General features: G+C 34.6%; 2 protein-coding genes across 3 annotated transcripts; one reads left to right on the top strand and one right to left on the bottom strand.

The window, feature by feature from the left end:
* Nucleotides 1–39910: 39910 nt before the first annotated feature.
* MAX2 (RNI-like superfamily protein) lies at nt 39911–42700 on the top strand. The gene has a single exon (XM_047324456.2). It carries the CDS (start codon nt 40457–40459, stop codon nt 42590–42592), a length of 2136 nt encoding a protein of 711 aa, XP_047180412.1. The 5' UTR covers nt 39911–40456; the 3' UTR covers nt 42593–42700.
* A 140-nt stretch (nt 42701–42840) lies between these two features.
* Nucleotides 42841–59124, bottom strand: LOC124847061 (serine/threonine-protein kinase EDR1). 2 transcript variants are annotated; one of them, XM_047324454.2, is made up of 17 exons: nt 58764–59124; nt 57606–58002; nt 56748–56951; nt 56215–56403; nt 55830–56074; nt 55215–55334; nt 54930–55019; nt 52659–52754; nt 51628–51726; nt 51071–51194; nt 50422–50710; nt 49605–49728; nt 49491–49510; nt 43843–43999; nt 43392–43680; nt 43197–43269; nt 42841–43097 (listed from the first exon to the last, which is right to left on the bottom strand). In XM_047324454.2, the coding sequence occupies exons 2-17, from the start codon at nt 57852–57854 to the stop codon at nt 43015–43017; spliced, it is 2451 nt and encodes an 816-aa protein (XP_047180410.1). In that variant the 5' UTR covers nt 57855–58002; nt 58764–59124; the 3' UTR covers nt 42841–43014. The 2 variants fall into 2 exon arrangements, with proteins under 2 accessions (XP_047180410.1, XP_087949084.1); XM_088092958.1 differs by lacking the exon at nt 52659–52754.
* Between the last annotated feature and the right edge of the window lie 12965 nt (nt 59125–72089).

Raw genomic sequence — 72089 nt, 5'->3', positions numbered from 1 at the left:
AAAGCAACATGAGGACCATTCCATCACTCCTCATCTTTCAATTTTGAACTACCTTCAATGTGTGTCTAGTGTAAATACATGTAAAAACTTGATATTTTCTCCTCATTTAGGTGCATGCCATTTATTCTCTCACAACTTTCCAATTATAAACTATAGCAAACTTATTTCCCAATATTTATTCAAATGGTGACAATGATTTATCTTCAACAAATGGTTTTGTCAAATCCACTTCAGGAAGGTCATTCTCTAACACAAACTCAATCTCTTTGCTTTATCAAAACCTTGTGGTGCAAAACATTATTGTTGATCTTGTTTGAACTGAACTAGACACCTTATTGGTTACATTAACCTTGTTATGTGTAAGAATCATGAAAAAAATATACAATATGGAATCACATAGAAGTCAAGCCTTCATGCTTTCGTAATGTTGTCAATCAATATGTTAAGCCAATTCGTTTGAATTTTCTTCTTTAAGGCATATATAAATCAATGTATCTTATATGGTCATTTGAGCATGGTTTCTCTTAGGGAATAATGGCTTATGCTATTACAAAGGCTAAAAGTCTTTCATCCATCTTCATGCCTCCATTTTTGTATATTGTAATTCTCACAAGATCTCTCAAACAAGCCTAAATAGGCACATGTTTTATCAAATTTTCCACTCATGTTTTTTTCTTCGTTCCCACAATCACAAAAACTAATACATTTTTCAAAAAAATTGTACCAAAATAAGTTTTATACCTTTTACCTTGAAGTGTATAGCTCCTTTTATCATCTTAATATTTGCAAATAAAGTTCTTACCCAGTCAAGATAAAATTTGTCTTCTTGACAAAAGTTTTTAGGCTTTAATCCGTTAGTAGTTATTGAAATGTAAAGTCTTTACTCTTAAATGAAACTAAGTTTAGATATTTGAGTGCAAAAACATTTTGATCGTTCTATTCTTGTATGAATAATTTTTTAATCTCTAGATTAGAAATTCAATCTTAATTAGAGGTGGGACGACTTCTAACAACAATAATAAGAGTTGTTCTCTTCCTTTTTATCATAGTTCTTTATAGTCCTTTTGGTTGACAAGATGAAACCCTTTGTAGTAACGGAAAGGAAAGTATGTAGAATGCACAACAATGTACTACTTATAAATTGTAGATATTGGAAGCAAATGAATGTATTGGCCTACATAAAAATAATGTCACCTTATTTAGATCCAACAGATGTAATTGATTATTGAAACAAGTTAAATAAGAATTATTGTGAAGGTTGAAGTTAGGTTTTGTGTTAGAATCGCTGCAGCGGAATTGTTAGCGTGGAATAACAAACCAAGAGGGTTTTTAATACGAACGTGTGCCTTTTAATTTCTACTCAATTAAACTTACCAAGCCAATAATTAAACGTAAATGACAGAGTAAGGTTGAGAGAAATTTGCACAGATGATTTTATCCTGGTTCAGATCACTAGGATCCTACGTCCAGTCGCTTATCTCAAACAAGATAAACCTTTTTCACTAACACAAAACACTTACAAATTACAATCACAAAGAAACACAATTTGTAAGAGTTTAGAAATACCACCTCTCTTGAAACCACAAGAGATGAACCTACACCTCCTTTGAATCTTCACAAAGGATGACCACCTCCTTCGAATGCTTCACGAAGGATGATTCTCTTCCACGCACTTCCTCGGACACACCAAGGATGAACACCTCCTCCGAATACTTCACGAAGGATGAACTTCCTCTTCCGAACACCTCCTCAGACACACCAAGGATGAACACCTCCTCCGAATACTTCACGAAGGATGAACTTCCTCTTCCGAACACCTCCTCAGACACACCAAGGATGAACCGGCTATTTCCTCTGTCACCGTAGCAGCACTTCACCAGCTCCACAGACACGAGTTTCACAAGCCGAACAAGAACACACAAGTCTCAATGATTTCTGAGTACTAGAGCACAAGGGAAGAGTTATTTTTGAGATAAACAGAGAGCCAATTTATAGACTCAGCCAAATACTCTTCCATTCTTCGAAAACGGGCCATCTAACGCATTTAATCGATTAACATAAGTATTAATCGATTAAAATGAGTACAACGGCTAGTTTTTCAAATCTGAAAACCCCAACGGTCAGTGTTAATCGATTATTCGCAAGATTAATCGATTAGCTAATCGATTATTATACACTTTAATCGATTATTCTAGTGGCGCTTGGGTTTTCAGGGCCAGCCTCTGTTTTAATCGATTAATACTTGTTTTAATCGATTAATACAGTGCGATTTTGACTCTGGACATTAATTATATAATATAAAATTACATGGAATCAAAACCACTAAAAATCTAAGTCCTAGACACTAAACTACAATTATTACAAAAGCTTTCCATAGCAATACAAGTCTTCATAACATCTTGAATCTTGATTTCTCTTGACTTGATTTGGACATCATCAAAACTTCATCTTCATCATTTTGCTAACATTCTCCCCCTTTTTGATGATGATCAAAAACTCCTTTGATTTAAAGCTTTTAGTAATAATCTGGATAAAACACAACTTACGGAAGAAAAAGTGCATTAGTGAATAAGCACAAATAGCACAAATAGGCAAATAAGCTTTAAACATTTTCTCCCCCTTTTTGATCATAATTAAAAAGTTGTGTTTGATGTTCTCCTCCTAAGATAATACTCCCCCTTAATAAAAGCAAGTATGCATATGAGCTAAAAATATTTTAAATTTAAAGATTCATTCAAACATGCACAAAAGGATATATAAAGCAAATATTTTTAGGATAAAGAACTTATAAAACATTGTTTAATCATATATTGAATTATATAAGATAGGAATTTTTTTTAAAAAAAAAAAAAAACAATTCTAAGATATTTCTAAAAAATTCCTAGATCTCTTCTAATGTTTACCCCTGTAGATATGCCTCCAACTTCGTAATGATAATCCTCTAGGTTGTTTCCACATTTTGTTTAGATCTTCATTTTGAGGATTGTCATCATTCTTTGCTTCATTTGTTGTCTTCTACAAATTTTCATCATTGCCTGCATGTAATTCAACTGACTCAAGAGGTTTTGCCTCAAGGTCTACAATTTCATCAAAGACAACATGCACACATAAAAATTTTTCCGATTGAAAACTATATATGCTTTGTATATTAGAAGATATCCAAAAAAAATAGTTTCATCGGCCTTGGAATAAAATTTTCTTTGTTTTAAAGAAATTCTAAATATTAAACAATAGGTACCCAACTACTTGTATGGGTCCTTTGGGTTAGATTTAAAAAAAAAAATCATTTTACAACCCAAACATATCTACCACTTGGAACACCATAATGCTTAATTTTACATTTATTTGAAGTATGACCCTTTTTCATACAATAAAAGCATGATACAAAGTTTGTGTTCCTATAAGTTGTTCCTTTTTCTACCCATGTTCTACGGGTTCTATTATTATGTTTATTTTTAATTTTAGGAACATACTTATTTTTAACAACCTTATTTTCGTTATTTTTACTACATTCTCCTAAGGTTGTGTGTTCTAGTAGTTTCTTAAAATTTTCACAAGAAGCACATTCATCACTACTAGTAAATTTACCCTTTTCAAAAATTAAAACTTTATTTTTCAAATCTTTATTTTCTTCAAAAATATTTTCAAAATTTAATTTTAAATTTTTATTTTCTTCAGAAATATTATCAAAGTCTAATTTTAAATTTTTGAAATCCTTTTTCAATTTCTTATGAGCTTTATCTAATTTTTCAGATTCTACTATTAAAGCAGCATAAGTTTCATGCAATTCATCTTCACTAATTTGACTATAATTATCAGAATCGCTAGATGTACTTACTTGGCTTCCAGCGTCGTCGTTTACCACTAAACAGATGTTTGCTTCTTCATCAGATTCGCTCAAATCGGAAATTGTTTCGTTGTCATCGTCCCATGCGATGTAGGCTTTCTTTTTCTTGAAGTTTTTCTTTTCCTTTATTTCTTCATTCTTCTTTTGATTTGGGCAGTCTGCTTTTAAGTGCCCCATTTCTCCGCAACCATAACATTTATAGTGTGAGGAAGATCCTTGATTTTCTTTCTTTTCGAATTTTAATCTTCCTTTGTCTTTTGATTTCATGAACCTGTTGAGCCTTTTTATCATGAGTCTCAAATTTTCTTCATCTTCTGAATCTTCATCTTCCATTTTGCTCTTGCTCCTTTCCACCTCAGATTTCAAGGCTAGACTCTTTTTCTTAGTTTTTGCTTTTGCTTCTTCTTCATCTAGTCTTCCGAGGTCAAGTTCATGCTCTCTCAACTTTCCAAATAATGCCGCCATAGTCATGGTGTTGAGGTTTTGTGACTCCGAGATTGCAGTCACCTTAGGTTGCCACGACCTGTCTAAAGACTTCAAGATTTTAATGTTTAATTCATCAGTATCAAATGACTTACCTAGTCCAATGAGATGATTGACAATGTTGGTGAAGCGTTTTTGAACGTCGGAAATTGTTTCTCCTTGCTTCATCCGGAACATTTCATACTCTTGAATCAGGGAATTCTTTCTTGCCCTCTTTACGTCATCTGTTCCTTCATGTGTCACTCTGAGCACATCCCACATTTCTTGAGCAGTTTTGCAGACAGAAACCCTGTAGAACTCATCAACAGTCAATGCTGATGCAATAATATTCCGAGCTTTAACGTCATTCTGAAATCTTTTCTTTTCTTCAATGGTCCATTGACCACGGGGCTTTGGTTCCTGTATATTGTTAGTAGGAACAGAAGAACCAGACGCAATAACATCCCAAATTTCACAATCAATAGATTCAATAAATATTTGCATTCTTACCTTCCAGAATGCATAGTTCTCACCTGTGAATAGTGGGGGTCTAATGATTGATGCACCCTCTGCAAAGGTTTGATGTGATCCTGCCATTTGAATGACTATCAAAGCAAGCTCTGATACCAATTGTTAGAATCGCTGCAGCGGAATTGTTAGCGTGGAATAACAAACCAAGAGGGTTTTTAATACGAACGTGTGCCTTTTAATTTCTACTCAATTAAACTTACCAAGCCAATAATTAAACGTAAATGACAGAGTAAGGTTGAGAGAAATTTGCACAGATGATTTTATCCTGGTTCAGATCACTAGGATCCTACGTCCAGTCGCTTATCTCAAACAAGATAAACCTTTTTCACTAACACAAAACACTTACAAATTACAATCACAAAGAAACACAATTTGTAAGAGTTTAGAAATACCACCTCTCTTGAAACCACAAGAGATGAACCTACACCTCCTTTGAATCTTCACAAAGGATGACCACCTCCTTCGAATGCTTCACGAAGGATGATTCTCTTCCACGCACTTCCTCGGACACACCAAGGATGAACACCTCCTCCGAATACTTCACGAAGGATGAACTTCCTCTTCCGAACACCTCCTCAGACACACCAAGGATGAACACCTCCTCCGAATACTTCACGAAGGATGAACTTCCTCTTCCGAACACCTCCTCAGACACACCAAGGATGAACCGGCTATTTCCTCTGTCACCGTAGCAGCACTTCACCAGCTCCACAGACACGAGTTTCACAAGCCGAACAAGAACACACAAGTCTCAATGATTTCTGAGTACTAGAGCACAAGGGAAGAGTTATTTTTGAGATAAACAGAGAGCCAATTTATAGACTCAGCCAAATACTCTTCCATTCTTCGAAAACGGGCCATCTAACGCATTTAATCGATTAACATAAGTATTAATCGATTAAAATGAGTACAACGGCTAGTTTTTCAAATCTGAAAACCCCAACGGTCAGTGTTAATCGATTATTCTCAAGATTAATCGATTAGCTAATCGATTATTATACACTTTAATCGATTATTCTAGTGGCGCTTGGGTTTTCAGGGCCAGCCTCTGTTTTAATCGATTAATACTTGTTTTAATCGATTAATACAGTGCGATTTTGACTCTGGACATTAATTATATAATATAAAATTACATGGAATCAAAACCACTAAAAATCTAAGTCCTAGACACTAAACTACAATTATTACAAAAGCTTTCCATAGCAATACAAGTCTTCATAACATCTTGAATCTTGATTTCTCTTGACTTGATTTGGACATCATCAAAACTTCATCTTCATCATTTTGCTAACATTTTGTACTTTTTATGTAAATAGTCGTTACTCAAAATTATCTAAATAATCGATTACTTCAATTATTTTATGTAAAAAATAAATGAAAATTAACTTATTTAATCAATTAAATAAAAAATATAATTATTTATTTGTGAATCATTACATGTTCTTAGGAAGAAATAATTAGTTATTTTAAAATGTAATTGGTTAATTTTTAGAAGTAACATATTTTGGTAAAAAAAAAACAGTTAGTTATTTAAAATAATCAATTATGTTAAGAATGTACTTTATAATTATAACTTTTACTTGACTAATATGTAAGAAACTGAAAAATATACATAATATTAACAAATATGCACAATCAATATATCACCCACCAAATGCAAATACTAAAGATACACTCTATTGTACATATGAATTATCCATGAATGAATAGAATCTACCAACTCAAAAGTTTAAAGATAAAATACATCAAACCTTTATCAAATTGGTTTTTGAATATTCGTGTCTTAGACAACCATATATGATTGTACTATATGTAGCCAAAGACCCATTGACCTTATCAACTACAACCTTAACATAATTGGCTAACCAAACATGAACAGGACACTGCATAATGGGTACCCGATATCGGATACCTGGTGGCTAGGAAAGCTCACTTGTTGAACACTGAATACTTTGTAAAGGGTAAACTACATATTGGATACTAGGGATCACACCCCAAAGGAATAAGTTCAATATTTTATGTAGCGAACACTAATGTTCCAATATTAAGTATTGTGTCCCATTAACTAGAGACTAAGTGCCATCTGCTAATAGGCGCGCTTGGTTGTCGTCTACCAATACCCATGTCTGCCTACTGAAAACATCAACACATTAGGTAACTTAGCTAAAAAGTGTTGCAGATCACCATAGGTAAGATGACCATTAGACCAATGGGTCAATGGACTCACAATAGAGGCCCACCCATGTGAGGGCTCATGATTAATAAAATACATTTATAAATATTATTTTAATTGAGTTTTAACTTCAGTATGACATTACTCATATTTTGACTAGAATCTCTTATCTAGAACACTGACTTGAATGTGGAAGAATATTTTATCCTATTCCACCATTCATGAGAAGATAAAGCCAATACCTGGTAGTAGGAGTTCGTGAAGTGGAAGAAGATTCTTTATAGAATACCTTTGGCTTTGTAAGTATAAATTTGTTCCCATAACCCATTATTTTATTTATGTATGGTCTATCCTAACACACCTATACTAGACATGGACCAAAGAGACTAGAAAAATTCATATTTAATTCCAATTAAAAATTATAACTCGAATTTTGTTGGATGGATTTTTATTAACTCTAGTCTCCCTTCATTTTTTTCCCTATAAATATAATGTAAGATCTATTGTTGAAAACTTTATTATAAATAGGTTTAATCATTCACGAAGTCTCTATTTTCGCGTGGAATCTCAATTTAGTCCCTTTGTTTCTGGAAATCTCAATTGGGTCTCAAATTTATGAAAATTGCAACAATTGGATCCTTTCCGTTAAATTGTCTCCAACGGCGTTAGTGTGTGTTTGACGTGGCACGCTGTAGTCAGTTTCTTAACTGACGTGGCTGACTGAAGCAGAGGTACTAAAGCACGTGGATAACAAAATTTTTTAAGTAAAAAGAAAATAAAAGTTTTAAACCAAAATTGGGATTCAGATTTTTAATTGATCGAACTAGGGATTGGGATTCTTCTGAGTACTTCTAGGGTTCGTCCAAAGTTCATTCCAGTTCACAAATTGGGGTATCATTTTGGGTATTTAGGTTTTAATCGAAGTTGACCTTGACAGAGTGTACAGTTGTCGTCGTCATCGAAGTTGTGGGACCTTCTTCAGTTGCAATCTGGAGTGGCCAGGTCAGTAAAAGTTTGGTTTTGATACAAACCTTTATATTGCGATGTTGGGTGGTGGTCCCCGTTGTTGTATTGTGTTTTATTTTTTATTGCAATGTTGTGGTCCCCGTCGTCGGATTGTGTTCCATTTTTTATTGCAATGTTGTGGTCCCCCCCATGCCCCCCATGTTTAAAGTGATAATTGTTTGTGTGTGTGTGAGAGTGCATTTTGTTTATGGTTTTAATACATATTTTGTCGTCATGTGATTACATTATAGGTGTATAAATACTTATATATAGTGTTTTACATCATGGACGAGGATATTTAGGTTGTCTTTCACCATGGAGGGAAATTAGTTAATGATGGGAAGCTTAAGTATGAAGGGGGGGGAGACATCTAGGTTTATGTTTGACCCAGATGTTTGGAGTTATTTCGTGGTTGTTAGTGTAGTGAAATCTTTGGGATACCATGGGCTTAAAGATATGTGGTACTCTGTAGGAGGGGCTTCAGTGTTGGATGATAAGTTAGAGCCTCTGTGTGATGACACTGTTGCCATGCATATGTTTTTGATACACCCTGTTTCTGAACCCGAAGTCATACATATGCTGGAATATGTTGGTAATGATGAAGGACAAATTGAAGAGAGGGGTGATGTTGATTGTGAACAAGTGGAAGTTGATACTGTTATGGAGGAAGAGGTTGTTAGAGTTAAAGAAGTTGGTGGTGTGTTGGAAGAGATGGGTAATGTTGATGGTGAAGAACAAGAGATAGGTGAACAAGTGGAAGTTGAGGCTGTTATGAAGGAAGAGGTTGTTAGAGTTGAAGAAGTTTGTGGTGTGTTGGAAGAGATGGGTGATGTTGATGGTGAAGAACAAGAGATGGGTGAACAAGTGGAAGGTGAGGCTGTTATGGAGGAAGAGGTTGTTAGAGTTGAAGAAGTTTGTGGTGTGTTGGAAGAGATGGGTGAACAAGTGGAAGTTGAGGCTGTTATGGAGGAAGAGGTTGATGGAGTTGAACAAGTTCAGGAAGTTGGTGGTGATGGTGAACATGAAGGTGAAGAAGAGAATGAAGTTGAAGCAGATGTGGAAATCCGAAGCTGGAATTCCTCTTTTGAGAATGGTAGTGATGATGGAAATAATGAGTGGTTGGAGGGGCTTGTTGATGTCAATATTGGTTGTGATATAAATGATGATATACATGTAGATTTGGAGGGAAATGTGGAAGTGGAAGTCCAAAGTATGTCAAATGACTCTGGTGGACCATGTTCCAGTGTGGGTTCTGACAACATGTTTGATGTTAACGTGAAGGGTGGGAATGATAGAGGTTTGTCAGATGATGAGTGGGAATCTGAACAATTAATTAGTGGAGCAGAAAGTGATGAAGACGATACCGATGTAGAGGGTTATGGGACTTTTGCAACATTTGTGTTGCCAAAAAGTATGGTTGACTTTAAGTGGGAAGTTGGGACATATTTTGCTGAAAAGCAAGACATTTTGGAGGCTATAAAAAGTTATGCGTTGGATAATGGAAGAAATATTAAGTTTGTTAAGAATGATAAACAAAGAATGAGGTTCAAGTGTGTGGGTGCAAAAGGTAAATGCCCTTGGAGGTTATATTGTGGTTATATGAAGGCAGTCAAAACATGGCAATTGAGAACAATGTTGGACAACCATACCTGCAGCAGGGAGTTCAACCTTAAATTAATTGATGCCAAGTGGTTGAGCAAGAAGATACAGAAAACTATTAGAGATAATCCTACAGTTAACAGTGTGGATATAAGGGAAAAAGTTCAAAGGAAATGGAACATTGGTATTTCAAGGTGTATGGCCTATAGGGCCAAAAACATAGCAACAGAGCAAATTGATGGCTCTTTCAAAGAACAGTATAAAAGGTTATATGATTACGCCCATGAGTTGGTGGCCAAAAATCCAGGGTCAACAGTGAAACTAAAGGTTGAGGATGTGGGGGGTAAAGTCGTTTTCAAGAGATTCTATGTATGTTTAAAGGCTTGCAAAGACAGTTTTATGTCATGCAGGCCAATTATTGGTTTAGATGGAGCATTTTTGAAAGGTAAGTACGGTGGTGAGTTGTTAACAACTGTGGGCCGAGATGGGAATGAGCAGATGTTGCCAATTGCATACTGTGTTGTTGAAGTTGAGAACAAAGATTCATGGAGGTGGTTCTTGGAATTGTTGGTAGATGACCTTGGAGGGGCTGAAATTTGTTCTTCATTTACCTTTATATCAGACCAGCAAAAGGTAATAGTAATCATTAATTTGTAATTGTACATTTTAACTTTAGGTTCTTAAGTATTGGTTGGCTGTATTCATTACTTGTATATTGTATTGCAGGGTCTACTTCATGCAATAGATGAATTGCTTCCTAGAGTTGACCAAAGGTTTTGTGTGAGGCATATGTATGCCAACTTCAGGAAGAAATACCCTGGTAAAAACCTGAAGCGGTTAATGTGGAGGGCAGCTACAGCCACACATCCACAAACCTGGGAGATGGAAATGAGAAACATAAGAGCAATGAACGAAGATGCTTATAAGCATTTGATTGCCATCCCTCCAAGGTTAGTCTTCAAAAGTAGAACATAATTCCTTATTCATATAATGTTAATAATAATTCTATTATTTGTTGTAGGTATTGGTCAAGATCAAGGTTCACTGAAAGAGCTAAATGTGACACCTTAGTAAACAATATAAGTGAGGGCTTCAACAGTGTCCTCGTTTCTGCCAAGAGTAAACCCATAATTACTTTGTTGGAGACGATACGGCTTTACCTCATGCAAACATGGGCCAAGAACAGGTCAAGCATATCATCATTTACTGGATCCATTTGTCCCAAGATCCTATCCAGATTTAGGAAGGAATCTCAGTTAACTAAAAATTGGATTCCTAGGTAAATTCCAGTAATCACTTCTATGTTATATTAATTTACTACTGTGGTTAATAATTATTGTTGTCTTCTTCTACACAGTTGGTCAGGCAACAAGCTATTTGAAGTTCGTCACATGTCTAACAATGGAGATAAGTTCGTAGTCAACATAGATGACTCCTCATGCACATGCAGAACTTGGATGATGACTGAAATCCCCTGTTGTCATTCATTGGCTGCAATGAAGTTCCTCAACATTGATGGAGAACAATTTATTGACTCTTGCTACATGAAGTCCAGATATGAGGAGACATATTCAACAATTATATATCCCTTAAATGGAGCCAACATGTGGAACATTACTCCATATCCTGATGTGTCTCCACCACACAAAAGAGTATTGCCTGGAAGACCAAAGAGAAAACGAAGACTAGAGCAATGGGAAATGAGGAAGGATGAATCAACAATGACCAAATCTGGCTTGCGGAAGAGATGTGGCATATGTAGAGAACATGGCCATAACAGAACTCGTTGCCCATCAGCAACCCAAGCAAGAACTATGCCCAGTACATCAGCAACCCAAGCAACTCCATCCACTCAATAATCTGAAATAGCACATCACTCTGGGAATCAACCGTAGTACACAATAGGAATGAAATTTTGTAATCTTTTTAGGCTACAAAACATTATGTAGAAAAGCAGTACATGTAGGAAAACGTTATGCTTTTGACATCCAATCACTGTTATTCTGGTACTACAGTTGATAACTGATGGAACTTGATGCTGTTTTTATGGTTATTTTGGTCTGTATGACAACAGTTTTATATACTACTTGAGATTAATTAAATTTCAGCAGATATGCTTAATTTGGTTCCATTTATCTGTTGTGTGCATTGATGTTATACTGATCTTTTAACATGGTTATAAAAGTTGTAGTGTGGTTTTGCTTGAGATTAATGAACTGTTCTGCCAATTACTATCCATAAATCTCCAGGAATGATCCAAAATGGGCATGACTCAGAAAGATCAACAGATTCTACTTTTATATAGTGCTTGAGATTAATGAAAATTCTATGAAGTTTATGTAATTTGTGCTTATCAGTTCACTTTGAAACCACTTCATATGATTGTGTTTATTAGTTACCAGTTCAATACGCAGAGTATTTTGGCCAAAAGTTTCAATCAATACTTTGAATTACTTCCTTACCAAAAGTTACAAACAATACAAACTTTTATAGTCAAAATAACTTTGGTTCATTGCATCCTAAGTACATTCCATCATAAGTACAATGAAATCATTCCTATGAACGAAAAAACACTATTGTAAGTACAATAGTGTTCACCACAACAAGAAAACAGACAATCCCTTACAAGACATTAAGCCTATTTCCCAATTTCTTCACTGACAAGTCCAAATCACTTATAATCTTCCATCCACCTTCCATTGCTTCTCTGTTCAACAAAGACTCAGACTTCCCTTCACACTTTGCACTCATTTCCGTTTCAACAACCCCATGATCTGCACACCATATGAAATAATTGCAACCACCATCTTCACCACCATTCTGTGACAAGAAAACACCAATCAGGCCACCCTCGAACTCAAAATAAGAACAACGAAAAAACCAACAAAAAACCTTACCTTGAACTTAGGGCAGCCCCAAAATTGCTTGCCTCTGTTCTTAACTGTTCTTGCAGTTTTGACAACACATTTCATCCCACAATAGCACAACGGACCACCATTGCTACATCCTCCTCGAGCACCACCACAGACCACATTATTGTCTTGCTTTCGCCACCCGCTACATGACGAAGACGAACAGGGATGCATCTTCAACCACAACTTCAATTAAACCCTAAATACCCAAAATGATACCCCAATTTGTGAAATGGAATGAACTTTGGACGAACCTTCCCAATCCCTAATTCGATCAACTAAAAATATGAATCCCAATTTTGGTTTAAAACTTTCATTTTCTTTTTACTTAAAAAATTTTATTATCCACGTGTTTCACTACCCCTGCTTCAGTCAGCCACGTCAGTTAAAAAACTGACTACAGCGTGCCACGTCAAACATACACTAACGCCATTGGAGATAATTTAATGGAAAGGATCCAATTGTTGCAATTTTCATAAATTTGGGACCCAATTGAAATTTCCAGAAACAAAGAGACTAAATTGAGATTACACGCGAAAATAAGGATTTCGTGAATGATTAAACCTTATAAATATCCGTAATTTACATTTTACTAAAACAAATAGTAAAATAAATTTAATTTATTTATACTTATAAAATCAATCATTAATTATAATTGAATTTCTTGAATTAATCTCTTACTTCAATAAACTAGGTACAATTTTTTTTTATAAAATCATGGTATTTGTATGAATAAATATTTATAATAAATTTATTTATATAAATTATAGAAAGCAGATATTCAAATCAAATAGAAGGGTTATAACACATGATGCTATATATAATAAAAAGTATATTATTTGGGATATTATAATTTATGTCTTGTTTTCTAATTTATATTAAGTATGTGTAAAAAAGAGATAGAATATAAAAATTACATAAATAGAATTAAGATGAAGATTGTTCTAAAATGTTCATGTCATAAACTTCTATATATACAAGATGAAACGAAAGATACAGACATGAACAACACACAACCACAAATCATAGTTAATAAAAATGTTTTTCAAATTTTGAAGTTTATATTTTATCTGTGTTAATATTTATAGATATGTTTATATTCTTCACTCATAAAAACTTTAATAATTCATCCTCTCTACAAAAGTTTTTTCTTTAAATTTCATCCTTGTTTATTTATAATTATAATTGATAACAAAAGAAATAAAAGTTTCAAATTTAAAAAAAGAAGAAAAAAAACTTAAGATAGATTTTATGTAGTGCTATCAAAATGACTTATAACACGCAGGTCAATCCGACTCACCATGAGTTTGAGTCAGGTTAGGTTTGAAAAAATTTAATTTTTTTTATATGGGTTAGTTTTCCCACACCAGGTTGAACCCGTGGTGAGTCGGGTTGGCTGACCAACTCACTTAATTTAATTTAATTATTTATCATTTTGTGCTTTAATATTATTAGTTAGCATATTTTTATTATATTGTAAATGGTAATAAAGAAGATGTTTCAAGAGAGAAAATTATTATATATTTATTTATTCAAAAGACTCTAATATTATAAATGAACAAGATAAAAAAAATTATCAATATTAAAAACTTATTTGTTCGCCTTTTGTACATGTTTTTGGATTACATTTGCATTGTTTGACACTTTTTTCTTTGGAGTTTAATATCATTTTAGGGTGATGTTTATTTAGATTTAAATTAAATAAATTGTAATTTTTTATTTTTAAAAAACTTATAATTAATAAGTGAGTCAGGTTTGGTGGGCTCACTAGATTACTAACCCGTGGTGAACCGGATTGGGCCAAGTCGGATTACCCGTTTTGATAACTCTAATTTTATGTATTTTTAAAATTTTTATTGTATATTTATTTTTATTTAAATATAATCTCCATTAAAGTAAATTCTTTTAAGAGTTTCCTAAAAAATATTAAATTAAATTAAAAAATCAAAGATAAATTGATATAAATACAATATGCTCTCATTTTATAATCATATGGAAATGTACACTTATATATATATATATATATATATATATATATATATATATATATATATATATAAATTTTCCTTAGTTTCTTTCTTAAAAACAAAACACCGTCAATGAAAGATGGAGATTATTAATTGACAAAACCAAAGAATAACTTTTGTCAATAACATGATCTGAATAAAAAAGAGTTTTATCTATGCTTGTGTCACTATGGATAAAAAGTATATACATATGATTTAAATTTATGTAGCTTGTCACATAATGCAATTCTTCAGATTTGTTCCAAACTAATAATATAATTTCCTTAATTAAATAAATATTAATAATATAATTCCCTCAAAAAGAGCACATGCAGAGAGGAAAATTGCAGAATGAAGAGCAGCTGCAGTGAAAGAAACAAAAGTAGCACAGAACAAATTCTAAATCTGAAGATTCTGATTCAGAACACATTATTTGCACCTCTTCTCAAATAGAATGATTACAATTGAACTCAAATGAATTGCAAAATTGAAACCATTTTTTTATGACAAGACACAACACAACTACTGTTATCTGAATCTCATTCTTAATGTTTTGGAGCAACAAGGTATTCTCCTAGGAATAACAGAAAACCCCATTTGTTGGTGGCTGAGATTGAAGACATCTGTGGCAGAATTGTTGAAAGGATTGGTGACATCAGTAAGAGGCAACCTCTTAAGCCTTAGTGTACTGCGTTTCTTGTTCTTGAAAGATATGGACATCATGTGAGGAATTGTGATCTTACCCTTATCCTTGCTGACATTACTGTTACAAAATGGAGGAACATTTTCCTTGTTTCCATGGTTGGAGATGTTGGTGGCAGTGTAAAAAATCTCCATTTGTAACAAATCGGAATAACACAAAAAGGTTGTTGTTTAGGAGCAGAGACAAAGAAGAGGTAGGGTGAATGGTTGTGGGTTGTGGGGTATATATTCATTGTTGAATGAAACTAAGAAGAGGGAGAAAGTGAAAATTTTGAGAATTTTGGTTTTGAGGTATGAAAGCTGCGAAATTTGTAGATGGCGCTTTGTGTAATGTTGTGAATTCAGGGTAGAGGGAAAAGAGAAATGTCCGGGCGCGTAGAAGAATCAGAATTATGAATTAGCAATAAAATTTCATCATGGGCCAAAAGCCCAAATTAAAAACTGGGTCTCAGCTTCTATTCTTTTACTAGTGTTTTCTTTTCAACAATTATTGTATTTCTAGAATTAAATTTTGGTATAACTCATTAACATTTATTAGTAACAAAACATATTAACATTTAGAGTAAATATTAATACTCTTAAAGTGTGTTTAATCCATTTTAATTTGACGACACGGAGAAAAATTGGCTCAATTCTATTCTTTAAATGTTGAAAATAAAATAAAAGAGGTTCAACATTTTTTTTCTTAATCTTTCAAGAAGCAAAATCTATCTGATCCCTTAATTTGTATTTTTACACGGCTAGCTGCACACTCTCAACTTCTTGATCAGGTTACTCAAAATGCTTATTTGTCTGACATAAACAACGTTTCAATCATCTTCAATCACTTGGATATTGTCTTTAGAAGACACTCTTATCTTTAAGTCAAGTAACCGAGCACAAAAATATTAAATATAATAATCAATGTAATTAACTACCTTACTTGGACATACTATTTTATGGTTTGAAATAGACTTTTATTTAAAAGACTAATTATGACCCAATTGTGTTTTAATACAACTATTTAATTGATTTGCATTAAACTGCTTTTAGACAAGTTAATTGCACCATATATATACCGATAGGTCATACTCAATGTCAACGATCGTCCTAATTGATCGGCCTATAAGTGAGTTCACGTCCTTGGATGTTGGACCAGTCAATACTATATAATTTATATATCATATAAGCATTGTAGTTTTGGAGGAATATAGAATTTTGTACTATTTTAGGTATTCCATTTTATTTTATTTTATTTTTTCGTTAAGTGTAATTTTTCATCCTTTATCTTTTAGTATTAGCTTGTTCTAATATTGGTTTTACAATGTCAAAATGATTCTATAAAACAACTTTTTTTATCACTTAATGTCTTCGGTCTTATTTTCAAACTTGTAGTCTTTAATGATATTTTATCTTCACTTGTAGTCTTTAATGATAATTTAGATGGAATACTTTGCAAAGATACTACAATGTTCAAGTTAGGATTTAGGAGATAATAAGTTCTATAAATGTACTATAAATGGAAAGAAATAACATTTCACCTTGGGATGCACACCTATTTATACTATTCCCAATGGATTTTTACCTGATTATTAGGAAAGGTCGAAACATTCTATAATAATGGTTTTAACGTTGTTCAAGCATAATATTATTTGGTTGTGTTATTATTTTGTAACTCTAAGAGTCAATGTTGGGTCATTGTTGGTTTGGTAAAAAATAGTTCATATGACATGTGATGTTTAGACCATATCATCCATGGTTTATCTCTACAACCTCAGTTTACAAATACATTAAGTTATATGAATCTCAAAATGGTTTATGTTACACAAAACAAGTTGAGTTCTACCCAAAAGACAATTGTACTATGAAAAGGCATTGACATAAAGACAAAGAATCTACTTTCAAACCCCAACAATATTTTATAAGATGCCTAAAAATAAAAGTCTTGTCATGCAAAAATGACTATTGAATCTAAGACATTCCTAGTTAATATATTGTTCTACATGCAAAGCATTTGTAAGGCTTCTTAATGCAAGATCAATATATAGTATATCTGATGATACAAAAAATAACCTTTCTTCGTTAAGCCATCACTTCATGAAGAATTCTTCCTTCTTGTACAGATGTTTATAGACTATTTCCTTACTATTGGTGAGACCACATCAGCCATGGTTTATCTCAACAACCTTAGTGTACAAATACATTAGGTTCTATGAATCTCAAAATGATAATTTATGTTTTTAAAAATTATAATTTCGGTCCTTTTTAAAAGAAACCACTAAATAAGTTCTTTAAATGGTTTGTGTTTCTCAAAGAATGATTTTGATGGTGACATGAAAAGAAAGTGTCTCTCTTTTAAAATCATCTAATAGATGATATAAGTAACAAGTTAGTGTTTTGTGAATATAAAACTTTGTCTCTTTTATACCACTGAAGTTAAAAGGAAGTTTTATTCAATATAGTGTTAACTCAAGAAAAGCATCCTATAATGTACATCGTCTAATGTATGACCGCTAAACGCTACTCTAACAAATAACTTTTGATGAAAAATCAAATTTTTATACCATCTGATGATCACACATGTTGTATGCTTTACCAAACGATAGATTTATTAATGACATGACAAATGATAAAATGTTTTGAACATGCAATACGGTCTAACGCTTATCAACGTTCAAAATATCTAATGCATGTATGATAAGTGCTTCAATGCTTATATACCTTATTATTGATATTTATGTAGATCACTAAACCAAAAAGATATAATCAGAACCACTATACCAAAGAAAAAGACATTGTGAGAGATAGAGAACATTTTGGGATTGTTTCTCTTGAAGCCTTCTAATGGAAGTACTCCAAGGAGAAGACAGATTGGTTCAGTCCAAACTGGATTAAAGGCTCCTCGACGCATCCTCCAACAACTAAACGCAATGGAACAAGCTTTCTTCCCTATAGGCTAAGACGAAACTCCCGATACAACACTAGACCGAAGATTCCAAAGACTTGTCACGATGTAGAGAAAAAAAGAGATCCAAACACTAGTACAACGTCGAATATTTTGGGCTTTTAACGGCGAATTCACGAACGACGTCATATTAGGAGACGTTAAATTAACGTCGAATTTTCTCAATATACGACGTTAACGTCGAATGTTGTCAATATTCGACGTTAATCATCTTTTTTTGGTTTTTTTAATTAATTGTGATCCTTTCTTACAACTCTAGGAAACCTGAAAAGCAGAAAAACAACAAATTTTCGTTTTTGGTATTTTATAAAGCATGAACTATGAACGTGTAGTGTAGTATCAACAACAAACAATAATAACCAACAACAAACAAGTTCAATCAAACAACAACAAACAAGTTCAATCAAACAGCAACAACAAACAAGTTCAATCAAACAACAACAACAAACAAGTTCAACAAAAACAACAAAAACAAGTTCAACACATAAGTTCCTCAAAACAAAAACTAACCTTCAAAAGGTGGGTTCAACGGAATAAAGTTTCATAACCAGTGAGAGAGAAAGCATAATGCGGCTATGAATGACAAGAGCACGAAAATAATCGGTTAAAACAAACAAAAATCATACATAAAATAGTTAATTAACATGCATTTGTATCAAATGAAAGAAAGATTGCATGTGATGCTCGTCAAACTTCGTTCGAGAAAAGTTTGAGAAGAGGGGTATTGCGTGCTAAGATAAAGTGAATGAGTTTTCAATCTCCCGCTCAAATTTTTATTGAATTCACTAACCTTTGGACGTCGAATTTAAAGGGCATTCGACGTTTTATATCCTTCTACGTCGAATTACAATTCTAAACAACGTTTTATAATTGCATTTATTTACAAAATTGTCACCGCTCATTTTTAACGTTGGCTATTAAGTGGTTGGACGTTGAACGTGTGACGTTATACACTGTTTTTGTACTAGTGAAAGCTTGTTCGAATCAAATAAGCGGACCTTATAAAACCTTAGGTTGAATTGATGAATCATAGGACGTGTGGAACAAATAAGTGTAAAGGAGTAAAAACGAGGTTATGAAGGAAGAGGTTATCGATTTGAACCTAAAATGCCTTTGGATAATGAAGAACTTACATTTGGTGTCGAAGGCAAACATGGAGGCACGAGAAGGTGCAACTCAATGGATAATTGATGTGTGGAAGAAGAAGGATTCAGTGGAATGAGGTTGTTCGATGCTTGGTAACACGATGAATAAATTGCAAAGCTCGCGAACAAAATAGTTTAATGATGTTGTGAGGAGAAACGAGAATATGGAAGAAAGGTTTCAGTGTTAGAGAAGATTCGAGTAAAGAAAAATTGGGGAAAAAATGAATTTCAGTGGAGGAGGAGAGAGAAACTGAAGGGAAAAAGAGGAAAATGAAAGAATGCAAGGTGTGAATGGAAGGTGGCCAAAGAAGGATCCCTTTGATTCTCTAGCACTGACTTTCAAGGTGGAATTTGGGTTTTGGAATTCAATCTAGAGAAACTCAATTTCCATTTATCTCAAAAGTGCAATTACAATGGTGAACTTGGGTATTTATACTAACCCATGATTCATGCAAGCTAAAAAAAACCATATAATGAACATCAAAATACAAGTAGAGGACATTGGGGAAGGCTTGTTAGGCAGTATACTCTCATTCCCTCCCTCTTGAAAAATGATTTATCCTCAAATATGGCAGTCACCTTTATTATTAAGAAACTCCTCAACGTCTTCGGAGCATGCCATCTTGAATTGACTTTATTTCTCTATTTCTTGGGATCCTCATGACTTCCTCCTCGATCAAATATTAATCTACAATAAGCATCAAACATATCTCTAATTAATATATTTCTAATAAACAATTCTTTTAAAATAGTATCTTTAGAAAAAGGACTTCTCATATTTTGTTGAGAGAAATTGGAAGTCCTAATTCATAAAACACTTTGCTTTTGTCTTGAGCTACTTAATTCCACAAAAGTAACACTAACTCAAGTTTTGAATTGCCATATTTTGAAAAATGTAGTATAGTAAATGAAATGACAACTTGTTTAAAAGAGAAGTTAGAATTTGAAGACTTAAGAAAAATAGGAGAAGAATTAAATGATTGGAAACCTTCCCTTATAACTTTGGGTTCCATTGGGAAGATGGAAGTAGAAATTTCCCTTAGTAGCAACTTTTCTTTTTCTCTCTTTTCTTTTTCTTCCTTTTCTATTCTCTCTTGCCTTTTTCTTTTCTTTTTCTCTTCATTTCTCTTTTCCTCTTCTCTTTTCTCTTGCTCTTTTCTTTTAATCTCTCTTTCTCTTTTCACATCGATGACATATATCATAACAATTAGGAGTTTAAATTGTTAATACAATCCACAATACTTAAAAATAAACATTATATATATATATATATATATATATATATATATATATATATATATATCGAAACCAAGCAAAAGAGGAAATTAAAAACACTTTTTTTTGGTTCCTTCACTATAAGGGCCTTCACACCACTGTTAAGACTCCGACAAGTGTTCTGATACATATATGAATACTTTTTGCTCAGATATATGTTTGAACTTTATGTTTATGTTCACTTATGCTCTGATACACATAAATGTTTATCCACGCTCTAATACACATAAATCTTTGTTCATGATCAAATATACATGTTTTCCATAAAAGAGTTATGTTTTGCTCTAATACATATGTTGTGCATAAATGATTTGACTTATGAACGTAATATGTTATTGTTCTTGAATAATATGATAATCGTTTTATGCTTTTACACTACAAATAACCTTTTCTCTTATAATATTAAACTATATACTCTAGGAAAAGAAAATATAATGTTATATTTATTTTCTTTTATAAATCGTGCTCTGATATAAATCTTGACATACAAACGCTTTGAAAATAATAAAAAGAAAATTTGTTATTCTTGAAAAAATCATAATTGACTCTGATAATTCTACAAAACATATTTATACTCTGATACATATGTTTTGGAAATATTTTCAAGACTATTTCGTTTAGCATGTGTAATTTTTAAACATAAAAAAGGAGAAGAGTGTTAAGACAACATTGTCTAAAGAATAGACCGTCTAAGAGAAAAATATTTTGTAACATCTGTTTTATACGAAAACAAGCTTATGAATAACATTTAATAGACAAAATTGTCGGATGAACTAATTTTATGAACAATGTCTAAGAAAAGAAAGTGTCTCTCTTTTTAATATATGATATGAGTAACAAGCTAGCATTTTATGAACAAGAAAGTTTTATTCAATATAGTGTTAACTCAAGCAAAATGTCTTATCTTATACATTGTCTAATGTATGAACACTAAACGTTACACTCAAATAGTCTTTGATAAAGCATCTAATGTTTTAAACCATTTAATAATCAAATATATGTATGTTTTACCAAACGATACATTTATTAATGACATGACAAATAAAAAAAGTTTTGAACATGCAATATAGGCTAACCCTTATCAACATTCAAAATATTTAATGCATGTACGATAAAGTGTTTTGGTGCTTGTATACCTTATTCTTGATATTTGTGTAGATAACTAAAGCATAAAAATATGATCAGAATCACACCATCCAAGAAAAGATGTTGTGAGAGATGAAGAACATTCTGGAAATGTTTCTCTTGAAGCCTTTTGCTTTGTCACATAGTACAAGCTCAGTTTTGCTAAAGGTTACGATAAAGCTCTGAACCTCTACAAAGTGGACTAAATTTTGACTTTCCACCTAAAGGCTACATGCTCCCTTGAAGTCAACTTCTCTATTTCACAGACATCTTCAAAAAAAAAAGATATATACACATGAAAACTTGAAGAGAAGAAAAAAAATGAATATGATGGTGAATTGGTGAATGTTAAAACAAGCCTAATATGGTCATATATCGTGTGAAGTTGGATATGTTTCTAGAAGTGAAAAACCTTAGCAAATCACAAAATTCTTTGTATTGTTTATATAATTTCTTTGAGAGTTATCAATCTGTATTTTTGTTCACTAAACTATTTATGTTGTAAATTCTGAAGAGAATTAAAACACATAGTGTTTAGCTCAGTTGAGTCAAACAGTATAGACGTGTTGTCTAGAGTTTACACTAGAAGTGGTTTGAATACTTGTAAATTAGGAGTGGTTAAACTCGGACTAGTCGTGTTGACTAGGTGAATCAGAAGTGGTGAAAATACTTGTTGTAAATCTGGAGAGGTAAAACTCATGGAATCTTTTTAAAATATTAGTGGAACCCCGTAAGAGTTCTTAAGGGAGAACAAAATGTAACTCAGGTTGAGTGAACTAGTATAAAATTAATGTTTTGTAGCTTTCGTCTTTTAAATGTTTTCCATTTACGCATTTCATAAAAACTAGCGTCTAAACATCACATACAAATTATATTTTTCATATAAAGTAGAAATTCCTTTGTGAAAGGTTTTCAAAAACATTATTCACCCATCCTAGTGTTTTCATGTGATTTCAAAAAAATGCTCTTCAAATGGTTTGCAAATAATCAACTATCACTTCGCATAATCGACTATCCGTAGCATTTGGGAGAAGACCTTTGATCTTTTAACTTAATTTTTAACCTTGTCTATAAGTTTTTTGTTTCTGAGCTTTTTTAAGTAGCTTAAACTGTTTAAGAAAAAAAGAGAATTGTCTGAAATCTTTTTGTGTTTAAATGAGCTTGTGAACTTAGTGCTTGTAGAAGGAAGTGCTTGTCTTTGTGTGTCTAAGTGGTAAAGCATATCTACTAAGCAAAGTCAAATTGGTTCATCCTTTTGTGGGTCAAAACGAAGTGTTGTTCACCCCTTGTCTTATAAGAGAGGTGTATTATAAACCTATACTTTATTTCATTGTTGTAAGTTGTTGGTTTATTTTAGTTATTAGTTAATCTTTCTTTTAGAAAGATTAATAATTGGACATAAAATATTTTGATCTGAACCAGTATAAAAATCACTTGTGCAAAACTTTTCTCTCTTATACACTTTTATTACTTATTTGAAGTGATTTTTCTATTTTGTGAAGAAGTTTTATAAAAAAAAGGAAGATTTTTTTAAAAAGAAACTATTGTTATCAAAAAAACCACCCCTCTTGGTTATATGAACTCCAAACATTACACTGTGCATTTCTAAAAAAATGCACTACGTATACTCGATTGTCAGCAATATTAAAATTGTTCAATGGATTGACTGATAAAAGCTTAACATAATTGTTCGAGTTATTGAGTGACATGCTTTCTGAAGGTAGCAAATTGCCAACATGCAATTATGATGCGAAGATGATATTGCGTTTAATGGGTATGGAGTATCAAAAAGTTCATGAATGTTTAAACGATTATGTCTTGTACATGAAGGAGTTTGTCAAATTAAATCAATATTCACAATTTGGGTATCTTCTTGTGGTTTCACAATTTAAATATTTATTCAGTAATGCAAATTATGCAAAACTCATGAGATGACATGGAGATGGACATACAAAAAATAAATATTATTCAGTAATGCAAATTATTCAAAACTCATGAGATGACATGCAGATTGACAAATAAAAAATTAATATTTGAGGCATCTGGAAGATGGCTTGCAATGGAAGAAAATTGAATCCATGTTCCAAAATTTCTCTAATGATTCAAAGAACATTAGGTTTGGACTATCTAGTGATTTACAATTTACCTCCATGGTTGTGCATGAAACGAAATATGTGATATTATCCTTTATCATCTTGAGTCTAAGATAACCAAGAAGCGACATTGATGTTTATTTAACCTCATTAGTTGAAGATTTGAAGATGTTATAGGAATAAGGTGTTGATATGTTTGATAGGTACATTGGTGATTCCTTCAATTTGCATGTCATGTTATTTTGTATAATCAACAACTTTCCAACATATGGTAATTTATGTTGCTACAACTCTAAGGGTCACAAAGCATACCGTATATGTGAAGAAGGCACATGTCACTAACAAATACAACATGGAAGAAAAATAATATACCTTGGACATTAAAGACTTCTTAGTACAAACCATTCATATCGTAAATTAAAGAAAACAATTAATGGGTGTCAAGAAAATGAATTAGTTACAATGACTTTAAGTATATCCCAAGTATATGAGTGTGTGAAGGACATTGGGGTTATGCTTGAAAAAATGCAAGAAAAAAAATGGCACTTCAAGCAACATATGGAAGAAAATGTCAATTTTCTTTTATCTCCCACACTGAGGGTATTTGATGTGACACATTGTCTAGATATTATGCATGTAGAGAAAAATGTATTTGATAGTATTATTTGATTGCATGTCATGTTATTTTGTATAATCAACAACTTTCCAGCATATGGTAATTTATGTCGCTACAACACTAAGGGTCACAAAGCATACCGTATATGTGAAGAAGACACATGTCACTAACAAATACAACATGGAAGAAAAACAATATACCTTGAACATCAAATATTTCTTAGTACAAAACATTCATATCGTAAATTAAAGAAAACAATTAATGGGTGTCAAGAAAATGAATTAGCTACAATGACTTTAAGTATATCACAAGTATATGAGTGTGTGAAAGACATTGGGGTTATGATTCAAAAAATGCAAGAAAAAAATGGCACTTCAAGCAACACATGGAAGAAAATGTCAATTTTCTTTGATCTCCCACACTGAGGGTATTTGATGTAGCACATTGTATAGATATTATTCATGTAGAGAAAAATGTATTTGATAGTATTATTGAAACACTCCTCAACATTCAAGATAAGACGAAAGATGTTCTTGATGCTTGTTTGGACTTACTTGAAATGGGTATGAAAGAATAATTAGTTCCACCATAACAGGGTAAGATGACATACTTGAGTTCATCATGTCACACGTAACACCCTAATTTCGAAATGCCACGAGTTTACAAAAATATTTGAAAACTTAACTCTGATACCATTGTGAAAAATTGATTAATTAAAAACTTCTATTTATTATAACTAAATTTATAAAACTTCATATATCAAAGGTAACCATAAAGCATTCATAGAATCTCATTACAAAAACCAATAGTACTAGAAATAAAACCCCATAGTTCTCCTACGTATCTCGTCACTCAAATTTGCTTTAGTTATAATTGTAACAACATATTCATATACAAGTATGATATCGTAGGTGGAAACCACAGCCACAACATACAAGGGTGAGCAACCAAAACAATCATCATAAAACATACAATAAAGTATAAAACAGTAATCATAATCCAACGCATGTCATCATATCATATTACATCATAGTAATAACCAAACCATATGCAAACCCTTGTCGTTTCCTTGAACTTTGTCGTACCAACCTATTTCGCAAACTAGGGCAATTTGAGTCATCCTCCATCGCAATTCCTGACCTATCCCCCTGATTCCTCAAGGACTAATGAGTAATAGCTATGATAATACGCAAACGTGGGTATTATGCTCAGCACAAGTCGAAGCCCTTGTGCAAGACATCCAATGCTTTCTATCCCCTCGTAAGAGGAAGGGTGACACTTGAATCTTTATCTCTACTCGAGGCCCAACATCCCCCTTGTATCACAATACAAAGAGCTCTAACCCTCCGACAAAAGTAATAAGGAAATAACAAGGTTTATACTTACACAACAACATCACAAAGCCATACATATCATATAATAGTGAGCAATAATAACCAACCAAAACATAGGTAAAATAACAATAAAAATCATCATAGATCCATGCAAACATTTATCACAACCCACTCATGAGAAGACAAACATATACTCATTCCCATCATGCACAAAATCACAACCAACCAAAACAAGCAAGGTCAGCTCCCCTTACCTCTAATCCAACAAAGAGTTCTAGATCTTCTTAGCCTTTCTAAGAGTTTAGCTCTTAAGCTTCTCCCTTGGCAGAAAATAATATTTTCCTCTCAAACCCTCACACGACTATTATAGGATTTTTTGTCTCATTTTTCTCATGACTAGGGTTTCTATTCTAACATAATATAAATAGGAGGCATACCTATCTCTATTCGGTTTATTTTTTGAATCTTTATAAAAACTCATTATTTTCATAATATAATCAAATAAAATTATCTTTGTTTTAATTTATTCTTATATGCTCATAAATAATATATTATATCCTAATATCTTTATTCTAATTCATTTTGATAAGTCTATCAATAATATATTATTATTATTATTATTATTATTATTATTATTATTATTATTATTATTATTATTATTATTATTATCTAGCAATAATATCTAATTACATATAATAATATCTTAAGATATCTTTTAATTTGTAACCATATCTCAAAATATCTTTTAATTTGTAAATATATATATTATATAAAAATATCCAAGAATATCTTTTAGAATATATAACAAATAATATCTAATTACATCTAATAATATCTTAAGATATATATTTTAATTTGTAACCATATCTCAAAATAACTTTTAATTTGTAAATATATCTAGGATATAAAAATATTCTAACCAAGAATATCTAACAATATCTAATAATATCATTTTTCTAATTAAATTATTCAAAATCTTCTAATTAAATTATCATCACATACATGCTAACTTTTATAACAATTATTGTAATTATATAATAAAATAATATAAAAACTACAATTATATATATAGAAGAAACTCACAACTAACATATTTATTTTTAAAAAATATATTATATTGTTATTATTATTTAACAATAATATTTAAACACTACAACAACTCCGACTACAATTATTTATTTATCACTACATATAAGTGTGAATTTATAATATTATATATATATATATATATATATATATATATATATATATATATATATATAATATTACTATAACCAACCTAAAGCATATTAAAACCATGAGTTTTTACGAGGTGTTAAAGTTCCACTAGGTTATTCTTTAAATTTTAAAATACTTGTATCCATGAAAGATCTACTAGTTCCTATTCGAGGCATATTACCAAAGAGAGTTATATATAACTTAACAAGATTGTTCTTTATTTTTAAAGCAATATGTTATAAAGTAATCAACATTGAAAAGTTGGATTAGCGAGAAAATGAGGTTGTGGTCATATTGTGTTAGTAGGCGATGTACTTTCCTTCATCATTTTTTGATATTATGCTCACCTGATTATTCATTTAGTCAGAGAAGTTAAAATTTGTGGTCCAGTATTCTTACGATGGATGTACCTTATTGAACGATACATGAAGATATTAAAAGGTTGTGTAAAGAACTAATATCGTCCTAAAGCATCAATTATTGAAAGATATATTGTTAAGGAAGTTATTGAGAGTTATACAAACTACTTATCAAATGTTGAAGCTATAGGGGTATCTAAGTCTCGTTCCCATGGAAAAGATGCTGGTAAGGGTACTCAAAGTGCAAAAGTTATGACTCATAGTATAGATGAAGATCTCCAAGCACATTTATATATATTGAATAACACTGAAGAAATCATCCCCTACTTAAATGCTCATAAAGATATTGTAAAGAGAAATAATCCACTAATGTTTGACTAATGGGTAATTAACAATGACAAACCTTCATGGTCTCCCCTGTCCCTTCATGATGGCCAATGGTGCTCTAAGGTAGAAACATGCATTGTACGAATGACAGTGATGAATTAATACTTGATATTAGTGAAACTCCATCTTTCTCATAAAATATACCAACCTTGAATGTTGATAATGAAGTAAATGATGTCAATTCAATACGTGATGACCACCACAAGGATTGTGGGAAAATATTTCAACTTGACAATGTATAAATTCAAATATTAGATGTATTTCAAATTTTGTTTATTTTATCTATTAATTCTTACTAACATATTAATTCTTACTAAAAGTTCATTTTTTGAATATATCTGGTGATATATCATTTAGTACCCTTCCACCTTCATAAGGTGGGGATGAGATTCAAACATCTACCTAAAAAAAGGATAGGTGTGGGACTAGGTTGAAAGACTTAACAATCACCCACAACACTGATAAGAAATTACCCATCTGTTTTGATATATAGACATTCGAGATGTTACTGCTTCAAGAGGTAATTGTTCTTAGTTGTTTTATTTACTAATTTTCTTTGTTTTATTGGTGTATACTAATGTTATTTAATTCTTTAAAAATGTATAGCGGGTTAGAGTACAGGGGAGGAAGATGTTAATGAATAGTTGTCATAACCAACAATGTTAGAACAACTTGGTGCAATGGCATGGTCTATCTCCTTGCAACCTATACAGTTAGAAATGTCTCTCGAAGTCGTAAACAAGACCTTTAGCCTCTGTTTTTTATTTGTCAGAATGATGTTTTTGAAGTTTTCTCTGACACTAATATGTTATGTATATTAGTAATACAATTTTGGTTGTTGTAAGTAAACTTTTATTACTTTTATCACGTTTGAATATATTCAATATGTTATTCTAACATTATTTATTTTAAATGTTTAAGGTATTTACATCATAGATACATTGAGAAGAAGAATGATCCCATATATGAATTTAGTGACCTTGTTGTCATTCAAAGTGTTGGAAATAAAGGTGAAAATGTACAAAAGTACCTATTAGAGATATTTGAAAATGGAAAAAAAGAAATGTAGTTAGCAATTTAATTACAATCATAAATATGTCTTTCATAGATTGAATTATATATTTGTAAATCTTAATTTTGTATAATATTATTTGAATTTGTAGGGATCATTGGAAGTTTCCTAGTAATACATCCTCAGAAGTGTCTTATGGTTTTCTTTTGTTCATTACACAAGAAACGAAAAGTTTTTGCAATTAAAAGTACACTACAAGCGTAAGTTTATATTAATTTATTTGTTGTGTTATATAACTTAATTTTACTAATTTCAATACGAGACATAATTTCAATGTACATTAACTTTTATAGGGTGGTTGAGAGTTATCTGAGGATGTAGGGTCAACATATCTCTTTTATGAATTTAACTTGTAGTACCCACATCGACTAAGGAGGTATGAGTGTGAATATTATGTGATGAAGCACATGTATGAATCATTCCCCCAAACATTGTTAACTCACATCTTAATTATTTAATTATCACTAAAATATTGTTAAATCAAACTATTCATTGTGTAGATTTTCAATGACGTAATGAGTTTCGTTTATTTTGAGTGCTTATAAAAGATTATGTTAGGTATTTTATGAATTTTTATGTAAATATTAAATGTATAGTCATTAGGTTAGGATAAACAAACATTGTATGTAAACATTAGATTGCATTTCATGTAAATATTAGGTTAAGATTGTATTTCATGTAAATATTATATTGTATTATATTAATACAACTTTGAATGAAAATATTAGGTACTCAACCTATTTTAGATAATTAGATACATGTTTTGTATGTTGTAGGGAGCACAAACGAATCAAGTATAAAAAAAAGACATCAGGCTTCAACCGGTTCAAAAAGTGACACTTTTTATACGGATTGATGTCTTAACCAGTATAAAAAGTCGTTATATAAATTCTCTTTTCTAAGTGGACTTTCAATAACCGGTATAGAAAGACTTAATCTATATATAAAGGTTTTCTTAAGATAGTGTTTTTTCTTAATCGAAAAATGTTAGTTAATAGTATTTTGCTAGTGGGGGAAGTTTAAACAGTCAACTTCTCCCACCCTCTCTTCCAAACCCTTCAAAACCAATCTTATAACTTCCAAATGTTAGTGGACGAAGTTGAACCTACAATCTCTCACACTCTTCTAACTTTTACCATTAAACTAACCTTATAACTCCAAATTCAAAGTAGTGTTATAATATTTTATAGGAATTTGTTCATAATTCATTGATATTTTCATTCTCTAAAAGTATAAGGTGAGCGTTCTTGCACTAAAGAAAAAGAAACTACCTCCAAAAAGCAAATAAATTCCCTGTAAAAGTAGCATTTTGTATATGGAAGAAACAAACCAAGGAGAAGAAATATAATTTGAAAAGTGATGTTAGGTCGTTTTTGTGCAGTTGAATTGAAATTTTGCTTCATGTTATTCTCTTTGGAACTAAAACTCAATTGATATGAAAACATTGCTACGATTGTATGTGTCTAAACCCTGGACACTATTAACTGACTCAATTTTGACAACATACCTTGATAGAGAGATTCTTAAAGAAGGACATTGAAGATGTTATGTATCAACTTAAAAAATTGACCTCATTGATTTCATTCTTACATCCAATGGTGTCATTGTCATGTGTTGTGTTAATCCAACTAATATAACTGTCAAAATGATAGTTAGCTCGTTTTTCTCTACTGCTTATATACTTTCTTCTGTATTTCTTTAATTCAATTTTTTAATGAGAATTCACCTTAGTTTTCTCAATCTCTCTCAGTACACTCTTTCATTTACTCTCTTCTCTGGATATTTCATTAACAATGTTGGTCTAAGAGTGGTATCCAGAGCGCCAAGTTACGAAGCCTGTGAAGAAGTGGTGGACCTCAAGAAATACATCAAGAAGAGAGTCTCGTGGAAGTGATGGCTGGAATGATTCACAACAACCTACCAGTTTTTTATGGCAAAGGGTACGATGATTAGTGTGTCAAGATGGATGCAATTCTTGACTTCCAAGAAGTAGATGAGATTGTGAAGAAAGGTTTCAAAGAACCTTTGAAGAGTGATATAGAGGAGATGAAGAAAGTGTATAAAGAGAATAAGCAGTTGGACTGCAAAGCGAGAATGTTATTACAACAATGTATATCTGCTGCAATTTTCCAAAAGGTGTCCAAGGCTGCCACGACAAAGGAGGTTTGGAATATTCTGCAAGAAGGCTATGGCAATTCTGGAGAAGTAAAGAAGATCAGATTGCAATCTCTACAAGGGCAATATGAACTTCTATGCATCGGGGAGCAAGAAACAATTGTGGAGTATATTGGAAGAATCCAAGTTGTGGTGAATGCAATGAGAGCCTGTGAAAATATCGTGAAAGACAAGAAAATTGTTGAGAAGATACTCAGAACATTAACTCCTCAATATGACCATATAGTCGTGGCCATAAAAGAATGTAAGGACCTTGAAACTATGAGGGTGGAAGAGTTGCAGAATTCTCTGGAAGCGCATAGAAAAGACTGATTGAAAAATGTTGAAAAATAAGTTGTTACCAATAAGGAGTATTGGTAAATCTTGAAGAAATTTGTTTTGATGATGCTACAAGAAGTTTTAGTTGAAGAAGATATTAGAATTAATTAAAAGCAATTTGTAGAAATTAAATGTAGTAGGAAATTCTTGTAAACCTTGTAAACTTGCATTTTTAACTGCAATAATCGATTATGGAATGGCAATAATCGATTATCACAGAGTCATACAGGAATAATCGATTATCACATCATATAATCGATTATCACATTTTAAAAACCCTGTAACGGACTTGAATAATCGATTATCACTTACAATAATCGATTATTCGTGGCAGTTGAAACTTAACCTTAGATATTCAGAGTAGCTGGCTATATAGTGTTTTTTCTGTGAAGATAAAAAAAAAGTTGAACAAAAAGCTTTTGAGAATACAGTGTGATCTGAGGAAGTTCCAAAAGCTAGTTCATTGCATTGCCTGGTCTTGTGAAAAGGAGAAGCTCGCGCTTTGTGGGTCAAAGGTCGGAGCGGTTCTCTTCAAGTTGGCAAAGTTGTTGTTCTTCCGGTTCGTTCGTTCGAAGGAAGGTTTTATCTTTTTTTCTGTTTCATTTACTCTATTGTAAACTTGTGAAACTATTTTTAGTGAAAACGTTAATCACTTTTTATAGTGATTAACAACTGGACGTAGATTCTTTTGAATCGAACCAGGATAAAAATTGCTTGTGTGATTTTTTCTATTCTTTGTACTGATTACTGTTTTATGCACATCAACTGTTTGGAAATTTGTCTCTAAGAAAATTAAATTTCTAAAACGGACCATCTTATTAAGAGTTTGACCAAACACGCTTTCCGCTTTATAAATTATTCCGCTGCGAAATTCTACAACGGTACCGATTGTTCCAACATAAGTGAATCAAGGCACAAATCAAGCCTTACAAGCCAAAAATTATAAAAAATTTAAAGGTCGTGGAGCTGAAAGGGGCGAAGGTCATTTAAAAGGTGGACGAACTGGAGGCAGAAACCCAAATTTTTCTGAACAATTTTCTGAAGAAAATGGTAGTGACCAGAAAGGGATAAATAAGAGAGGTGGAAGGCAATCAAGAGGGAAAGGCATAAATTTTTTTGATAAAAGGAACACTCAATGCTACACGTGCAACAAATATGGGCATTATTCTGTAGAGTGCTGGCACAATGAAGCTACGAAGAAAGGCAAGAATGATGAAGCAGCGAATCTTGCACAAAACACATGTGATTCAGAATCTGACCATGTATTGTTAATGAACACGATGGAGCATCTTGAAGAAGATTTATGCTGGAAGTTGATACGAGACAAGTGTGAGCAAGAACCAAACCATGTGTTGGATAGGTGTGATCAGAAATCAAGCCATGTGTTGCTATCAAATGCAACGGGACATACAGAGGATAACTCATGCAGTTGGTATTTGGACACGGGGTGTTCAAATCACATGACAGGAAAAAGGGAGTGGCTGGTGAACCTTGATCCAAGTATAAGAAGCAGCGTGAGATTTGCGGATAATAACATAATTACAGCTAAAGGAATTGGCAGAGTCTTAATCACATGCAAGAATGACAAGATTGCATACATGGATGATGTGTTGTATGTTCCAACAATGAAGAGCAATTTGTTGAGTCTGGGACAACTCCTTGAAAAAGGCTACACCATGTCAATGCAACAGAATCATATAGAGGTGTTTGATAAGAAACAACATACGGTGCTCAAAGCTCCACTTGCCAGAAATAGAACATTCAAAGTAAACTTGAATGTTGCTGCAGTACAAAGCTTATTCACCATGAATGTGGAAGAAGAAGGGTGGTTATGGCCCTATAGATTCGGGCACCTAAATTTTAAGAGCTTGAGTCAATTAAAAAGCAAAGAATTGGTGAAGGGAGTTCCTATAATTTTCGCACTAAATAAAATCTGTGAAGGTTGTGCAGTTGGAAAACAAGCTAGGAAGAAGTTTAAGAAATCTGCTCCCAAGAGAGCAAAACAGCCACTGGATGTAGTCCATTCAGATGTGTATGGCCCTTTTTACGTGTCATCACTTGGAGGTAACAAATATTTTCTGATTTTTGTAGATGAATGGTCTAGAAAAATCTGGATTTATCTGTTAAAAGAAAAGAAAGAAGTGTACTCTTACTTTGTGAAATTCTATTCTTTGGTGGAAAGACAATCTGGATTGCAGATCTTTCAGAACTGATGGTGGAGGTTAGTTTAACTCTGGTGAAATGGGCAAATTTTGTGATGACAAAGGAATTGTGCATGAAGTGATTGCTCCATATACACCCTAGAATAATAAGTTAGCCGAAAGAAGAAATAGGATGCTCTTAGATATGACTAGGTGTATGATTAAAGGAAGGAAGTGCCTCATTATTTGTGGGGAGAAGTTGTTTCTACTACAACCTACTTGTTAAACAGAAGCCTGACTAAAGCATTACCAGATTGCACTCCTGAAGAGGCTTGGTCAGGAAACAAACCTGATGCTCATCACTTAAGGATCTTTGGGTCTATTTGCTACAAGCATGACCCAAAAACGAGAAGGAAAAAGTTGGATGATACGAGTGAGACTTTCATCCTAGTTGGCTACCATTCAACAGGTTCCTACAGGTTGTATAATCCAGAAAAGAAGCAAGTTGGTATCAGTAGAGATGTGTTAGTGGATGAGGCTACAACATTTAATTGGGAGGAAGCTGAGGCAGGTTTGAAACCAGATTATGTGCCTAGCTGGTTGGAAGAAAGGAAACCTGATGATGTTGAACAGGTTGTTACTGATGTTGAAGCTAATTACAGAAGACCTCAAAGAGTAAGGTCCCCTTCTACTAGACTCTCAGACCATGAAGTGTTTGCAATAGTGATAACATATCCTGGTGACCTTGTCCACCTTGCTTTCTTGGCCGATGTAGAAATACTTACATGGAGGAAAACTATTGATATAAAGAAGTGGAAAGAAGCAATGATGGGGAAGCTGAAGGCAATTGAGAAGAATAGAACCAAGAAGATGGTAGAGCTGGCTCGACACAAACAGCTTATTAAGGTTAAATGGGTGTTTAAAACCAAGTACAATCCAGATGGAGGTATAGCAAAGCTTAAAGCTAGATTGGTTGCAAAGGGTTTTTTGCAGAAACTTGGAGTTGACTTCACAAATGTTTTTGCACCAGTTGCAAGACTTGGAACAATGAGATTAGTAGTTGCAGTGACCAGTTTTAAGAGCTGGAAAATTTTCCAGATGGATGTGAAACCAGCGTTTTTGAATGGTCCGCTAGAAGAGGAGGTTTATGTGAGACAACCTCCTGGGTTTGAGAAGAAAGATGAGGAGCAGAAGGTATATAGGCTGAACAAAGCCTTAAATGGACTTAGATAGACACCTCAAGCATGGAACAATCATATCAACGCTTTGCTTATCAGGCTTGGATTCCAGAAGTGCATTATGGAATTTGGTGTCTATGTGAAACCTGTTGAATAGCAAGGGATTCTATTGATTTGTTTGTATGTAGATGATCTTCTAGTGACTGGAAATTCTGTAGAAGCAATTGAAGAATTTAAGAAGAGAATGAAAGAAGAGTTTGAGATGAAAGATCTCGGCAGTTTGAGCTATTTTTTGGGGCTGGAATTTTGGCAACAACAAATGGTATGTTCATTCATCAAAAGAGATATATTAATGAGGTGTTGAAGAGATTTAGCATGGAAAATTGCAATAACACCTCAATTCCAGTCATGGCAAACTTGAAATTGACTATCTAAGCAAATGACAAAAAGGTTGATGCTACTTTATTTAAGCAGATTCTGGGATTACTCAGGTATGTTTGTAATAGTAGACCTGACATTAGTTATGGAGTTGGGCTGGTGAATATGTTTATGAGTGATCCAAGGTAATCACATCTAGTTGTTGCCAAACACATTCTACGCTACTTAAAAGGGACAGTAGACTTCGATCTTTTCTTCCCTAAAATCTGACAGCATATAGATGGAGTTTTGGAAGCATGGTGTGATATAGATTGGTGTGGTGACAAGGTAGACACAAAGAGCACATACAGTTACTTGTTCAAGTACATGGGAGCACCAATTTCTTGGTGTTCTAAGAAGCAAAACGTGGTTGCTCTTTCCTCATGTGAAGCTGAATATATTGCCTTTGCAGAAACAACATGCCAATGTGTATGGTTGGAAATAATCTTTGATGAACTGAAGCTTGAGTGTAGAAAACCAGTACAACTCTTAGTAGACAATAAATCTGCTATTAGTTTGTCCAAGAATCCAGTTTTCCATGACAGGAGCAAACACATATAAACTAAATTTCACTTCTTGAGAGATCAAATCAACAAGGGAAATTGGAGTTGATACATTGTTCCACAGAAGATCAAATTGTTGAAGCTTTTACAAAAACCTTGAGACAGAACAGATTTGAAATATTGAAAAGTTTACTTAGTGTTAAATCTATAGAGAGTTTGGATTAAGGGAGAGTGTTGTGTTAATCCAACTAATATAAGTGTCAAAATGACAGTTAACTTATTTTTCTCTATTGCTTATATATTTTCTTCTGTATTTCTTTAATTCAATTTTTTAATGAGAATTCACCTCAGTTTTCTCAATCTCTCTCAGTACACTCTTTCATTTTACTCTCTTCTTCTGCATATTTCAACAACGTTGGTCTAATACCATGGTATGTACGTATCACGATAACTAGTATAAATATGTCCTTTGGCAGGTTGGAATAATAGAATTTATAAGGAAAATGTACGCTGCTTTATATTGTTATGGTAGGATCTGAAAGATGGCTGGAGAAGCATGTGCAAATGTTTGGGACAACAACATAATGAGTTGGCAATAGTTGGATATGTTTATAAATTCAAGAGGGGAAGGGAAGTAGGAGCTGATCATATACATTTCGTCAAAGAGTGAAAGGCTATAGCTACCAAAGCACATGCCAAAGGAAGGGTTTAGACACAAGGAATTCAAAAATGCTCTATTTTTATGCATATGAAGTAAGGAATCTTTCAGAAATGTTCTATATTTATGTATATCAGGTAAGGAATCTTTCCAAAATGTTAAGTTTAGGGTGTTATATGGTTAATCTAAGGTATATTTATAAGATTATGTTCGGTTGAATGTTGTAATTGGAGTAAGTAGGTAAGGTTGCTTTATAAATTTCCATATTATTTGTGTCTTTTTCTGCTTCTTCTTGTACTTGTTAATGAAGTTTCTTTGTTAACAAAGCTTAACTTGATATTTTTGCATGCATGTTAATTGTTTTATATTTTATTTTTATTGAAAGACTTGACATTTTAAACTTATCAACTTTAACCAAAAAGAATAATGAGAACAGTCGAAGAAAGATAAAATTTTATTTTAATATAACGTTAGAGAGAACTGAGCTAAACCTTGTTTATTTAATAAAAGATAAAATTAAGAAAGTACACAACTTTATAAAACAAATAATTAACATGAAACTTTATACACTATTTTCAGTTCATTTATAAATACTAAAAACATAATAAACATTTAATGTGTCAAACCTTATTCATTTAAAAGTTTATATGTTGTATAATTTTATTTTTACTGAATAGCAGTTTCAAATTTTCTTTAAACATTATTACAGTATATTCACTGTATTTTTAATAAGTATTATTATATTGGATAAGAAATATTGTTAATTTTAATATAGATATTTTAACACAATATAAATGTTTTTTACTGATTTATTATTTATTTTATTTTATATATATATATGTGTTTATATATATATGTACTATCTTAAAATATTATAAAAATGATTAATAAATCGTTATCCTATTTTTCATGAAAAAGTATAGTGAAGTAAAGGGGTGAAGAAAAAACTAGAGCTCTTTGGCACACATTGTAGCAGTGAGGACTAAAGAGTTGGAGGGCCAAGCAAGGTTGGTTTGGTCGGCGGCCTGCAGTTTCACGTGTACCCAGCATACCAACCATATCACTCGCTTATCACTCACTTATCACTGCCTCATAATAAAACATTTTCGTACACAACAAACACATCACCTCTTACAAACCCAACCTCACTCTCATCTTACTAAGGTTTTATTTCTTCGATCTTAACAAATTTTACATTCAAATTTTTATATTAAAAAATTATTTATTTTAATATTTATAAACTATTATTTTACTTTTCTTTAGTTCATCTACATGTTATTTTTGTAGCTTTTTAGTTTATATATTTTAAATTCATAGGAACTAAAAGAAACTAAAATAAATATTTTTACATATAAAGATTACGAATAAATAATTTAATTTTCTATTCAATATTTAATAATAACATATTGCATTTGCATTGGAAAATAAAAAATATATAAATTGTCATCTTGGAGTTGCCGAAGAGGATTTGGAATGAGACACCGTCGAGGAGTGCAATGACTCAAGGGTTTGAAGAAGGGGTGACCGTAGCTTTTGGGAATCTTCTTGAGGGAATCTTGGTGTTGGAAGTAGCCATTGACAATGGTTGATGAAGGTTGAACGACGACTAAAAGGAGGATGGCAGCTAAGGCTTCTGAGGAAGAGAGGTTGAAGCTGGTTTTTGCTGGTGATTCTGAAGCGCGATCTTTAGTTGGATCAATGGTGAAGATCGTGACTTGGGTGAAGGTGGTTGTAGTATTTGGAGAAAATTGATGATGAAGATTAATCGAGGAATTCATTTTCTAGTTTGGTTTGTGGTGCATTTGATTCGGAATGGTTGGATTAGTTTCGTTTTTTTTTATGCAGATGAAAAAGAAATTGAAGGATTTGGGAAATGGTTAATGGACATCTGCTTGTTTGGAGGCTTTTGAATATAGATTTAGATGCAATTTGTGGCTATGGAGAGCTTAAATGTGATTTAGGGTTCGAAAGGGTTTTTCAAATTGGGAATGTTTCTGGGTTAGAGCTCTTTTGCATTTAAGTTTTAGGTGTAAGGCGTGATACTATCTGATGAAATTGATTTGGGTATTTTGTGATTAGGTTTGGTGGTGTTTCATGGAGGTTGACGCATTGCGTGCTCGTGATTTAGGTTGCGCCAATGGAGGCTTGCATGGTGGCTATATGTGCGAAGAAGATGATGCATTAAAGCTAGTGATTGGCACAAGGAAGCGCGACATGATTTATAGCGACAACGGCCTAAGGGTTTGGATGCGTGAGAAAATGATTTCGGTTTAGGGTTTGACAGTGGTTGATTCATTGCTACGTGATTTTAATGCCACAAAGTCACTGCCACATGGTTAACATTTGCTATATCAGCATGCCACGTGACTCAAAACATAACGTCGTTCATTTAAATTAACGACAAGAGTTCAATTGATTCAATTTTGCACAAACAGAAACATAACTGAGTTAAAATTTAAATGAAAAACCAATTTGAAACAACTCTGCACAAACAAAAATCTCGAAAATGATTAAACTTAATATTAACGAATTTTGGAATATAAAAATAAGTTCAGACTCAGAATCAGATATTGGCTGTATTTACGAGGATCTATCAGTTATTGATTTTATAAATATTTAAGGTAGATATTTGTTAGGATACTTTTAAAATAAGAAAATTAAAATGAGTTATTTTTAAGTAAATTATATTAAAATAAATAGTTTTAAAAATCTTAGAAAAATGAGTTAAAATAACTTACTTTTACGTAATAAACACAAGTACATTACAGGTACAGCTATCTTATCATTTAGCAATGTACACTAAAAAAGTGGAAGTATTCATTCAGCTGATAGTTTTCAACTTGTAAAGAGTTTTACATGCAACAGTACTGCAGATAATTGTCATCTTTGAAAATGCATCATTCTTTTTATTTTTTATAAATAAATAATCAATGACTATTTACTTTTTAGTACATAAGTCAATTACTTCTTAGTTGTATCCTTTCTTCTTTTCATTAAAATCTGTTGTGTTATACTACTAAAAAATAAAGAGAAAACGTCGAAGTTCTTTTCATTGCTTCTAACTCAACACAATCAATCTCCATAATCTGCACAAAGTCACTATCGTGCCAAACAACATCCACTAAGTTATTTATAAAACATAAGAAAAATCACCAACACTTGCCTCGTTAAATCTTATGAAAAAAAAAATTATATTAGCCAATGAAAATTACAGTGGCTACTTTCTTTTAATTAATATTTTATTACAAAATTAATCTTTTAACTAATATGTTGATATATTAACAAGTTTTTTAGGCATTAATTTTACTAACATAATTAACATCCTAATACCAAAGAATTGGTTTTGCGCTTAAAAGAAATTAATACTTTTTTCAAAAGATTACAATACTTATCCATTAAAATTGGTTGAAAAGGGCAATAGAATAGAAAGGGACAGTTGAATCCATCAGATGTGTGTCGTGATTCTTGCCTATTGCTGGCTTGTGCAAGGTGCAAATCAGCTAATGCGTTTGGATTTTTACTATGAACTTCTATAATATATAATATTACTGAATAAAATAAACTTCCGTAGAAATTAAAAATGTAAACACTGGTCTGGGAAGAAAAAGGCAGTGGGGAAAGACAAAGAGATTATAAAAGTATTAGTGATTAGTCCTGCAAAAAAAAAAAAAAAGTGGCGATTATTCTAAAAAAAGAGAAGGAAATGAAAATAAATAAAAGTGTGGAGAATATTTGATAAATTTATTAAAATTAAAAAATAGTTGAAAATTGTAATAGGAGAAGAGTGTATTATTTTTTAATAAAATGTAGGGGATATAATGGCTGGTAAGTGGGGTCATCCGATCCTGTATGGTTTGTCTGTATTCCTTTTCTTTTTCATAGATAACGTGCAGACAGATTTCCTATGCACGCACCATTACACCCATGCCCCTTGGCTGGCTTTCACTATAAACCAAACCCATTCCTTCTTTTCTTTTCTTTTTTCCCTTTTTCTTTTTCATTCTCTCTCCAAACTTTCTTTCCCCTACATGCACATACATCCTATTCATCTGCCTCTAAATCACCCCAACAAAACCCATCCATCCATCCATCCATCCATACCCTCTTCCTCCAAACCTTCATTTAATCTCCATCCATCAATCATCACACACCCAACCTAATCCATTCTCATTTTTCACACTCTCTTCCTACAACACACTATCATATAGTAAAATAAAATATTAAAAATAGAAAGAGTTGGGATAGAATTGTCTTACCGGAAATGGGTGACGGAACAACTGTGAGCAACCTCCCTGAGGAGATCCTGTTGAACGTCTTCTCCGCCGTCTCCGACACGCGCACGCGAAACTCGTTGTCCCTGGTGTGTAGAAGCTTCTTCCGCTTGGAGCGCAAGACGCGCATCTCGCTCACGCTGCGAGGGAACGCGCGTGACCTCCACCTCATCCCGACCTCCTTCACGCACGTTACACACCTCGACCTCTCCTTCCTTTCGCCGTGGGGTCACGCGCTCTTCTGCTCCTCCGCCACCACAACCTTCGACCCGCGCCTCCTCGCGCTCCGCCTGCGCGACGCCTTCCCCCGCGTCACCTCGCTCGCCGTGTACGCGCGCGACCCCGCTACACTCCAACTCCTCCTCCTCTCCCCCTGGCCGGAGCTCTCCAGCGTCAAGCTCGTGCGCTGGCACCAGCGCCCGCCGACATCGCCCGCGGGATCCGACTTCGCCGTGCTGTTCTCGCAGTGCCGATCGCTAGCCTCGTTCGACCTCTCCTCGTTTTACCACTGGCCGGAGGACCTCCCACCCGTGCTGACGGCTAACCCTGACACTGCAGCCTCGCTCCGCCGCCTGAATCTCTTGACAACCTCCTTCACGGAGGGTTTCAAGTCTCATGAAATCGAATCCATCACCGCATCGTGTCCTAATCTGGAGCACTTTCTCGTGGCCTGCACCTTCGATCCGAGATATATAGGGTTCGTTGGGGACGACACGCTGGTTGCTATTCCGTCCAATTGCCCGAAGCTCAAGCTCCTTCACTTGGCCGATACGTCGTCGTTTTCTTATCGCAGAGAGGACGGGGGTTTCGGAGGAGAAGATGGTAGGGTTAGCCGTGCTACTCTAGTGACTTTGTTCTCCGGACTTCCACTTTTGGAAGTGTTGGTGTTAGATGTTTGTAAAAATGTGAGGGATAGTAGTTTGGCGCTGGAAGTTTTGGGTTCGAAGTGCCCTAATTTGAGGGTTCTGAAATTAGGCCAGTTTCAAGGGATTTGCTTGGCCCTTGGATCTAAGCTTGACGGAGTTGCCCTCTGCCATGGGCTTCAATCTTTGTCTGTTGGTAACTGCGCTGACCTTGATGATATGGGGTTGATTGAAATTGCCAGAGGGTGTTCCAGGCTGGTTAGCTTCGAGCTTCAGGGTTGCAAGCTTGTGACTGAGCAGGGGCTAAGGACCATGGCTTGTTTGCTTCGCAGGACTATGATTGACGTGAAGGTTTCTGGCTGCGCCAACCTTGACACCGCCGCGACTCTCAGAGCTTTGGAGCCGATTCGGGACCGGATTGAGCGGCTACATGTGGATTGTGTGTGGAATGGGTTGAAGGAAAGTGATGGCCTGGGCCATGGGTTTCTTAATTTTGATCTGAATGGTTTGGATGAACTGGATGATGGTGGTGAGTTAATGGATTACTTTGGGGGTGGAGAATGTGAGAATACAAGCAAAAGGAAGAGGCAGAGATGCAAGTACGAAATGGGGGTTCATGATTCCTTTTTGGAAAGCAATGACAATGGTCTCTATGGCAAGTGCTGGGACAGGCTGCGGTATCTTTCTCTTTGGATAAAAGTTGGTGATCTGTTGACTCCATTGCCAGTGGCAGGGTTGGAGGATTGCCCCAATTTGGAAGAGATTCTTATAAAGGTCGAAGGAGATAGCAGGGGGCAACCGAAACCAGCAGAGCGGGAGTTTGGTCTGAGCATTCTGGCTTGTTATCCTCAGCTGTTGAAGATGCAGCTGGACTGTGGTGATACCAAAGGTTATGCCCTTACAGCACCATCAGGGCAAATGGATTTGAGCCTGTGGGAGAGGTTCTTTCTGAATGGGATTGGCAGTTTGAGTCTGAATGAGCTTCATTACTGGCCACCACAGGATGAGGATGTGAACCAGAGGAGTGTGTCACTTCCAGCTGCTGGTTTGCTACGAGAATGTTATACTTTGAGGAAGCTCTTCATTCACGGGACAGCTCATGAGCATTTCATGAATTTTTTCCTCAAGACACCAAACCTAAGGGATGTACAGCTGAGGGAGGATTATTACCCAGCCCCTGAGAATGACATGAGCACAGAAATGAGAGTGGCCTCCTGCAGCCGCTTTGAAGATGCACTGAATAGGCGTCGAATCTGTGATTGACTTGTAATGCTACACAGTGCCTGACAATACAAACTGCTTGCATGATGTAGAAAGTTTACGTTTCGGAGTTTCTCTCCATTATTAACATCTTGCTCATCTTTTTGTTCAGTTACTATTTTTCTATTTCCTTCCCACTTTTTATACTGTAACAACCAGACTCATGTCTCATTTTTAATCAAACAAAGAATAAATTATTCTACAACAGATTATAAATATATTGTTATTTCTTTTATCCCATAGAGGATAAGTGATGGATAATGGATTAACTTTTATTGCCACACAGGACACTTTAGTTAGGAAAGATACATGTTTCATTACGCTTTTAGATAAACAACAAAAATTCATAGAAGTTTACATCAGCCGAAAACACAAAAGTAATAACTCTACCCGACGTTCACTATGTACAAAAGATAAACACTGCATCAAAACAGAGAGTACTGGATGTCCACCAAGCGAGAGAGGATCTCCTCACAACTTGGCCGTTCATGTGGTTCCGCCCAACATTCTGCATACAAAAATCGAGTAACCAAATAAACTAAATGGAATCTGAATAAAATAATAGCATCGACTAAAAAAGGTTTCGAATAATTCGACAGTTGCAGACCTGAAATCAGCCTGCCTAGCGGGCCTTCAGGAATATCCAATCGAGAACCCTCGTTAGCAACGGTATAAACCACCTAATCAGCAGGCTAAAGTGTTAACATAAACATTACATTTTGAAGAATAAAAGTTTTGAATAGAAACATAAAGGAAATGCAAACTCTTCACGGAAGATTAACAAATCATCAATCAAACATACCCTCTCCGGTGGCACGCCTTCCCATGGCCTATTCAAGGTGCAGAGCTCCCACATTATGACCCCCAAGCTAAATATATCACATTTTTCGGTGAATGGTTCATTTCGAATAAGTTCAGGAGCCATCCATTCTGGGGTTCCAGCTGACAAGGAATCTCTCATGGGAGACTCTGTTATTATTCTTGAAAGTCCAAAATCACATATTTTCACTGTCCAATGCTTGTCCACAAGACAATTAGCACTTTTCACATCGCGGTGAATAATCTTCATACGATGTATGTGCATTAGGCCGCTAGTCACCACCAAGGTACTCATGTCAATGTTTTAACAGATAAAACGACAATTTAAAAGCAAATACGTTTTTTCTTACTGAAACGCAAATGCCATTAAGCAGTGTTCAACTTCTGAAAGTTGTGCATAAACAGGATATTCTAAAAATGACCACACAACTTACCGGCATATGTCCCGCAACATCTTTAGTCTTCTCCGCCAACTAAGCTTCTTCTTTTGACCACTCACATGAATCAAGTAAAACAAAGAGCCCATCTCCATGTATTCAGTCACCATTGACAAGCGTGGCGGCTTTGTGCATGCACCAAGAAATAAGATAACTGCATAAAAATCAGTCCCTCGATAATTAACCGATGCTTCAAAAAAAATATGCACCAGAGATATTTTTATTTACAACGATATATGAATATCATTCTTAGTTTTTTGAGCAAGGATGATAGAAACCTCCACAACAAACCTAATCAAAACTCCAGACTCACACCCAGCACACCAGGTAATGAAGAAAGATCTCTTTTATTCACACAAGAATATCTGTATACAATGAACAATAGAGGCCTAACCCTCTCCCCAGGATAGAACCTGTCTAACAAACAATTAACCAAAAGTCCCCCCTCCTACACTAACTCTCCTATTTATAATGGTTTCCCTCCTCACTTAACTGCTAAAGGCAGTTAAGTGCCAGACCGTTAGTTAGTTAAACGCATCAGTTGTGCCTCTTCCTTCTCTCGTACACTATCCACTTCCCCTTATTCCTTTCAGGTCTATCAATACCCTCCGCCTGAAATTCAACCTTGTCCCCAAGGTTGAAGTCAGGATATTGTTCTCTGATAGTTGCCTCGTCCTCCCAAGTTGCCCCATCTGAACCTCCTTCCTGCCACTCAATCAGCAATTGTGGCACTGTCTTCTTTCCCTGTTGAGCTTGCCTTCTCCCCAAAACTCCCACTGGCCAGAAAGACGGCCCTTCTGCTTGCAATTCTCGCGGTAATTCCTTTTCTACCCTTCGCTCCCCTATAGCTTTTTTTAATTGGGATACGTGAAAAACGGGATGGATCCGCGCTGTATCTGGTAACTGCAACTTGTAAGCTACCTCCCCTACTCTCTGACTGATCTGGAACGGCCCAAAGTACCTCGCCGACAATTTTGGGTGCAACCTAGTGGGCATTGAAGTCTGCCTATGAGGTCTTATCCTTAGATAAACCCAATCTCCCACTTCAAAATTCGCTGGTTTCCTTTTCTTGTTCGCTTGCCTTATCATCTGTTCTTGTGCCTTCTCCAAATGAAATTTCAACTGTCTCAAAGCCTCATCACGGGTCAAAAGCTCTTGACTCACCGCCTCAACTAAAGTTTCTCCCGGGATGTATCTCTGCAACGAGGGAGGTTGCCTCCCATAAACTGTCTCAAATGGGGTGCACTTTATAGCTCCTTGATAGCTGGTATTATACCAATACTCAGCCCAAGGTAAGACCGCCATCCATCCTGCTGGTTGCTCCGAACAAAAACATCGGAGGTATCCTTCTAGCACCCTGTTCACGACTTCAGTTTGGCCGTCCGTCTCGGGATGGTAAGCCGTACTCATTTTCAGCTTTGTCCCCAATCCCTTAAAGAGTTCTTTCCAGAAAAGACTAAGAAACAAGGGGTCTCGGTCACTTACCACCGACTGAGGAATCCCATGTAACCGAACAATCTCCCGCGTGAAAACCTCAGCAACCGTTCGGGCTGTGTACGGATGTTTTAAGGGCAGAAAATGGGCGTACTTACTCAAACGATCCACCACAACTAATATCGCATCATGCCCTCTCGATTTGGGTAGCCTCACAATGAAATCTAAGCTCAAATCTTCCCACACCGCGTTTGGAATCGGCAATGGTTGCAATAACCCCTGAGGAGAAGAAGACAGATATTTGTGTTGCTGACATACACTGCATCGTGCTACGAACTCGGTCACGTCTTTCTTTATCCCCCTCCAAAATAGGGATTGAGCGATTCTCCGGTAAGTTCGATAAACTCCGGAATGGCCCCCTGCCTGCGTTACGTGAAATTCTGCTATTAATGTGGCAATCCACGACGATTTGGCTGACAGCACCAGCCGGCCCTTGTAATGAAGCCTTTCATTCTCCAGAGAATACGCAGGATGGGTGTTCGGGTCTGCTTTGATTTCTTCCACCACTTTCTGCAAAATCGGATCCGCTGCCACTTCCCTGGTTACTTCTTCAAAATCTTGCCAGTACGGTCTGGCCACCACCCTGAGTTCTCCCTCCTCCGTGCCTTCCTCTTCTCTTTTTCTCGACAAAGCATCAGCTACCTGATTCAATGTTCCCGCCTTATATACGATCTCAAAATCGTACCCCATCAGCTTCGCAATCCAATTTTGTTGGTTTTGGGTAGTGATGCGTTGTTCAAGCAAGTGTCTTAGACTTTTCTGATCGGTGTGGACCACAAATCGCTGACCCAGAAGATATGGCCTCCAGTGTTGAATGGCCATCACCAACGCCATTAATTCTTTCTCATAAATTGACTTACTTAGCGTCCTCTCCGACAACGCCTTGCTGAAGTAGGCGATAGGTTTCTTATTCTGCATCAGCACTGCTCCGACTCCTCGACCAGACGCATCACATTCAATATGGAACGGCTGCCGGAAATCTGGCAAGGATAATACGGGCGCCGTCGTCATTGCTTCCTTCAGATTTTCCCATGCCTCCTCTGCCTTATCGTTCCAAGCGAATCCCCCCTTTTTTAACAACTCCGTTAACGGTTTGGCGATCTTGCCGTAGTCTTTTACGAACTTCCGGTAATACCCCGTTAGCCCCAAGAACCCTCTCAGCCCCTTCAGAGTTTTCGGTCTCTCCCACTCCTTTACTGCCGATACCTTTTCCGCATCCATTTCGACCCCTTTTTGCGAAATCACATGGCCCAAGTACCTTACTTTAGTCTGCCCAAACTCACACTTCCCCTTATTTGCCACCCAGCCATCACGCTCCAGGACAGACAACACCGTCTCCACATGCTTCAGATGCTCCCCCCATGACCGGCTGTAAACTAAGATATCGTCGAAAAAGACGAGGACGAACCTTCTCAAAAAGGGTTGGAAGAGGCTGTTCATCGAACTTTGGAAAGTCGCCGGCGCGTTAGTGAGTCCGAAGGGCATCACCACAAATTCATAGTGCCCTTGATGCGTCCGGAATGCTGTCTTCTCTATATCCCCCTTGTCCATGCGAATTTGGTGATATCCCGCTCTCAAATCTACCTTTGAAAAGTAACACGCTCCCTTCAGCTCATCCAACAATTCTTCAATCACGGGAATCGGAAATTTGTCCGGTACGGTGGCCCGATTGAGCGCCCTGTAGTCGACGCAAAACCGCCAGCTCCCGTCCTTCTTCTTTACCAAAATGACTGGGCTCGAATACGGGCTGTGGCTCGGCCTGATCACCCCAGTTCGAAGCATTTCCGCAACTTGCCGTTCGATCTCACCCTTCATGACATGCGGATACCGATAAGGCCGGACGTTCACTGGGTCCATTCCCTCCTTCAGCTTTATCTGGTGCACCCTCTCTCTTTCAGGTGGAAGACTAGTGGGCTCTGCGAACACCTTGTGATACCGGCCCAATAATTTTTCCAGTTCCTCCCTCTGTCTTTCAAAAAGGTCCTTGCCATTCTGCTTCACGTTTTGGGCCTCCCGCAAGCCCAACTCCCAAATCAGTAAGCAAACTTCCACGTCATCTACTTTTGATAAAGTTCTGGGTCCCACGATCTTTCTTTCTAATGTGGGGTCACCTTTAATGGTGATCTCCTCTTCTCCCTGTCGGTAAGTCATGATTAAGGTCCCCCAGTCCACCGTCACCTTCCCCAATTTCCTCAACCAGTCTATCCCCAGAATTAACTCTACCCCTCCTAACTCGAACAAATAAAACCGTTCAACGATATCAGCTTCTCCGACCTTTACTGCCACCTGTTCACAACACCCCCTAATCTTTTTCCGTTGACCATCCCCCAAGCACACGAGATATGGCTGGGTATCCTCCACCTTCAACCCCAGCTCCTCCACTACTCTGCGACTAATGAAATTGTGGCTCGCGCCACTGTCGATCAGCACCAAGACCTCTCGCCGACCTATCCGCCCCCACAACTTCATCGTTTTGGGGGACGACAACCCCCCTGCTGACAAAGCCGACAGTTCCATTTGAGCGATGTCCACTTCTGTTTCCGTCTCGCCGCTGTCTTCCTCCTCCTCATCCACCACGATCAACATGCGAAGTCCCCGTTCCGGGCAGCGATGACCCGGACCAAACGGCCCTCCGCAGCGGAAACATTTGCCCTCCTCTCTCCTTTTCAAGTACTCCGCATAAGGTAAGTTTCGCGGCCCTCGATCTCTCCCGTCACCAGTGGTTCTAGCAACGCCTCCTCCTTGGGCCGTCTCCCTCTTAACCAACCCGACACTCTCGATGGCTCCCCCTCGGTTCTGCGTTTCTCTCGGTGGGTCCACCCGCGCGACTGTTCCCGCCGACCGCCCCCACGAACTTGGATTTTTGTAACCCGATCCTCCTCCCGTCTTCAACGGAGCACAAAACTTTTCAACGTCCCTCGCGACCCGCATCGCGGTCATAAGGTCTGGCGGATCATGCGGTCTCACCTGGTCGCTCACCTCTTCCCTTAGACCCGCCATAAAATAACCCAGGATTTGCTCCTCTGGAATTTGAGTCGTCTGACCCACTAACACCTCAAAATCCCTGGCGTAGTCTTCCACCGGCCCCGTCTGTCTGATCGCCGATAGCTTCTCATAGATGGTTCCCCGAGTTCCTCCTCCGAAGCGAATTACCAACGCTCTTTTCAACCCCTCCCACGAGTAATTCTTAGTCTTCTCCCGCCAGAATCGGAACCAGCTTCCGGCGTACCCTTCCATGCTGATAAAAGCCAGTTGCATCCTCTCCTCTTCTTCCACTTTCTGTACCTCGAAAAACTTTTCCGCCCGACTCATCCAATTCCAGGGTTCGCCACCTTCAAACACGGGCAATTCCACCCGCTTCCGCCAATTGATCATCGCCCCCGTACGTCCTGCTCCGGTTTGGCCCCCTTCGTCTCCTGCTCCTCCAACGTTATCATTTACAGACGATTCACTCCCATCCCGTCGCACCCCTCTATTGTCGGTCTTGCGGTCTTTCAGGATCGTCAAAATCGCTTGGATATCTTGGCGCATCATCTCACAGTTCTGCCTCAGCGTCCCGGTTTCATGTCGCAGGTACACCGTTTCCGCTTTCGTTTCTGCCAACGCCACCTCCACCGCTTCCATTTGTTCCGCAACCGTCACCACTCTTCCCTCCATCACGTTCGGCTATCAATGGATCCGGCAGGTCGGACCAATTTGATAGAAACCTCCACAACAAACCTAATCAAAACTCCAGACTCACACCCAGCACACCAGGTAATGAAGAAAGATCTCTTTTATTCACACAAGAATATCTGTATACAATGAACAATAGAGGCCTAACCCTCTCCCCAGGATAGAACCTGTCTAACAAACAATTAACCAAAAGTCCCCCCTCCTACACTAACTCTCCTATTTATAATGGTTTCCCTCCTCACTTAACTGCTAAAGGCAGTTAAGTGCCAGACCGTTAGTTAGTTAAACGCATCAGTTGTGCCTCTTCCTTCTCTCGTACACTATCCACTTCCCCTTATTCCTTTCAGGTCTATCAAAGGAGGAACTTAATAATAATTCCAGACTTTCAGTTGTCAAAAATATCTACAAAACAAAATATGCAAGATCAATTAATGAAGAGACCCATATAAATAACTAGTTAGGATGTTGGGGAGTACCGTTAGGATGTCGGAGCCGGCTGGAGGAGTAAAAGGACAGAAAAAACAGACTGAGAGTCAGTAAATGTTTGATGAAACAAAATTGCTGGCAAATACTAAATGAACGTATAATACCTGAGAATGGATATCTCATTGCAGAAATCTTCCATGTTTTCAGCAGTTAAATCTTGCTCTAGGAAAACTTTGATTGCGACATCTGTGCCATTCCATATGCCACGGAAAACTTCTCCGAAGAACCCTGAAAAAAAAATGGACAATCACGTGCCATAAGTTTATATGAAGCTAGTTTTTCTCCCGACTTGTAGCAAAAAAAAAAAAAAAAACTAATAAACTAAGCAAACACAATTTCCATAATAATAGCATGTTATCTAATTTTCTTTTTTCCCTAAATACTAAGACTTCAATTCTGATATCTTCATAAATTTCAGAAGTTTGTTTTTCCCTTGTCAAGTTTGATTGATTTTGGCTTCCTGATTACTAATTCAAGGCTAGATTTCTTTACTAATGATTACTCAATTTCTTCCTACCTTCACTGGGCAATGTTTCTTTAACTGAACATTCATATAGTTCTTCAAACAAAAAAAATATTTTTCTCGTTCTTCCTTCAAAAGAGAACACACTAACCACCAACCCAAAAGCTAGAAGTTGTTGAAACCCAAATAGAGGGTATTAAAGGCATGTTCTTAAATTTAAAATCAGACAATGAAAAAGCTAGGAAAACTTGGTTGGCTCAACAGATCCGACCAGATGTGTCTAGGTCTGTCACAATCAAGAACAAATATGCAGAAATCCCGTCAAGTGATTCATCCAGAAACTAATTTGCAGTCATTTCAGAAATTCAGCCATGCTTAAATCACAAGTGATACTGAATCGCACAGCAAAAATTAAAACTCGTAATTTTGATAGGTACAAGGGGAAAGCTGAAACGTACCAATCCCAACACGAGTTCCAACAGTCAATTCTGTGAAATCGATGTTCCATTCTTCATATGGCAACAGAGGTCCATCATTGAACATTGGCGATTGAAGAACTTTATTCCAAGTAGACTCCAGTTCGTCATTCATTGGATATTCTGACACTCCACTACTCTCAGAAGCTTGTCCTCTATAATCGTGCGGGGATGAGGGTAATGACATTGCCTTTTGAGACGTTACAGGGTCATGGTGTAGTGAATACAAGGGGGATCTCTCTTGATGACCATCAAGATTGAAATTTGACTTCTGTTACATCACATAACAGGAATTGGATGAGGCAAGCCAGTCTTATAACAGAAGTTAATCCAGAAAACCTTGTAAATATAATTTACTTGTTCTGTCATCACCAATAATAAACACATTATAGAACCGTTAATCTATTATTATAAATTAAATTTTACTATAGCCATCACCAAATTTAGTAGTTGACATGTCTTCTTTTCATTAGAAAATATCATACTTATGAGAGCATATTGATTTCTCCTAGACTGAGTTATGCAATCAAACCATAAATATGATGCATATGATATACTGAAAGAAGCCACAGGCAGAGTATCAAGGCATAATTAATAGCATACTGTAGTTACAAAAATAATGCAGACACACTTGTTTCAGAAGATCCATACTGCCGGCTCTATCATTTGGTGAATGGGACAATGAATTATCACCGGCCTCTTTCTCTCTCAGAAGACGTTTTTGCTTTAATGATTCATTCATTGCCCGTACAGCCCTGCAGACATTAGATCACGAGTTATTTCATTAACGAAACAACTTACAAATCAACAATAGCACATATACTACATTCAAATTTCAATGAAATAACATGATTATGCACTACGAAAATTGTAAATCAATTATCATTAGTTCACTAGATCAAAGTACAAGTACAATAATATGCATTCTTTGCAGTATTTATTTATCACAAAGCTGGAAACATTTATAACAGTCAAGCCTATAGCAATCTACAAAGTAATAATCTATCAGATCAGAAAGTTGAGTAATTAGCAAAATTTCAGTACAGGTACACGGTACCAGGGCAAGTACAGATTAACTAAACATTCTACACAGAAGAAAAAAAAACAATAAACAACGACATTTATCTACACCAAGGACATCATGTTAACTATACACAGACCCATAACCATAAGAGAGCAACAATCAACCTTGCAATATCATCACCAATCTCTGGCGTCATGCTGATACTTCTTCTACGTATTCGACGAGCTTCTGACGAGGAAGCACCATCTGATTTATAGCTGGATCTGAAAAATGAACAAATTTATCATCTGTTTAAAAAATATTGATGAAGAAAACACTACCTTAAAGCTACTGTAGAAACAAATGATAGATAGTCATATGATGGAATCCTTGTGTCACAAGCACATCACATGAGCATATAATATACACATAAAATGTGCATATTACATAGAGATGGGCCTCGGCACGTATAGTAAAATACAACTAAGCCATGGGCACATGGAAGAGAGAGAAAATAATGGCAAGGGAGAAAAGAAATGTTCCCAAAAGAGATGGGACATGTAAAACGATTCCCAATCTCGAATCCCGAATGGGAGGAAAGGACACCATGGTGAACCAAACATGCTAAGATTGACCGGAAGGGTCGCAGAAAAGCTGCCACATGCAACTGCCAGAAGTGGACAGAGAGAAAGGTATGCCTGTATTTAAGCTCACGTGAGGGCACACAGCTGCTCTGATAGCCATGAGGCAATGTGACTCTAATGGCAGGGATTGCCAATTTGATAGGTGGCAGTGGACGACAGTGGCATATATGGCATAAAACAACTGGAAAAAGAGCCAAGATAATTGAGAGAATGGTGGAAATAAAAAAGAAACACAATTTCCGGAGAAAGAAATTGGCACTGATGGACAATGGATCTACTAGGCGCAAGGATTCAACTAGGCTATAGATACCATGGAATCCTTGTTTGTAACAACCACAACACAAGAACATATTATATATTGAATATACATACATTACATAGAGATGGGCCTAGGCCCATATGGTAAAATACATCTAATAGTTACATAATGGCATACAATAACCATAATGAGAATATGACCTTGCAATCAATGTTAAAAAGTAATGGCCATGTGTAAAATATGAGTGAAAAATAAAGTAGCCAGTACCCAATCATAGTAAGAGAAAATATTAAGGTACTATAGAGGCATAAACCTTGGTTTAGACTGGTCATCAGCAAAATCTCTAAAAGCAGTTCTGTCACCACTAAGCTTAGACAGTCCATGTGCTCGCAGTGATGGATGTTCTGGACTGCATACCCAGAAATATTTGAAAGAAAATAAACAGCATAAATTTTTTATATTCTAAGGTATTTTACCACTTTGAATTCAGAGATCATTTAGATACCGATGCTGCTAATTGAAAATTTGATAACACAAACCAAATAGAAAGATATCCTTATCATAAACAGATAAGTCAACTTTCAAAAATAGAAAGCATGCTGAAAATAACACGTATAATAGATATGTATGTTGGTCTAATTGGAAAATTTGATATCTGATATTTTACACTGAATAACTTAAAACCGAATGAAGTTTTCTCCAATCCAAGTTACAACCATCAGATTATCAAAGATTATGTTGAAGTTTAGATAAATTCATCATTAATAAATAAATTTAAGTAATATAAATTTGAAGACAATGTTAAATTTATAAGTAAGTTACAATCACTTCTTCTGTCCTTTTCTTGGATTTCACTCAGATATCCCTCTATTAAAAACCTCTAGAAAACTCCTTAGTTGTTTTGACAACATTACACTAAAACCCCTTATAAATTACACCAATACTTCTCAATTCTATGAAAAATATTGTGTACTAGGGTCGATGTTCCAAACATAAAACAATAGGGATATTATGCACAATCCAAAAATATCTTAGGAAGTGTCAGTGTAATTTACCTAAAATTTGTATTTGGAATCAGTCTAATCCAAATAATTAATTTAAGATCCACTAGTCAGCAGATTACAAAAGGCCCTCTAATATCAGTCTCAAAAGCGTCAGATAATAAGAGGCGCAAAGCAAGTAAAATAAACCATCCTAAAATTGGCATATTCTCCGCCTCAAAAACTAAAAAAGAAAATTGAATCAGCATTTTACTTTGTCATCTAAAGTCAGGATGATAAGCATTATAATCCTAGAATACATGCACTACTTTCTGATGAAGCCCAAACAGTAGTCTACAATCTATCAAGACTATGATGACCAAGCACCTTATGAAGCCAAGAACATTTCTAAAGAGAAATAGAAGTCTTTCCCGCTAATTTGGCAATAGTGATTATTTGACCCTTTATCAGAGATAACCATTAGCTATTTATCATCTTTCTCTCCTTTTATCATTCTCTGTCAAGGTCCAGGCCGGGTATTCTTCAAGTAAGGAATCATTGTGCAAACATAAGTAGTTCGAAGTAAGCTAAAGATAAAAAATTTCACTGAGCATTTATACAATTAACTAAAACAGAACATAAATCATTATTTTCAAATATGAAGCAAACACAGAGACGATTAAATTAATGGAAAGTGCAGGCCTGTATCAACTACCAAGGTGTTAGCAGGTCCTAGTTTACTGAAATACAAAGGTAGTGTAAAAAGCAAGAAAAGTTACAAGCCTAGGCGACTATAGAGTGCCTAGTTTCTCCCACAAGTCCCAACTAATTCCGGACTACCCCCTTGTCTCAATCCTATCCTACCCCATAATACCTCCTTTCAGACGCAACATGCTCTTGTGCCTTCCGACACTCCAGCTTAGTCCTCTTCCCTCATTTTCATTCTCTCTCTTGACTTTCATTTCCTACAGCCCACCTTTTCTTTCTTTTTTCATGGACTAGTAATTGTAGGGGTTCTAATCAGAGATAAATCCCACATTGGGAAAGAGTAATCATCAACTACAACGTCTAATCTAACTTATCAGACTGGGTACAGGATAATTTCGTTTTAAATTTTTTCATGCTGCAACAGTAAATTTTTTCTTGACAACAACTGTAATTCTTTCATAAACAGTCTAGGCTTTCCACCACCCTCTTGTTAATGTTGTATTAAGTTTGATATAGCTTTTGTTATTGGTGTTTTCATCAACCATTCTTTACAGCTTTGTTTCTTTTCATTCTCTATATAAAGAAAATCCTGGTTTCCTTTGTGCTTTTCATCAATAAAAATATTACCTTTTCTGTTTCTCTTGTCTTCTCTCTCTCTTAACTCTAATACCTCTATAATCACTGAAAGAGACTCAATTCAGATTCAAAAAGCTATACGCAGAAAGCCGATCATCTCTGCTATTTAAAACTATATACAAATAAATTGTAAGAGAACATTGTAAGTACCATTAAATATAAAATACCAAAGCAAGATCATAAACAACATGAATAGTTTGTTCTGAACACAAAATGCATGCTGATCATCAGTCCAAAACCACAAGGAAATTATGAACAACCTTGAACTAGCAGTCCTTTGATCAGCAATGACCTTTTTTCGACTCCGCCGACCAAACGCAGTTGCAATGTTGGGTTCACTTTGTGAAAAACTGGGCGAATTGACAAAAACATCAATAGGAAACAGTTGGTATTTTACATCTCAAGAAATTGGAGAGAAGGATCAAAATCAAAAAGGTATTTTAAAATTAGATGGGAAAAAAGAAAGGAGAAGAGCTTTTAATTGAAAGAAAACAATGTGAAAAGGACCATCTATGACATTTCAAGATAAGCAAAGGAAGTATTACCTCAAATTTCTTTCTAGACTGGTATATGATCGTAACATCCTGTTTCGCAGGGGAAGGCCAGATACATTTGAAGATACTTCAAATCTTCTGTGGAATTGGAGATTTTCCTCCTTTTCAACACTGCTAGAGGGCACCAGGAGAAATAGTGGTCAAGTAGTAAATCTCGTAACTACCAAAACATATGGCCTAAAGGTAATAAGGCAATGCATAATCAGAATTATCGATCACAAATGTAAATGAGAATTGAAGTCCAATTTTGGTCCACAACATCCGTCTACCCCACCCCCAATAAACCACCCTATCAGTTTGATGCTAATATGGCACCATTTTTACTGATGTAGGCAACGCCATTTTGCAAATTTGATGATGAAGCACAGTTCTATTGACTTTGCTACCTGGATACACAGCAACATACCACATAAAAAACAACGTGCCAAAACATCATCAATCTGAATAGGATTGAATTGCATGATTATAGAAACAGTGAGGACATGATAGATATCTCTTGCAATTAAAATTAGATGAAATCAAATTTAAAAGAGAAACAAAAGATGGCATAAATGTAATTAAGGTAGAACAATAAATAACCATTTTCCAATACGCTTAGGATCTAACCTATCTGAAACTCCATACAAAGGACTATTTGGTTCTAATGGTGAATCACAGGAATCATTTTCTGCAGAATCACTCTCTCCAGCTGCAGAAATGTGTGTCATAAGAATTGATTTTGTTGATCGTGGTAATAGTTGGCCAGGAAAACGCATAAGATCAACCAGCAATTCCACAGAATTTAACACAACAATAACTGACATATGCTTGTATGAGTCTACACAATCAGCAGCCCCATCATTGGGAAAACCCTGATAAAGAGAATGGCAAAACAAGACAACCTTCAAAATTAGATATGATAATAAACAACATTCTATATTTATCATTGATTCTTTTGCTAAAATGATTTCATTAGAATATTTGGATTGAAAGTGGTAAAATCAGAGCTCACCATCATAAGCCTACTTTCCAGACCTACAGTATCTGCTAACACTTTAAATAAGATAGCTCGAGGACGGCATGAACCATGTCTTATTTGCCCCAGCATCTGGACACCATGATTCTCAAACATGTGGGAGGATTCCTCAAGTGCAGCTTTTGCTGGACTTTCTACATTTGATCGCTTATAAAAATCAGAAACCTGTACAGAATTTAAGGTCAAAATAAATACAGGCAATAGATAGAAACTTCTAATAAAAAATTGAAAATAATACCAACCAATAAACTTGTTGTTGATGATTAAGAAGCAATCAATCATTAAAAAATGCAATGGCTAAAATCAGAGTAAAAATAAGTATGAATAGCTCAGCCAACAAAAGAAAAAATTATCATGAAAAACTAATGGCGGGTTTGGAAAGTATTTTAACTTGGAAAATACATTTTGTACATGGAAGAAATTTCGTCAGACTAATGGACAAACAATAATATAATACAAAATCCATGCACAGTAAAAGCGACAAAATAAGATGCAAAAATAGTACATACTAATCCAGCTATCTTCTTAATCATTGCTGGTGGATTTGAATTCAATCCTTTAACCAATGCCACAATTAGTTGCTTCAACATAGATAACCTTCTATCTTTCTCTGAATCCACAACAATGACATCAGCCCTAAAAGCCTCTCCACCCAAAGCTTGAAGCTCATCTAAAGTAGGAATACTATCAAAAAGTTTCTTGAGTCTTTTCTCCTGCACATTCAAGTTATATTTTAGTTACACATGAAGAACACGGATACCACATACAAATTACAAAATACAAGCCATAAATGACCAGAAAATCATTACAAAATATTCCGAAACTGTCACTCAGTAGATTGTTAGAACATATCATTAACCATAAGGATTTAACAAAATACATATAGAACGTATGAAACAAAATGGCTTGAAATATGATTATTTTCAATAGGGAAACTTCAATACAGTATGCAAGACTAAATGATCCTTTCTTTAACAAGCAGTTATACATCTGACGAAAGTATGATACTATAAACACTAACTACTTAGTAGTGGCACATGCTAAAGACATGCCTTACTCTAGTCCACCCCAGGCAATGTATGTGACGTTAAGCTATTCCAGTTCCATTAATTACTTCAAGCACAGTACATGCTACTACTTCAAGCACAGTTCATGCTACGCCACTCATACCAAGTAACTGCAAATGATCTTCCAGCAATTTATATAAAACTTATATTCAATGTTTTGTAGATCATATAACCCTAATTTCCCCTAAAAGTGCAGCTAGACAGATGGGTCTTCTTTACCATTTTTTATTAATATATAATTAGTGAGAGAATGACACAAATAGTAAGAATTTAAAAATCCAAAAAATTAAATAAACTCACCGGAATAACTGAATAAAAACCATTGGGTATTGGTTCAGAAAGCATTCCGGTGCGCCAGAGAATTTGTGACGCCTTTTGAGGGGACATAACATCTTGGTTAGCATGTCCTGCTAATTCTTTATTATTTAAGGTTTCATCTTGAGAGCTTAAGGAAACGGATTCAAAATTTTCAACAAAATCTGAAGGCCACCATGACATGTTGGATGGCCTTCGCTCTGCTGACGCTGCATCTTCTCGTCCCTCTTCCATGTTTTCATAAAAATGGAATTTAAAACCATTTCGCCACACTTCTTAACCCATATGAGACATATCACAGCTGAAGGTAGCTCTAAAATAACAAATCATCGAAAACCATACTTTTGCAGCTCCAACTGCTTCAACCTGGAGACCACATAGCCTGCATAAATAAAAGAACAAGGTATAGGCATATTGTACCGAGAAATTGGTAGAGTACAACTCCCTAAAGCAAGAAGGAACCATTTTACCACAGTATCAAATACTCAAGCATAAACATCAAAGCAATGAATACAGTCATGGGTACCAATGGTCAGTAATTACAATTACTTGTTAACTTGTCCATTAAATCTTGGCATAAACCTAATGTTTCCAAGAGTACATCTATTCATACTAATTCCATTTATTCGGTAAACCAAAGATTCACTCTTACACTCTCTACTCCCAAGCTTCTTCATTTTGATTTTTACTATATAATCCCCATCCAAACCAAAGAGTTTCAAATTTCAATTTAAATCATCTTTATACAATTCATTCATTAAAATTAATGCAGTTAAATAATTTAAATAAATACAACTAACACTAACAACTAAACAGTCACATATCACATTTGCACCATCATAAAAGGATCTAACACTGCATCACTACAACAACAAAAAATAAACATCAAAAGAGAATAATAACAAAAACAACCAACACAAATCTACATTGTGCCAGACTCAGTTCCATTGGATCCAAATTCTAAATCAGCAACAAGCTGACTGAGAAAGGTGAAAAACAGATTAAATTGCACAGAGCAAAGCAAAAGCAGCTAAGAAACATCAAATGAAAAGAGGAACAGTAACAGAATTGAAATTGGCGCGAATGTGAATACTAGGATGGAAGGATGAGAAGGAATAGGGGAGAGAAACAGTTAGAACCTACCGGTGAGAGATCCAAGCATTTGAGCGGAGAAACGGCTTGCGGTGTAGTAGCATTTGAATCTCAGCGACTCTGAGGAGGTTTTATAGAGCCATAAAATGCTGAAGTGGCAACAATAAAGACGGAGAAAAGGACAAAAAGGAAGCGCGATGGTGATGATGGAAACAAGGAAGTTGAAAGAGAGGAATTTGATGGTTTTGGGTTTAGGATTGACAGAAAGAGAAAGTGATGGGCTTGGTTAGTTAGTTAGAGATTTGGGTTTGGGAGAGATTTAAGAGTGAGTGAGAACTCACGTGAGAGATTGCATTTTACAATACAAGTTAGAAGAATCTCGGAACCTCACATCCTCACTCTCTCTGCCAGCTAACTTGCTTCACAGACTTTCCTCTCCCGTCTTTATTTTTAGTCTAAATTCTTTCCCTCTTTTTTTCACTTCTATTTTTTCTCCAATTTGCTTTCTTTTTTTATTTTTAAAGCAATTAAAATATTTATAAATGAATTTCATATTTATATAGTATACTATAAAGTCATTTTATATTGTTAACTAATTAAAATTTATTACAATGAAAGTTCACCAATTTAGCATATGTGATTGAACAATACTTTTTTTAATTTTCCTAAAGTAATAAATATCTCAAAAGAGTGACACCATAAATTAGTGGAAAGATGTGTTTTTATTACAGGGACAAAATGTTTTATTAGGCTGACAATGAATCATATAGAAAAATGATAATTATTTAGTTACATAAAAGAATCAAATGAACATATTATTTAAGAAATATAAAGTTAGTATTTTCTTAAGATGTAAAAAAGGGTTTTAGACTATGAATAAATGCAAAATTTAGTCTGAATAAGAGTTTAAATTTCTATTTTTATATTTTTATGTTTTTTTAACTTAGATTAACCAGTGATAATAATAAGAAAATATAATGATGTGTTGGAAAAATTAAAAAGGACAAATGCTTTATGGGACAGTTAGTCAATTCTTTTTGACAGAAAACATGTCTTACCTTACGTTTTTTATATTATTATATTATTAATTTATGCTTTGTAATAATATAACATTTGAATTCAAAAATTTTAATATAATTTTTAATTATTTAATAAATTTGAATTATCACTTATTAAAAAATAGAATACTATTTTTAGTTGTTTTTAACATTTGTGTAATTTCTTTGTAAGGGAAGTGGTAGATTTTTTTCACAACATAAAAATAAATAATTATGTATTTTTCATATAATACGAGGTGAACTTATTTAGATTTATTTATGGACAGAAAGTATTTGTATAAGTATAATGTAAGATATAAAATTGCTGTAAACACTTATATATTTTAAGGTATGTTATTGAGTTAAATCTCAATAATCAAGTATAATTATATTTTTATATTTACTTGATCAAAATTGAACTTTTTCTCTAACAAATAATAGAAAATATACCATGGAAACTAAACTTCTGTCCAAAGAATATAATTATAACAGCTTGTCAATTTCATGAACAAATTCCTGTTGATTATTTTTTGAAATGCAATATATGTCCATTAATAAAGGTTTAGTGGTATTCATATCATGCATGAGATATGGTAAGAAAAAAAATTACACTTAAAATTAAAAAATGTTATTTAAAGTTGTTTTTTGTCCTCTTTAGTAATTCATTCATTTCAAGTGAATAAAAAATAATAAAAGTCATAAATTATTCACAAAGACAAAAGAATGTGTTGAGAAAAAGTAAATAAACAATCACTAAATGACAAGATAAGAAAAAAAAACTATATGTGAATAGTTGCACGAAGTCAATATTCAGCAATAGACTCCCTTGGAAAAAAGAAGAAAAAAAAACACTTCATCAAGTTACATGTGGAGAATTAGGACAGAGTACATCACAACCAAGTTATTTTTACATGTGTTACTCATTTTTTTAGTCAACAAATTTATAAAATATATAAATTTATAAAATATATAAATTTACACAACTATATATATAAATATATATATATATATATATATATATATATATATATGGATTTTCTTTTAAATTGAAAGTAATTTTCTAAAAGTAGTCAAGTTGGAATTAGTAAAAGTGATAGTAACTTATATATTTATAAAATATTTAAGATTTGAATAATAATTATGTGATAAAAAAATTATCATTCTACATTTATTAAACTTTGAGAAATAACTCTGTTATCATGCTATTTTAAAATATTCTTCCTTTCCAAGATTTTGTACATGAGATTCACAAATGAATAATATTTCATCTCCAAGTTACCTCTTATTAGTGTATTTTTAGAAAACTAACGGCTGGTTTTTCAAAACATTGATCAAACAGACCTATTTTTCATTAAAAGAAATTTATTTTAAGATGATAATAATATTGTTTAATAATTTATTAAACCTCATAATTTATTGTTTTTTCAATTTAATTATTAAAGTAAAAGTTCTATTTTTTTATATCATGTTATAAAATGTTATGACGATTGTGACATTAGATTTACCTTATTAACTTGAACTTTTATAAATTATGTATAAGGTAATAGATCATAACATAATCATATGTATTTACACTCTTTTATTAAGCTAGTATAAGGAAAATATTTATATATAATTGGTTTAATCATTCAGCATATATTTTAGAGTGAGAATCTCAAATTAGTTATTTCTTTTTCGGCGTTTCAATTGGTTCTTATTTTATGAAAATTGTAACAATTAGACCCATGTCGTTAAATTGGGCCCAACGGCGTTAATATGTGGATGACATGGCATGCTGATTTTCATTTTTAAATGATGTGCTCATTTATTTACTAATCGGAGAGTCTGACATATAACTTTATTTTTTAAAATTAAAAAAATTAGAAAAAGTTAATTACACAAACTTGAAAATTTGGTTTTAGGGTTCATTCAGATATCGCGATTTGGTTTTATTTTGATGGAGAAATTTGGTTTCATTTTGATGGAGGAGATTGTGATTAGTGCCGTCAAAATGGGTTGAAACCCGTAAGCCAACTCGGCTCACGGGTTGGAAAAAAATGCAAAAATTTTTATGCGAGCCAATTTTGACCCGGCTCACTAAGAACCCGGCTCACACGGGTTGAACCTGTGGTGGGTCGGGTTTGCTCACCAACCCACCTATTTTTTAAATTAAATTAAATTAATTATTCAAATCCTATTTTTTTATTGAAATCAAATTAATTAAATTAATTATTCAAAATGCACAACATTTACTTAGCAATAGAGCATTTCGCGTTGCTGTCTTTCCAAAAGTTTCCCTTCGCAAATAAACCTAAGATTATAGATTTGATAATATTATAGATGGAGATAAAGAAGAAGATGTTTCAAGAGAGCATAATATTGTGGATTTATCCATTCAGGACTCCAATTTAATAGATGGATAATATTATAGATTGGATAATCCGGGAATATATCCTTTGTTTTATCTTGTTTTTAGACCTATCTACAAGCATGACAATTTTATCTTGTGCTATATATTTTTGTTAACGTCTATATATAGTTTCTTGTATGTCTCACTAAATTAAATTGGCAAAATTTTACGCTTGATAGCTTAGAATATATATAACAATATATTTCTTTTGTTTCATTTTCTTTTATATCAATTGGTTCAATTATTACTGTTTCAATTTGATTTATCAAAGTAACATGTTATAAGAATCTGAGAAGAAGAAGGTGAAAAAAAAGTTAATTAAGTGAGCCAATGAGCCAACCCGTTTAACCCACCAACCCATGGTGGGTCGGGTCGGGTTCAAATTTTTTTGGCTTGCTAATAAATGAGTCGGGTTGGGTTGACTCACTAAGTGGTCAACCCATAGTGGGTCGGGTCGGGTCGGGCCGGGTTACCCATTTTGACAACTCTAATTGCGATAAAGGATTTTGTGATTTTAGCGTTTCTATTTTGCGCTAATTTAAGGGTTTCTTTCCTACTTCTTATTTGGTATTCTCTTTCTCTGCAGGTTACATTTATTGTCTGAAAGAGAACATTGAGGGTTGTAGTTGTGGTTTGAACGCTTGCGAAGAAGGTGGTTGCGTGACATCACGATTCAGATGCGATTTGTGACCATGGAGAGCTCAAACACGATTTAGGGTTTGAAAGGGGTTTTTCAAATTGGGAATTTTTCTGGATTAGAGCTCCTTTGCGTTTGATTTGCATGTGTAAGGTGCAATGCTCTCTAATGAAATTGATTTGGGTTTTCTATGATTAGGTTTGGTGGTGTTTCATGGAGGTTGACGCGTCACGATGGTGCTCGCGATTTAGGTTGCACTATTGGAGGCTTGTGTGGTGGTTATCTGTGCAAAGGAGATGATGTGATGAAGGTAGTGATTGGCCAAGGAAAAGCGACACGATTCATGGGGCGGCGGCCTGAGGGTTTGGAAGCACGAGGAAGATGATGCACGAAGATGGTGGCGGCGCACGAATTGGTTTCGCGTGGAGGTTGCAGCGATGGTGGTCCGACGAGTCCTATGCGTGGCGATGGCGACTAGGGTTAAATGATGGCTTTGGGTGGTCACTACGACAGTGCATATGGTGGCTAAGGCAAAAAGTGTGTTTCCTTGTATCTTATTTAAGAAAATAATTTCAGAGGCAATTCCAACTGTTACGATTTTGTTGTATATATTAATTCCTTCAACCTTGTATTATGATTTCAGATATAATTCTTGCATAATTTTCCTCTGAAGAATCTGAACCAACATCAGAAGTTGAAACCAGGATAGAAGCATCAACGAAAACAATTTGTGAAATTAATTCCCAATTTGTATGAACCCTAAAATCAAACTTCATTTTTCCCAATCCCTAATTCGAACATAGTATGCACTTTAATTTTTAATTCATTTTTACCAATTTATTTTATTAAAAAAAAACAAAAGACACATCAGAATCACATACATCAAATAATATATTCTGTGTCATTTAAAAATGAAAATCAGCATGCCACGTCAACCATAGATTAACATCGTTAGACCTAATTTAATGACAAAGGTCTAATTGTTGCAATTTTCACAAAATAAGAACCCAATTGAGACGCTGAAAAAGAAGATGACCAATTTGAGATTCCCACCCAAAAATAGGACTTGCCGAATGATTAAACATAAATAATTTAAAAATTAAAACGAACAATCACTCTTAAATACTAATTAATTCAATCATACATCATTATACAGATAAACTATAACAAATACTTCCAGAAGATTTCGTGTATTGAGTCTAACATCAAAGATCGTCACCTACCTTGAGGATCCCAATAGATTTTGGTTTATAAAATCATGACTCTACACAATCTTCCTACATGATAAGGTTAGCTCACTTATGACATGTTAAAAAGGTTTTACCTTTATCGACTCTCACTAACTAAATATTTTCCTCTACATGAGTTAGAATATTCACTACAGGAAAATCTCAAATTACCGGCGGATTATTACCAACAGCCTATGGTTTATCGATAAAGATTATTTTCCGATGGAAATACCGACGGACTGGACTAATTCTGTTACCGATGGATATATTCGTTGGTAATGTACTGTTGACATAATTTACCGATGGATTAGGGTCACCGATAATATCCACGATGAAATAAGATCGAGTTTGGGGTATTCCCTCCCTAATTCCAAAATCAGAAAATTGTTCCCTCCCCTTGAATAGCTCTTACATTGCAATTTCTAGTGCCATTTGTGGTGGGTCTTCGTTGTCAGCCAAGGTGGTTGGGCTTCCATTTCTGTCTCCGTGGATCCTTGTGGAGAGAGTGCTTCCTTCATGGAGAATGTTTCATTCAAGGTTCGTTGACGACGCTTTCGTGACACAAGTGGGTACCTCCTCCTTTGGGTTCGTGGTTGTTGTATTGTAGTTGTAGGAAGGGTGGTGGTGGTTCCTGAATGATGGCGCGAGGGTCGTTGTCGTAGGGTTTGTGCTATCTTCAAGGATCTTCGTTGAGGGACTAAGGTCGAGGGTCCCTTGTAGGGTTTTCTCCGTTGTTGGTCTACGAAGGGTGTCATCATCGAGGGAGGCTGGTGAGAGGCCCTATCAGAGGTAAGTTCTATGTTTTACAGTGAACTTTTACAATTGATTCCCCTAGGTCTCGCGACTTTGGGCGTGGTTGTGGGTTAGTTTTCTGTTCGGGTATCATATTAGAGTCAACCTTATTTGGTGATAGATTCATAAATGAGATGTTAATTGGGCTTTGTAGTTCTTAAGAGTATGGGTATGAGGATAACTGAATATGAATTGGTTAAGTTCAATGATAATATGCTCTGTTTTGATAAAAGTGAATTAACCCAAATATTAAGCAACTTGAATTGACGATGTATAGATTCTTCTGTTGTAAGGGTGTAGTGAGTTATGTAATGACATATTCATATGATAATCTATTGTAGAGGGGTATTTCCTTATGTAGTAGGGAAGATGAATTTAATTTAATGATATGTTTAGTATTATTTAACATTATTAGAGTTCTTTTGCTTGTTAGTTATGTTGAAAGTTCTTTGAATGTTATGTTATTAAGTTTTGGAATGGAAGGTTTGAACCTAAGGGAGTCCTTTTAAGCTAGCTTCTATGAGATATCTGGTTGGGATTAATAAGATTTAGTAATAACTTTATGTCTACATGTTTCCCCATAAATGAATTTGGTTTGATATGGTTGTATGTATCTAGGAATGTCATAAGCTTTGTTCAATTATCTTTAGTGTAATAGGTTTGGATTCATTTTCTTAGGTAGTTTAAATATGTTTGGGTATATTTAGGACTAGTTGGAATGAAAATAGAGAATTGAAGGTAGGTTTAAATTGTTTAGACACATTTTCGTTTTGAATATAATATCATTGCAATGAAGTTATTGTTGAGTGCTAATGTGTCCATTATTGTACAAGGTCGATTAGGGGCTCAGGCATAGAACGTGTGGAAGGTTCCAATACACTAGATTAAAGTTGGTTGCAAAAGTCTCATTACTGAAGGGCTGTAATTGAAGTCAAGTGTCCAAGATTTCATCCTTTTCATTCATCCTCTTGTGTTTGTCTTGCTTCATTTTGGGTGTTAATTGCATTATAAATTGGGATCGAATTATAATTGAATTTGTTTTGTAACAGTATAGAGACCCTACTTAAAAAAATAATGATCAAATATCTTTCTCTACATGTGTATATTCTACATTTTTTAACAGTATAGAGACCCTACTGAAACATTAAAGGCTATAGTAAGAACATGTAAAGGGAAGAAAGAAAAGGAGACAAAGGAAAAAGTGGACATAAAACGTGGTTGCAAAAGGTGTTTAAAAAATTGTGGGAAAAAGGTTCCAGTTTCCACTTAGTAAAGGGCTAATATATTTCTCTTTTTTTAAAGTCAAATCCCAAGTAAAACAAGAACTCTTGCAAGTTCTGCTCAATTGATACACATTCACGAGATTAAAAAATGGTGAAAGTAGAAAACAAAACGAAACCTTGTATATATAACACATTGAAACCTTGTATGAACATTTACTTCTTTATCATTCACAAAATAAATTTACATGATTCCTATACACTAGTACAAAAACAGCATACAACGCCGAATATTTTTGGCCTTTCACGTCGAATTCGAGATCGACGTCATATCGGGAGACGTTAAATTGACGTCGAACATATAACAATTTGACGTTAATCAAATTAACGTCGGATTTTGTCAATATTCAACGTTAATCAATTTATTTTTAATTAATTATGATCCTTTCTTACAACTCTACGAGACCTGAAACGCAGAAAAATAACAAATAAGCATGAACAATGAACGTGTAGTGTAGTATCAATAACAAACAATAATAACAAACAACAAACAAGTTCAATCAAACAACTACAACATACAAGTTCAACCAAACAAAAGCAACAAACAAATTCAACAAATAAGTTCTTCAAAACAAAAAACAAAAACTAACCTTCTAAAGTGGGTTCGCCGAAACAAAGTATTGCCACCAGTGAGAGAAAAAGTAGAATGCGCCTAAGAAGGACTAGAACACGAAAATAATCGGTCAAAACAAACAAAAATCATACCTAAAGTAGTTAATTAACATCCATTTGTAACAAATGAAAAAAAGATTACATGTGATGGTCGTCAAACTTTGTTCCCGAAAAGTTTGAACAGAGAAAAGGGTATCACGCGTTAAGATAAAGTGAATGAATTTTCAATCTCCCGCTCAATTATTTATTGAATTCACTAACCTTTTAAGGTCTAACATTGGGACATTCGACGTTTTATATCCTTTTGACGTCTAATTCTAGCGAATTCGACGTCATACATAAATACATTTCCACCTTCGGGCAAAACATTTTTGCAAAATTAATCCAATATAGCAAGTTGACGTCGAATTACAAATCTAAACGACGTCTAATAATTGCCTTTATTTATAAAAATGCCACCGGTCATTTTTAACGTTGGTTATTCAGTGGTTGGACGTTGAATGCGTGACGTTATACGTTGTTTTTGCACTAATGTACCTTTTATAAACGTAATTAGTTTGTCTATTCACATGTTTGGTTGCTTATATACACATTTGTTTTTCAATCCCAACATTGGAGTTATATATATTGCTTGGATGAAGTTTATATTGCTTGGAGTTGCATTGGTTATAGTTTGTATTGCTTAGTTATTGAATGCAAGTATGATTGATTGTTTTGGGAGAATTGGTTAAATGAAAGTTGATTGTATTGTGAGGGTAAACCACCAATACAATATGCCATGGAATATGCACCAAAGGTACTAAAGGATATATCCTTCGTAATTACCGGCGGATATATCCTTCAGTAATTACCGGCGGATATATCTTTCAATAATTACCAACAGATCGTCCTTTGGTAGTTATCCATGGTTAGTCAGTATTTGTAAGTAATGGTTATTGACATCGTTATTATTACCGACAAAAAATGGTCGTCAATACTCCGTTGGTAAACATGTATTATTGACGAATTATGGTCGTCAGTAATACTAGCTTTTTTAGTAGTGATTTAGTATAGTTTGGATAATCTCCTTCTGAGTCTTAACACAATACACCTAACACAAGAGTGAAATGCCCTTGCCTTTGAAAACCAACCTACGTTCATCACTTCATAACCACATGTTATCATCTCATTCAACATTTAAACCTCACTAACATTCTCATATAGTCTTAAATCATTACACAATGTCATACATATGTATTTTACTTAAATCCAAATTCATCTCATAACATAAATCACCTTATTTATTTCAAACTACATGTTAATAATTTATCATTTATTTTTTATTACATTAACATATAACATTCAATCACAATATTTTCATTAAGTATATTAAAATGGCAAAAAAACATTTCTCTAACCACAAACCCCTAATTGACAATCTAATTGTCAAACTGAAAAACCATATATCAAGAAACATTTGTCAAAACTTTAGTCAAATCCAATAATTAACGAAACAAGAATCAAAGTTTTACCATGAAAGCCTAGGACCCAAATTAGGGTAGCGCCAAACGCCTGCCTTAGTTCTCATTATGAGGTGAACGCTCAACACGACTAGGGGACTTCTCAACAACCTAGACCTCTGGAGCTCATTATCAAGTGAATGCTCAAAGTTATGCCTAACGCTCTAGACCATTGAAGTTCATTGACTTGAGTCTTACAACTGGCGTCGAACGGTTATATGATACCACCCAGCATTGCATGAGAGTTTGAAACTCTTGAATTGACTTGAATAGGTTGTCCAACTTGACTAAAAATGTGTAACTTTAGTTCCTTCTTTGTTTAAAATACCATAGTTCAAAATAGGCATAAGAGAGATCAAATTGGACAATCTTAGCTAAATCATTTCAGCCCCACAGATAACAGTACTAAAACAACCCAAAAATAATGGTCTAAGAAATAAAATCACAATTTAGTCTCATTATTATACTAAAAGAAATTACTAATACAGTTAACCATTTCATATATCAACTCATACCAAAGAATTTACAAACACAAAAACAAATACAAAATAAATGCTTCTAGATACTAGGTCATCTAAAAGGAGAGTCCTTTGAGAGAGGTGTGACCTAACTTGTCCTCCAAGCCTTTCCTTGCACCATTGACCTTTTAGAAGGGAAAGTCAACTCCAAACTATCAAGCTTTTTAAAAAGGCGTCCCATGTGTGTGCTTCAAGCCCAAGTCTATGCTCCTCTCCAAATAAGGGTTATTCTTCACCAAGATAGTCATAGTCAATCTTGCATAAGAAACACAAATAAAAGAGTGAACAAGTCAACTTAAGCATGGTCACCAAGGTCAACTTAAACAAAAGTCAACAAAGTAAAGTCAACATAAACTAATGCTATATAAACAAATAGATGATGGTTTGGAAGCATCCCTTCTAGTCAAGCTTCTAGTAATCATCCTAGGACGGTCCTCTATTGTCTCATGAAGAGTCACAAACTCATCATCCTCCCTTTCTTGGAAAGAATTTGACCACGAGTTTTTAAAACAATATCAAAAGGAAAAAGATTACCCACATTAAAAGTATGACTTATGTTGTAAGTAGAGGGAAAATCTAACTCATAGAAATTTTTATTTATGTCAAGGTAAGACGAGCTCGTCCAGGAAGAAAACCAGGAGAGATTGTCAAGGCATTACAAGACAAACTCGTCTAGAAGAAACCTTGATCTTGGTTTTGACATTTAACTAAATAACATAAACGAAGAAGTCTCTATGTATGAAAAGCTAACTCTAACTAGAAAAACTCTTAGGACATGAAATCAATTATTAGAACACTGTAATAGGATACCATAACACTAGGCTAGACAAACCTTAAGATAGGATAGAAAAGCATAAACACATCTCAACAACCTTAGTTCAACGTCAAGATGAAATAAGAACAAAAACACCTCAACCCAAAAGAGAAAACCACTAATTTAGTTAGACTTTTCCAATTATACTTTAGGATCAACCCAAAAGAGAAAACCAACCCTTTAATTAAATACTTCCAATTAGACTCTAGGATCAACCCAAAAGAGAAAACAAACCCTTTAGTTAGATACTTCCAGTTAGACTCTAAAATAGAAAATCCCTGAAATAGAAGAAAATCACTCTAAAGAAACTTGAAGACACAGGTCAAGACAAGAAAAACATAAAAATATAAAACAACAAAGAAATTTAAGACAAAAACACTAGTATAAACACAATAAACCTAAACCCCAAACATAGAAATCATAGGATAAAAACGTAGAGCCAAAGACCCAAACAAACAAAACTAGAACCTAAACTCAAAACATAGAATTCATAGGAAAACACTTAGGTCCTTAGATATATAAAAACATTTAGGCTAGAACAACCAGATACTTGACTAGACGATGTCTTGTCTAAAAGTGTCTGAGAGAGAGATAAGCTAAAATGCTCAATGCCTAAGATATCTGAACTAGGTATTTAGTTTCTCTCAAAGATGAAAAAAGTCGACACAATGCCTTCGACTAAAATGACTAAAAGACTTAACTAAAAGACATAAAAAAATCCTGACAAAGCTAAACGTTATTTTCCTACAAGGTACACACATAAAAGCGTTTACTTAAATCTAGATGATATCATGAGCGAAACAAACACATCATCTTAGGATGAAGTATCTATATGTTTGGTATCTTCAAATTAAAAGAGCTCAAATGTAAAATTCTACCTAACAACAGGAAATCAAAAGGCACCTTGTATTTCTGAACAAGCATTGAATGATCTTAAATGCTCAATATTCAAAAACAACAAAAGTGATATCTGATCAACTGATTGCACGACAAGTCCAATCAAAAGCATGTAAAAGGAAACACATTCACAAAATGTTTTCTCCTAGAAAACAAAAACATAAAATCAAGACTAAAAGAAACACAAAATAAGTAAACTTTAAAATACTCTCAAACAATAACGAAGACATAAAACTTTAAGATAAAAACATTAAAAGATAAAGAGAATTGCCATATATGTTTTTACCTATGCAGGATAATCACTACGAACATTCATTTTATAGATAGCAAAATCAACGTTAAAGATAAAGGCAAAGAGGAGCGCTGATAAGATTATTCAAAGTTGTGCCAAATGTCAAGTCAAAATCACTTTTGATAAAAGCTCTGAAAAACACACATGCTCTGATGAAAGTCACCATCCTATGCCTAACACCTGCACAAATAGCCAAAAAGGACCAAATTTCAAGACAAGCTTCATCAACGGTCATCAAGTCTAAACTCAAAAGACAAGCATCGTCACAACGACTATAATCACAAGGTGTATAAATAGAAGCATAGGAGAAAAAAGAGAAGATGATGAAGAAGAGAGTAAATATGAAGATATGAAGACATCTCATAATCCATTGAGCGAGGAAATTTGTTTAAGCTTTCAATGCTAAATTACTTCTATCAAGGAAAAAGAGGAAGATAAGAGCTCAAGAAAAGAAAATCACTCTCAAGCTTTATGAGAATATCCACCTGAAGAAAGAGTAAATAAATGAAAAATATGAAAGTCTCTCAAGTTTCATAGTAATATCTACTTGTGCATGACACAAGAGGAAAAGAGAGAATGAGAGAAAAAGAAAAGTAAAGCATCTCCCTTATACTTCATTGTTTATATGCTTACTCTTGTAAGGAGAGAAAAAGAGAGATGAGAGAAACATCTACGAGTGTTTAGACTTCTTTGAATTGTAATCAAATCCTCTCGTACAGAGATATAGTCTAAAATGCTTGTAAGCAATTTGTGATTGCAATTCTAAAGAAAATAAAAACACTTACAACTTAACTTTTTAAAGTTAAGGAAATCTATGCGAGATAGTCTAGTACAAGGAGTGGTGATAATGGTGATAATACTTAACTAATCTAGGGTAACTAAAGGTTATTCGTTGATCGGGAATACTAGGAGTGGTGAATAATACTACACAATCAGGAGTGGGTTAAACTCAAGGAAATCTCGACGTGTTGTTGAGTACCAAGAGTGGTGTGAATACTCAAGGAAATCTCGGTGGGTTGCTGAGTACTAGGAGTGGTTCGAATACTCAAGGAAATCTCGGTGGGTTGCTAAGTACTGGGAGTGGTGCAAATACTCAACTGGTCTAGGGTAACTAGAGGTTATTCGCTGATCAAGGATACCAGGGGTAGTGAAGAATACTACCCAACCAGAAGTGGGAGAAACTAAACTAAACAAATCTCAATGGGATTGAGAGCGTTTAGGGATACTAGGAGTGGTCAACCCTCTAAGTTTATTTAGAGGAGAACTGGATGTAGTCCTAACAGGTGAACCAATATAAAATATCTTGTGTGTTTTCATCTATTGATAAACGATGTAGTTGTTCTTTAAAGCTCACTCTCACTTAACGTGCTTTACAATTGAT

The sequence above is a fragment of the Vigna umbellata genome, chromosome 6 (assembly GCF_029865625.1).
Source record: "Vigna umbellata cultivar VRB3 chromosome 6, Vumbellata_1.0, whole genome shotgun sequence".
NCBI classification, from domain to species: Eukaryota; Viridiplantae; Streptophyta; class Magnoliopsida; order Fabales; family Fabaceae; genus Vigna; species Vigna umbellata.
The sequence above is the reverse complement of the archived record's forward strand: the minus strand, read 5'-3'. Positions and strand labels throughout refer to the sequence as shown.

Bases quoted from the DNA above. Each gene is read 5' to 3' on its own strand.
- MAX2 (XM_047324456.2), top strand. From the start codon at position 40,457: ATGGGTGACGGAACAACTGTGAGCAACCTCCCTGAGGAGATCCTGTTG.
- LOC124847061 (XM_047324454.2), bottom strand. From the start codon at position 57,854: ATGGAAGAGGGACGAGAAGATGCAGCGTCAGCAGAGCGAAGGCCATCC. The intron at 49,729-50,421 runs GTACGTTTCAGC...TTTTTTTTTCAG, and splicing joins TGGAACTCGTGTTGGGATTG to GGTTCTTCGGAGAAGTTTTC. The intron at 43,270-43,391 runs GTATGTTTGATT...CCTGCTGATTAG, and splicing joins AAGGCGTGCCACCGGAGAGG to GTGGTTTATACCGTTGCTAA.